The sequence below is a fragment of the Urocitellus parryii genome, chromosome 6 (genome assembly GCF_045843805.1).
Source record: "Urocitellus parryii isolate mUroPar1 chromosome 6, mUroPar1.hap1, whole genome shotgun sequence".
In the NCBI taxonomy this organism is placed as follows: domain Eukaryota; kingdom Metazoa; phylum Chordata; class Mammalia; order Rodentia; family Sciuridae; genus Urocitellus; species Urocitellus parryii.
Genome location: NC_135536.1, coordinates 188,580,535 through 188,652,623, shown reverse-complemented (window position 1 = coordinate 188,652,623; position 72,089 = coordinate 188,580,535).

The window sequence follows — 72,089 nt, the reverse complement described above, 5'->3', positions numbered from 1 at the left end:
ACCAATTTATTGGTGTTTCATGTCTTTGATATCTAGGTTTGATCTCAATTTCTTACTTTTCCTCTCATGATTTGTACTGAGGCAATAATTTCTAAATATATTTTCTGAAGAACTTTAAAGCTTTCATAAAAGTAGAATAATTTTTTAAAGTATTTTCCATTCAGGTAATACCATAATTATGATGAGATTTGGAATATTCTCTTCTCATGGAAATGAAAATTTTGATGGATAGAAATAGTTTACATAATGAATTAAATGCAACACCTTTTTAAAGGTCTATTTGGCAATTTATTTATTTACTTAGCATTTCATTTGTTAGACTGGAAGTAGTCAAAGAAACTCTCTCAAAATAACAGTTGAATTTCTTCACTTAATATGATGTTAAATGCACATGGAAGCAAGTTGAATGCAAAGCTGTCTGCGCCCAAACACTTTGATAGTTGAGAAATGAGCCTCCACAATATCTCCAGTAAATTAGTACATCTGTAGACTTTTGGACATGATGGTGTAGCTTAGTTTAATTTCACTTCAAAAGTCCATTAGAAGTAAAATAGCTGATCTTTTTGAGTGTTTTTATGAATATGGCATAGACAAATAAGGAAAGTCTAAGCTAAAAGTCTAAATTTTAAATGGTGTGTGGAGATTTTTAGATAGAAGCAGGATAAGTCTTAGTTTACTTTGGTTTGCTCTGTGGATCTGTTATGTCATCTGAATGTAAGAGAATTCTCAGTAATCACAAGCAATAAATTCAATAACCACTAGGTAATTTTCTCACACACTGAGGCTGTAACCTTATGAAACAAAGGAAATTTAATTATTAGCCTTTGAAAATGAAAACCAACATTCAAATGTTATGTACAATTTTAATTTGTGTTTATTCTAAAGAAAATCACATCAGTAGAAACCACTTCCTGGCCAGGAAAGAGAAAGCTTAAATAATTTCAGCACAGCTGAAGCACCCCAAGATATGGATTCTAGAGGAAAATAACAAAAATATAAATCTGGGATTTCAACAGGCTAGCTTTCAGAGCCCTCCTGGGAGAAGATGAAGGCAAACGCGTCATTTCCTGATTAGTTAGAGCTGAACGTCCAATTTATATATTACATGGCTCAGGCCTGGGGTGTGAAGCTCTAAATTGCTTTGGATGAAACCCCACTTGTCAGTCTTTTTATACAGCAAAAATCAGTTGGCTATTGAAATCAAAGACATGTACTATGTACCAGACCCTGTTCTAGGCTGAGTGGATATTGCAACAAAGAAAGAAAGGGTGGCTCTCTGTGGCTGATAGGGCAAGATGGACATTAAATAAGACAAAGAAGCGGCATAGATAACATGTCAGAACAAGAGGGCAATTGCCAAAGAGAGAAAGAATCAGGAAATGTGGATTGGCAATTTTGTAGTGAAGAAAGGTACAGATTTAAATAGAATGGCCAGGGCAGAGTTCAATGAGAAGATGTTTTTTTTGACTAAAGACCTGGAGAATGATGGGGAAGAAACGAAGAAGGGAACTCCGTGGACCTGAGGCAAAGCATGCTAGAGTGGCCCAGAAGAAAGAGGGGGCCAGCGGTGCGGCTCAGCACCTAGTGAACCCGGTGAGGAAAGAAGAGGTGAGGTTATGAGGAGTGGCGTGGGCTTCCTGATATGGGAAGGTGCTGGGAGATAAGTGTAGGGCAGAATTGATGGGATTGAAATGACCACCGTCTATTGTGCTGGAAATAGACTGGGGTGTCTAGGTGGACAGTTGTAGAAGCTTCGAGAACAGCCCTGCCATTTTCAGGCAAATTACCCGCCCCCAACACACACATGCTTTAGTTTCTTCATCTTCGAATTGAAGATGATCATACCTCTCCCTCAGGGTTGTGAAAGCAAAATAAATTGTTATCTGTGAAATACACAGACTAGTGCCTGGTACCTACTGCACTGTCACCTTTTGCCAACATTGCTGTCATTACTGTAACAATGTAGCAACAGATGAAGGCTGTTTTTGTTAGACTGGTTGGTAAAGGGAGCTCTGAGTTTATCTTCTGAAGGTAAAGCCAACAGGATTGGCTGATCAGCTGGAGGGGAGGCGAGCATAGGAGGAAGATGGTGATGTCAACATCTGAGCAGTGGGGAGTACACAGGGTGAGGGCCCTCTAGATGAGTAGCTCTGGGGGCAGGAGACTGTATCAGGATCTCAGTGTCAGCCCAATTCTTGAGATGCCTTTTATTTCATCCAAACAGGGACCCTATCTGAGTGAGCACCTGTGTATAGAAATTTGTCCATATAGAAGGCCTCAGCTCAGTTGATTGAAAGTACATATAAGATTATGATTCCCTTATTTTCCTACTTAGCATTGGTTTTATATAGATTTTCTGCTGTTCCAATGACCAGCATTTTTACATCAAAATATTCTGTTTGATATGAAAAATCACATTTAACACACAATTGCAATACAATAGAGAATTATCACTTCCAAATCCAGGACACAATGAAGAGGGCTGATGGCACTTGCAGCTGCTACCAGAATCCTAGTTACTTTCAGGATTTTGTATGCTATTAATATAATAACATCATTTGTAATTACTGTTAGCATGCAATTATGAGCACATATTGACCGTTTACCAGCTTGATACTTGAACTCACTTTGCAATACTGGAAATATTTCTTCTTTTCTAAAGTCATTAGAATGGGAGTTAATGGTAGCTTTTACACATATCCTTTTGTGGGAGACAATTCTAGAATTGTTGATGTGCATTTAGTGGTAAATAAGGAAAGCCACTTGTCTCTATCTATAGCTAGAAGTAGGGAAAAAATGTATAAACAGTGCAGATGTATAGAGAGTCTCTTGTGTCCCATGTGCTGTGCTATGCATTTTAAATGCATGCCCATTTTCACATACAGGTAAAGAAACCCAGGTACAGAAGGGTTTAGAATTTTGCCAATGGTGACATTCTACAGAATGGAGCTGGGGTTTGAGACCCAGACACTTAACTCAAGCTCACACTCTTTACCCTACGGTAGACTGTTCCAAGCTCCAGTTCGCCTGCTTTTCCTATCCCAGACCCTTAGGGTTTTATCCTTGGTGTGTGCTCTAACTTAACCTAGGTTTCTACTTTCTTTCTCTACCTGACTATCCTACTTCCCAATTGTCATTTCCAGAAGGGATAAAGAGTGTACAGAGAAGCTGAGAAAACAAACCAGTAAAGTTTTCCTAGTTGAGCTACACTTTCAGATGGTTCAACTTGGAGCCATCGCTGTCTAAAGGCAGAGTGCAGGGGACGGGGCGGGGCACAGGATAAATGTAATAGACAGAATGAGGTCTGTGGATTAGCTCTGGATTTTAATTTCCTGGTCACTCTATTCAGTAAGGAGTATTCTTTCTAGTGGCCAGAAGAAAAGAATTGCATAAAGCTCCCTAATTCCTTCTTATAAATACTTTGTTTCATGGATGCCACTACCTATTACCTCTCACAAAAACCAAATACCTAAAGACCAGAATTGGAGACGAGAACTGAAAATGTGAAAAGTGCTGACACAGGCTAAATCTATTTGGAAAAAAAAAAAAAAAAGATTAAGAAACTCCTTTCCCTTTGGATTAAGTGCAGGGTATGTATTTTTATCTGGGAATAAGTCCTATTACTGACATTCAGAGGCCGAGCTTCAGCAGCTTTTAAATATCTTCAGGAGTGAGGAAGACTATTTCTCAGCGTTGCTTGGCATTATGTACTAAATGATTTGCCTTAGCTCCTTTCAGAGAAAGAGAAACAAAAGATTTGCAATTCCTTTGGCTGCCCTTCTTGATAAAACTCACTCCGCCAGACAGAAGCACACATTGTGTTCATCCACAGCAAAGAGCAATTTTCTTGTCTTGAATGTCATCATGACCACTGGGATCTGAATTAAATTAATGTTAAAAACAAATTCTGACGTTCAGAGTTAATGGTTTCTTAGAAATATATCTGCAAGGGGCCACTGCTGTTAGATCATATGCATTATTGTGTGTGTAGTTATAGATGATAAACTGGTGCTATTTTTGATTACAGAATCATAGAATCATGATGGTTATTTTTTTTAAGATGAGATTCTCTGATGCTATTACATAAAATTTCACAAATCTAGTTGTGTACCATGATGAGAATATTACTTTAGAGAAAAACATTTTTTTGGGGGGTTGCTGGTATCTAAACCCCCTTCCCTTTTTGGGGAACTTCTTCATTAGGAGGGGTTTGATGGGAGGAAAGACCCAACAACCCTCAACCTCACTTCATACCTGAGAAGCACCAAAGGATCATGTATATTTTCTCCCCCTCACAGATGTGCAGCTATGGGCATGTGAATTATGCTCAAGCAAATGGAGCTTCTTTTTGACATATTGAATTTGAGCAATAATGCAAAAATGACAGAATATATGGACTGCTTTCAGATCAGAAACCTTAGGGGTTATGTCTAAGGTGAGTCCAGTGGCACAGCCTCTGTGGGACCAGTAGCCATAGCTGATGAGGATGAGCATGCTTGACCTTGGCCAGAGACACAGATGCTTCCTGTTTTCTGCTCTTTATCAAGGCCTATTCTCAAGGCCCCTCTCACTTCAGTGACCCAGTCAAAGGTCAATCAATATATACTGTATCCATAGGTAGTCAAGAAATGGTTTCTCCAACCCATAACTCAGAAACTTGCCTGGTAAAAAAAAAAGCATTTGTAGATATTTACTTTAAAATTCATTTTTGATTCTCAAAATGGTTCATACTAAAAATGCAGAGAAGAAAAAAAATATAACTGAAGAAGCCCATTACAGTCTGGACTCTCTATAAACCACTTCTTCTTAAGGTGCTAAGCTTTAGGGTCTCTTTTCCTCATTCTATTTTTTATTGGCGTCATGCAGGTAAATTTCTTTTTCTAATTATTTATCTGTAAGAAGGTGAGCTCTTTTACTGAAGTATAATTAACAAACAAGAGACCATTTCTATTGCTCTTGAGTTTACCCACTGACAACTCTAACAGGGTTGCTTTTAAATGTTTTTTTTTTTCCTGAAAGACATATTTGAGAATAAGACTTGTGTAATCATATCCAAGCAACAAATTGTCCAAGTACCACCTACTGCTTTTATGAAGAAAAGGGACACGGGGCTTACTGCAAAACAGGTCCTGCAAGTCTACTCCTCAAAGACACAACAGACCTTCAAAACCTGGAGAAATCCTTTATGTGTGTAGATGCTTTTTCAACCCAGTGTCCAGTAGATATTGACTTCATATGTTAACTGGGGGCTGATTTTTTTCCATTTCTACTACAAACCAGCAGAATGTTAACAAAAGTAATCTCCCATTACATGTGTTTATAACCCAAGTGTTTAATCTCCTGATGTGAAGTAGCTTACCAGGCAAAACCAGCTCCAGAGTCTGCTCATGCCCTTTTATAGGGTCATTCAAAGCAGGTAGTCTGTTGGCTGATTGAAACCTGAGTTCAAATCCATGAGGGTTTTTTTTTTTTTTTTTTTTTTTTGTGTGTGTGTGTGTGTGGTCTCATCAGCCACCATGGTAGCTGGGGCTCATTCTCATAGTGGAAGCAAGGTTCCAAAAGGAAGCAGAAGTACAGGACCTTGAAGACTGGGCTTAGAGCTAGAATTTGGTCATTTTTGCCACATTCTTTTGGTAAATCAAGTCAAAAGGTAAATCAAGTCAAAAGGTAAATCAAGTCAAAAGGTCCTGCCAAGTTCAAAAGCTAGGTAATCAGCTCTCTTTTGGGGAGAGCTACACAGTTCACCACTGAGTACCGGAGGCCTCTTACGCAACATTCTACCATAAATCATTATAAGACAAGTGCTGCTTTACAAGCTTTATTCTTATTTTAATGTACAATACACAGAGTCTCTATATTATTAGTGTATATATTTGATGTTAAAAAACATGGAAGAAAAGGGAATGGTGTCCCAACCTGGAAAAAATACAGTATCTTATCAGAGGTCTGCAAGGGGGCTTCTCTTCCCCTTCCTCCTCCTCCTCCTCCTTCTTCTATACTTTGTACTTTTAAATCAGAGGAAGACAACAGAGGAGAAAATAATGCAACTTTTATGATGACAAGTTTCTTAAATATTAAATGTTTATTAGAAATTATGCAATGCATCTCTATGTGAAATATATCTAGTTGATGAAAATTAATAAAAAAAAAATCCTGTCCAGTAGCTGTGGTAAAAGCTATGGTTGGAGTGGTCTATGTGCATTTATTTCTGAGTTATAGGCATTTTGGTATAAGTTTGGAGTAGGATGGCATTGACACCTGTCTGTCTATTGGAAACAGGAGGCTCTATTTCTCTGAAATAGATCTCAGCCTTGGCTACCATACAATTCAGTCCATTCCACATCACCTAAGCCAAGCTCAATGACTATGGGTGCTGACTCCAAACAGTTCTTGATAGAATTTTTAATATTTTTTCTTAGATTTAGGCACATACTACCTTTCTAGTAATTCTACCCATTAGTCATTTCTGTGATTAACCTACCTAGTAGAACCTTCCCTAACATTTCCTATTTACTTACATTGGTTTATCTTTATTGTTGTACTTCCAGTCACTTCATTTTGGAATTTTGGGTTTGGCTTGCTTGTATATCACTATTTTTCCCACCAGCACATTCACATTGAACCTCGAAGTTAAGGACTTGGTTTTGCCCACTGTTATTATCTGCCAGGCATAGGACACTGTTGAGCACATGGGCAATTAGTAAACTTTGCTGGATATATGTGTGTCCCCCTTACTAGACAATAAACTCTGTCACTACTTAGCATGGGAAGTCCAGAAATCTGAGAATACTGCTTTTTTTTTTTGTACCAGGGATTGAACCCAGGGGTGCTTAATCACTGAGCCACATCCCCAGTCCTTTTTATGTTTTATTTTGAAGAAGGGTCTCACTAAGTTGCTTAGGGCCTCCCTGGCTAAGTTGCTAAATCATTTGAACTTGCAATCATCCTTTCCTCAGCCTCCCAAGCGTCAGGAATTACAGGCATGCATCACCTGCCTGCCTTTTATATGTTTATCAAAATTCCTGAAAGAATGTTTAAAAATGGAAGCTGTGTAAAAACAAGGTGGAAGGCACAGAGATATTACTGAGATATGGGCAAAATTAACATTGTTTGGATCATTATTCAAAGTTACAAATCCCCTACCAGTGCTTTAATCCAGGTTATATTTCTCCATGATTTTAAAGATATAAAAACGACATCTAAATCAACTAATACATGATTGAAGGTAGTAAGATATACAAAGAAGGAATAGGTCAATTAAAAAGAGCCATAAAGAACAATGATATTTTTAAAATAGGACAGTCACAAGGGAAAATTACAGATATCCATCTCAGGGAGAGAGTTAGAATCATCCTTCTGTCTGAAGAGAGCTGTCTCACTGAGAAAGTCTACCACCAGTGGACAGGACCAGTCCTCCCATCTAATGCTACAAAACCAGACCTTTTTCTTTATTTGGATTTGGGCACAGCATGTCAATAGAGAAAGGATGTATGGTTTATCTGATGCCAGTATCTTATTTCACTTTTGTTTCTCATTTGAATTCAGAAGTTTTCTGCCATTCTAGAAAAGCCTGTTAATCTCTGAGCCTTGTTGCTATGATTCAGGATCAACAAGTCGTGTCAGCTGCAGGACAATGACAGGAGCATGTGTCTGAGTTTGGAAAGTGGAAAGACTCAGGATTGGGCTGAATCCATCTTTTTGAGAGCCAGGGGCCTTCCAAGGCCTGGAAGCACCAGCCCTGTTGCTGGTGTGCAATGCTTTGAGTATCTCTTGCATTCAAATCAGAAATCATTCATGTGTGTTCCCAAAGTAGACCACTGAGACATTTTCATCAAGCAGTGTGACTATATTATTGTCCCCCAAATCAAACACATGCAAAAAAAAAAGTAATTGAAAGAGTATACGCCTTGCTCTCAGGATCACCTCCCAATTTATTTTTCCAAACTATCTAAAACCATTATAGGAGAGGTCATTAATATTTCCTTATGATTTTTTTCTGCATTTCTATTTACTCCAGATTGTTTTTTTTTAATTCAGAAGCATAATTCTCTAACTAGTGAACATAGCATAACACTTATCTTTAGGTAGCATCCTTCACACTGTTGTGAGATCTGGCTTCCAGATCCTTGGTGCAGATTTTTATTGCCAAAACTATTTTGTTTCTTCCTTTCTTTTACTTTTTTCCTCTTGTATTAAGTGACACAAAAGAGTTGTGATCTGCTCTGGGGAAATGAACATGTTACTTGCTGGATGCAATGCACGAGCTTCAACTTTAATGGATTCTGTAAGAAAGACCAGTTCACAGCTAGAATTCTTTTATCCCACAGTGGTGACAGGGTAAGAGGAGCCAGGGATTTTCATCAGTGAAAAATAAGAAATATGGGAACTTTTCAAAGGATATGATGATGTACAAGTTCTAAAAATATTCCATTTGCATTTAAAACATGCTCTTATAGTCGACAAAGACTTTTTTTTTTTTAGATTTTAAATAATTATACCGACACATTGGTGCTTTTTAAAGTCACTGGCTATCTATTAGTTAGAAGAAAATAGAGTAGATTTAGGTATAAAGAAAAAGGTGTGTATGTATTTTGTGTACTGAGAAATATTAGTTTTTTTCCCCTTAGGCATCGAGTTGAATAATAGGAACACATTAGACGATTTTTAAAACTTGTTTATTTCAAAATGTGTGTTTCTAATGCCAAAGTCAAGTTTTCCTCTCGATTTTGGTCAGTGCCTATTATGCAGCTAGCTTCAGCAGCTCACTCCTTCCCCTGTACACATGTCAGTGCAAGCTGAGCCAACCGACATATCCATCAGTCAATCAATCAGTAAATCAATGGCTAATTCTATATTGCATGTCTGGTATGGCTAGAAGCTGGGAATAAAGAACAAAAGCCAAAAGTTTAAAACTCGGCCCTCACTCCATTGTGAGAAGCTTGTAATTCAATTGCTCCTGGCAAATCCTGGACTTTCAAATCAATGGGAAGTGTGGGACCAGCGGGGACAAGGTCTGTCTCTTCCACTAACTGTGGGTGCCCGGAGAGTCAAGGGGACCACCTGAATTTCTGTTTTCTCCTTCATGAAATGGAATTTTCAAGACTTGATAAGATGAAATAAAATAATATTCTTTAAAAACCTACCTCAGTTCCTGACTTATGTAAGAACTCAAAAATATGGGGAGTGAATTATTACTTATCCACTCATTATTCCATCCATTTATTGATGCAACAGACATATAACAGTTTTAGGTACTTGGAAGACAAGTAGGTATCCTCCTCTTCCTTCAATGGATCCACCACAAAATGAAGGAAACCAAAAGTATTGTTGACAATATTTCCATCATTTAACCAAATGCTTATTTTCAGAGAATTTCTTTTCTGTTTATTGCATATGTTATATGCCCATGCCATTGAAAAATTGCCAAAAGGAAAAAAGATAACATGGAATAATTCCTAAGAATTATCATTGCTTGTGACATGACAAATACTAGCCATGCACCATCTTATGTGTTATCTAAAACAGCACCACAAGTTGCATTTAAAATTCCTGCTTAACAGCCTGGGAAATGGGGGCTTGTCATCACACAGATAGAGTGATACATCAAGAGTCATTAAATTTTAGACACGTTTAGTGAAGCCAGGGAGAATGGTGTAAAGGATGACATTCACTGTCTGTCTCTGAAGTTCCCTGGGTAAGACTGAAATGACCCTGTGACATAGCAGAGAGCTAAGCTAGCACATCCTTAGCCCAGTTCCACCTTCTTCTTTCTTTCTTTTTTGTGAAAAAAAAAAAAGTGTATACTCAAATTTTAATTGATGAATCCTTTGTTGTATCTTTCCCCAAGTAGAACTGCCACAAATATACTGGACCAAATCTTCAGTCTTTTTGGTACTCTGATGTTACAAATATTCATTAATGTTATTGTTTTTCCTTTTTAAAAATGTATTTGTTCTTTTTTAGTTATACATAACAGTAGAGACTATTTTTGGCATATTTAGTCATACATGGAGCCTAAATTATTCTAATTAGAATCCCAGTCCTGTGGTTGTACATGATGTGGAATTTCACTGCTCATGTATTCCTATATGAACATAGAAAATCTGTGTCTGATTCATGCTACTGACTTCCCTATTTCCATCTCCCCTCCCTTCCCTTCATTCCACTTTGTCTAATCCAATAAACTCCTATTCTTCCCTCCCTCTCTCTTATTGTTTGTCAGCACCCACATATCAGAGAGAACATTTGGCCTTTGGTTTTTGGGGATCGGCTTATTTTACTTGGCATTATAGTCTCCAGTTTCATCCATTTATAGGCAAATGCCATAATTTAATTCTTTTGGGCTAAGTAATATTCCCATGTGTATATATACCACATTCTCTTAATCCATTCATCTGTTGAAGGGCATCCAGGTTTATTCCATAGCTTAGCTATTGTAAGTTGAGCTGCTATCAACACTGATGTGGCTGTGTCACTGTAATTTGTGGATTTTAAGTCTTTTGGGTATATATATATGTGCCGCAGCCCAGCTGGCTGGGCAAAATAGCCGGGGGGTGAAGATTGATACAGCAGGAGTGGGAGCCATTTATTGTAGGACTGCAGGGGTGTATATATACATAACTGAATACACAGCTTAACTTAATTAACATAAACTAGATACATCAGTCAACCAATAAGGAATCCTCATCTTAATGATTATACACAGCTTAACTTAATTGACGTAATCTAGACACAGAAGTCAGTCATTAAGGAATCTCTATCATCTTAATGGCTCACTGGAGTTACTTCTCAAACCGCTCCTCTTGGCAAAGTGCCAGGCACCATCTTGACTTGTCTGTGGCTCTCAACATATATAGAGGAGTGGGATAGCTGGGTCAAATGGTGGTTCTATTCCAAGTTTCCTGAGGAGTGTCCATACTGCTTTCCATAGTGGTTGCACTAATTTTTTATTCCCACCAGCAATGTATGAGTGTAGCTTTTCCCCACAATCCTTGCCAACATTTATTGTTACTTGTATCCTTGATATTTGCCATTCTGACTGGAGAGAGATGGAATCTCACTCAATTTGTATTTTTCTAATTGCTAGAGATGTTGAACATTTTTTCATATATTTGTTGGCCATTTGCATTTCTTCTTCTGTAAAGTGCCCATTCAGTTCCTTTGCTCATTACTGATTGGACTACTTGGCATTTTGCTGCTAATTTTTTTGAGTTCTTTGTTTATCCTAGAAATTAATGCTCTATCTGAGGTATAGGTGGCAAAGATTTTCTTCCATTTGTCTGCTCTGTCTTCACATTCTTGATTATTTCATTTGCTATGAAGAAGCTTTTTAGTCTGATACCATCCCATTTATTCATTCTTGATTTTACTTCTTATGCTTTAGGAATCATGTTAAGGAAGTTCTTTCCTAAGCCAACATAATATAGAGTTGGGCCTACGTTTTCTTCTAGTAGGCGCAGGGTCTCCGTTTTAATGCCTAGTATCTTGATCCACTTTGAATCGAGTTTTGTGCGAGGTGAGAGGTAGGGGTTTTATTTCATTTTGCCACATATAGATTTCCAGTTTTCCCAGCACCACTTATTAAAGAGGCTATCTTTTCTCCAATGTATATTTTTAGTGTCTTTGTTTAGTATGAGACAACTATATTTGTGTGGGTTTGTCTCCATATCTTCTATTCTGTTCCGCTGGTCTTCATGCCAATACCATGACAGTTTTGTTACCTTCTTCTTTCTAATTATAGGTCCCATGGAGACTACCATATTCTCATCTGACACGATTACCCTGTTTATAATTGATTGTTTTGAGGATAATGCTTGACCCACACAGTGAGTCCCATTTATGAGGTTGTTAGCTTAAAAGTCAAACAACCACAGTGACTAAATCTATATGCTTTCTTGGGGCTCTTAGTTACAATTGACATAAATCCAACATACATCTTAATAATAAAAGGAGTTCACAGGCTTACATAAGCAAAAGTGTCAAGTATTATTGGATTTATGTTAATAGTAGTAGTAAAGAAATTCAAAATATGGGGTACAGGCCCCAAATTCTCCCTGTCTGTGCTTTGTTACTTCTATGGCTAGAGGTTGCACTCAAACTCCACCCTTGATGACCATGGTATTTTCCTCATGATTCCAAATAGTATTGTAATTTTGAATCTCATATTCTGAATTGTACTACCCAGGGAGAAAGAATCTGCTAGTAACTCCAATTTGCTAGTGATTCACGTTAACTCTATAATAGGCCAGGTGTACCTTCTTAGTCATTCAATTTTAGCTTGTGAGTCGGTTATGTTGATTCATTTAAGCCAGTTTATCTGTATCCAGACTTGGAGCAAGGGTTCTGCCCAATATGATATTTTAAAATATCATATCTTGGAATAAAAAAAGGAATGAAATACTATAAGAAAACTACAACAAGGTGGGAAAATTTAGGGACAAAGAATGCTGATGGGGAAATCACATATGTACACTAAAATTCACAGCTTTGGCTAAATAGTCTGACACTCATAAATACCAGACTTCCCATATGATGAGAGGTGGGAGGCAAAGGGCTGATGATATGAGGTGTATTTCCTGTTTTGTGAAGAAAGCAAGTCCATAAATAGAGGAAGGATAGTAGGATGAAGTAGATTCTCATGCAGGAGGAAGACTACACTATCTACTCCCCAAAGCATTCAAGTTTCAATATTAGATGTGCTTAAGGCTCTGATCCATTTCTGCCCTTCCTGCAACTTAGGAAATACTTTAGCATCCTAATAAATTCCTGCTTTTACTTAAGTTAGTTTATGGTGGGATTTAGAAAATTTCAAATGAAAGAGAAAATTAATACTCATATGAGAAAAAAAAATACAAAAAAAAAGGATTGGGTTTCTACCCATAAGAGAGATGAACTAAAGAATAAGACAGTTTATGGCTTCAGACATGGTCCCTGTGAATCTGTCCTCATCTGTATAGATGTCACCCTTGTCGACCCAATTGCTCAAACCAGAAGCCTAACAACTGCCCTGCATTTCATCAGCTTCCTTTCCTCTAACCTGTCAGCAAGTCCTAGATCCACCGTTTCTTTCCCAGCATAAAAAATTGTGTGTTCTGGCCCAGGTGCCTGTCCATGCCTCCCAGATGCGCCCACGTTAAGGTTGTTAGCAGCATTTCCAAAACATTGTCCACATAGAAGTAAAGACGGTAAGGTGTCCGAAGAGTCCTGCTAACCTTCACCTTGAATTCTTCTGCAGCTCCTTATTTGACTTTGAATTAGGAGGATGCTTCTTACCCAGGCTCCAAAGCCCTGGGCTGAGGTCTTGCTAACTACTCCAAGTTTCCTCTTCCACCTCTTCCCCTTGCTCACACACTGCTTCCATATTGTCCCTGACATGAGACCTCTGGCCAGGCTTCTCTTTCCTCTCTCTTCTGAGTGTCTCCACCTTCTTATCTCTTTGTATTGCTTTGCCTTCTCCTCCCCACACCCTCCCTGAGCCCTGACTCTTACAGGAGTCTTCTATTCATCAATACATCTCTATTTCCTTCCTAGTTCCTGTAACAACTTACTCATTATTGGACTTTATGAATTTGTGTGCCATTATTGGACTTTATGAATTTGTGTACCATTTGCCAGATTCTCATCTTCATGAAGGTAGGAGCTAATCCACATGACACCACCTCTGGATCCTCAGCCCTGAAATGTTCTGTTGGCCTAACACAATGCCAAGAATGAAGCAGGTGCTCAAAAACAATCCTGAAGGAAATGGAACCAATGATGTGATTCTGATGGTGACTGGTCATTTCTGCAAAAAGTAACTTGCTTGGGCCTGAGACTCAATGTCCGCTAATGAGAAAGATGAAATAATGTACTCTATAAAGGAGAAATGGGCCATTGAGGGCCAGTCTTAACTTGGAGTTCAATGACTATTGCATATTACATTTGAAAAAAAATAGTAGATGATTTAGGTATGTCATCCTCTTACTCATTTTGGCAATGTAAAGAAGGAGAGATTCCAAATAATATCATACCAAATGGAGTAAGACTGGAGGCTTCCATCTTTAGTTTAGTGTTTTGTTGGAGGTTCTAGTAAAGAAATGGGCAAAGAAAAAATCTGAATGACATATAGCTTAGAAAGAAAGAAGTAAAACTGTGTTTATCCACAAACAACATGAGTTTATATACAGAAAATTCTAAGAAGCCCACTAAAACTTACTAGAGCTAATAAATGATTTTAATGAAGTTTTAGGATATAAGATCAATGTACAAAAATCAATTGTATTTCTATATGCTAGCAATGAATGTGAAAGCATTTATTGAAATGAAATTAAGAAAACAACCTCATTGCAACATAATCAAAATGAGTAAAATACTTAGAAGCAAATTTCAGACTTTTATACTGAAAACTACAAAACAGTGTTGAAAGAAATTGAATAAAATATAATATTTGAAAAGACATCCAATATACATAGGTGGGTAAAAACTTATTAAATGTCACTATTCTCCTAATTATTGGATGATGCAACACAATTTTTATCAAAATCCCAGGTGTCAGCATAAATTATCAAGGCTATCTAGAATTCCTATGGAAAGGCCAGTGGTTACAGTTGATAAAGAAGAACAAAGTCGTAGGATTTTTTTCCTTTCTCAGTTTAAAAATGACTCCATGTTACAGTAATCAAGACAGTTTTCAGTTGGCACACAGACAGCCTGTAGGTTACTGAAAGAGAGCTGAGTCCAGAAAAAGACTCATGCTCATGGCTAACTGGCAAAGTTGTCAAGGTAATTCAGCGAGGAAAGTCTTTTCAACAAATGATACTGAGCTAATTGGACATTCAAAGGAGAAAAAGTAAATTTGGACTTTAACCATGTGCCATATGCAAATTTGAACTTGAAATATATGATAAAAATAGATGTAAAAGCTAAAAACACAAAACTCAAGGGAAAAAAAAACAGAAAGAACCTGCAGGATGTTGGATTATATAATGATTTCTCAGCACACAGAAGCACAAGTAAAGAAAGTAAGTAAATAATAAATTGGAGTTCATCAACATTAAAACATCTTTGTATGACACACAGTATCCTCAAGCAAGTGTTACCTTACAAACTGAGAGTACAGTATTGTGAATCATTCACCTGTTGAGGAACTTATGTCTAGAACATATAAAAATTCTTCTAACTCAAAATAATAAGGCAAATAATTAAAATTGAAGAAAATGAACAAATAATTTGAAAAGACATTTCCACTGAGGGGCCATGTAAATGGCCCATATGAAAAGATGCCCAACATTCCCAAACACTGGGGAAATGCGAATCAGAACCTCGTGAGATACCATTCCCATTCCTCCTGCAATGTTTAAAATAACAAAAAGAGGAACAATCAAAACCGTTGGTGAAGATACAGACAATTTGGGGCTTTCATTTATGGATGGTGTGAATGCCAAAGGGTGCAGTCATTGTGAAAAAGAGCTTGGCATTTCCTTAAAAGTTTGACCATAGAATCACCACATGACCCGAAAAGCCTCTGTTTAGTTCTCTAACCAAGAGAAAAAGAATACATGCCCACATAATAGTGTACATGGACATACATAACAGAATCATTCAAAATAACAAGATGTCCCAAACATCCATCAACTGATGAATGGATCACCAAAATGTGAAGTGGTCATGCAATTGAATACTACTTATCAGTAAAAATGAATGAGTACTGATATGTGCAATGATATGGATAAACATGAAAAAATGCAATGGCCCAAGTATTATTTTATTTATGCAGTGTCCAGAATAAGCAAATCTATATAGACACACAAAATAGATTAACAGCCACCTGGCATTGGTAGTTAGGGGATGATCACGAGTGAACATATGGTTCTGAAATTTGATTGCAGCAATGGTTATACAACTCTATAAAGTCACCAAAAACCACTGGATCATATACTCTAAATACACTAGTTTGTGGTATGTAACTTACCAGAGAGAGAGAGAGAGAGAGAGAGAGAGAGAGAGAGAGAGAGAGAGATTAGTGACCCTAAATTAAGAAGCAAGAGCCCCATCAGGTTATCTTTGGGGAAGCAGATAGTCAGATTGGTCCAGGTCTCCCTGGCTTCAGTGCCTGTTTCTTGCAAGAAGCAGCATCCAGCTCTCACTGATTTGACCTTACCTTTCTAAAAATCAACTACATAAAAGCATTTATCAGAAAGCTCCTAGAAGTGCTGATAAAAAGGATTTCTTCTGAAAGAAAAGAAATCAGTAGAATGAGGGAGCTTCCATAATGCGATCACATGACCAGTTTCTTTTCAATGCTAAAACCAATTCATCATCCCTTCCCAGAAATATATCAAAGTCCTGTGGACCGTCTATGACCTTCTGTGTCTACCCTCATGGTAAGAGTTATGGGTCCAAATATTTGCAATTCATTGAATCTACAAGGAATAGCAGATGGGGTGTTTATCAAAGGAAGAAAGATCAAAGAGAACCCCTGGAATGTGCTCAGTCTCCTGTAAAGCCCCACCCTTGACTCTGAGCCTTAGAACAGCCAGGCATGTAGGCAAAGCCAGGCAGGTCAACTGTTGAGCTGAAATGATTTAAATAGTTCCTATACTGTCTATATGGCACAGATATGTAGCCTTACATCTATGATGAACAGAACACAGTAGTATTTATGTATGGGATGGGGGAAAGTAATACATTTGGAAGCTTCTTTAATTATCAATTCATAATTCATTCAATTAATAGGCTTGGATAATAGGTTACTATTGGCTAATTGGTTGCCATGTGCAGGCAATAAGGAGTGCCTATGTTGCCTTCCCTGGAAAGCAGCAGAGGCACTAAGGGCATTTTGTAAAAATCACCTTGGCAGACAGAAATAAACTAAGCTAATCCAGAGCAGAGAGGGCTGAAAGAGATTTGCCAACAGTCATATCCTGAAACTACAGAGCTTTGAAGAGCAAAGATGCTTCAAAATTAAATAAAATAAATCATTTACAAAGTCTGATCTCACCCCTCTATTTATGTTTTTCAATCCTAAAACCAGGCAGTCTTTAAATAAAAAGAACTAGTTGGTGTGTTGTTGCTGCTTCCAGAATTCAGAAATTTAAAATGGAAAATAATTGTCATCTATTTTGGTGACCTTAAATACACATTTGAAATCATTTTATGTGTCAGATTGCTAAATCAAGTCCTATACAAATTAGAGCATACTTGAAGTATTTTAGAAGCACTGCTGATGAAAAGTAAAAAAAATATTTCTATGAATCAAATCATTATCCTTGAATTGGATTAGTTTTGTAAATACTTATCTGAGTTTGATGGTACATTCTTTCATGTAGCCCACATTTTTCTTCCTTTCTTGTCTTTCATTCCACTATTTCTTTTTGACTTGTCTTATTTACTAATTAACAAATATTTATGTATAAAACACTGTGCTGAGCATTGAAGATAAAATAATGAGCCAATATCAAGAATCTCTGTCTCAGCTGGGTATGGTGGTGCATGCCTATAATCCCAGCACCTGGGAAGGCTGAGGCAGGAAGATCACAAGTTCAAAGCCAGATTCATCAATTTAGCAAGGCCCTAAGCAACTTAGTGAGACCCTGTCTCAAAATTTAAAAAATAATAATAATAATGTCTGGGAATATGGCTCAGTGGTTAAGTGTCCCTGAGTTAAATCCCTTATTTAAAAGAAACAGAGATATGAAATATTGTGCTGTAATAAAAATTGTAATGCATTTTGTTGTCATATATAAATAAAAAAAATCTGTCCTCATGAGCTCTGAGTCCAGTTATAGAAAGATAAAAATCAAATAATTAAGCAAACACACATACACAGTCATAATTAAATCAGTGTAGCTTTGTGTGAACCTATGATTTCTGTTACCTAATCTGTACCAGGGAAGAGTGTTTGAAGAAGTAGCATTTGCATTGAGACCTGAAGCATGGGGAGTTGCTTGGGGAAATGGGTTGCTTCCTTCCGTGTGTGGAAGGAGATGGAAAAGCATTCCAGACAGATTGATCAGCTTGTGCAAAAATGTGAGATTTCCCTCAAGAAGGGCAAGCATGGCTGGGGCTCAGAGCAGGAAAAGCAGAGTGAAGCCAGGTGAGGTTGGGCAGAGGCCACAAGAGCACTAGGAAGCTAGGGGAATTTTAAACAGGAATAGAAAAAAAATCAGACTTGCATTTAAGAGGATCTAACCATTTGATGAAGAATGTACTGGAAGAAGGCAGGAGCAGATACCAAGAAGCACAGGTGGCTGCAGTCCAGACTGGGTGAGAGACTTGGGTTTCATCTCCACTCAAAAGACCTTTTGGTCAGGCTTACCTGTGAAATGGGAATAGCAAATGGCATTTCTCTAATAAGGTGCTTATGAAGATTGAGATGTCAATTATGGAAGGTCTTGTCATGAAACATAGTACATCCTCAGCCCTTCTTCAGGGAAACTCTAGAGCAAGAGCGGTCCTAGGAACAAGGCAAGTGGCAAGAGTTCTTATAACTCCTCTCGTCCTGTTGGTGTCGCAGTGAGAGCCTTCAGTGTCCCAGTGCTGTCACCTCCTGGATCTGACAATGGTCAAGGCAATATTAGTCAAGGGTCTTGTTCTCTCCTGTTTGCTCCAACAATTAAATAATCAATTACAAAAAAACCCTCCTGTAAAAACGTTGTAACAATAACATGTTGGAATCAAACAATGAAATTGTTTTCTTAATTTTTGCTTTCTTCAGCACTCATCTATTATTTGGGGAATTATCATTGCTCAAAACTTCTACAATCTGCAGATCTTTCTGCCTATTTAGTTTGGCCATTGACAAGAAGATAGTGCAGATAGTGTAGAATTCTACTTTGTGTATTTTGGAGCTCTGTTCTTGAGTGAACAGACATTTAGGATTGCTATATCATTAGAGAATTTACTCTGTTAGCACTATGAGCATCACTTTCTATTCCTGGTGTAATAACTTAATTCTGAAGTTTATTTTGATATTGAGAGTAATTTCATTTCTTTTGATTTATATATATATATATATATATATATATATATATACACACACACACACACACACACATACATAACATAGTATATTCTTTTTATTTTTATATTCTATTTGTGTTTTCACATATGCAGATAGTAGTAGATGGTATATAATTGTATCTTGCTTTTCTTATTGAGTCTGACAACCTAAGCCTTTTAATTAGAATTTTTTAGACAATTTATATTTAATGTAATTACTAAATGCAATTATTAATTATTTAATAATCAATTAATTATTAAATCCACCTTGTTTGTATTTATTTTCTAGTTGATGAATTTTTAATGTTTCTGACTTTTTTGAATTGTGTATTTTAAAATTCAAAGTTATTCTGATTATTTACTTAATATATATGACTCTTTTTCATTATAGTTGTTAAAGAGTTACTTTTCTAGGGCAAGCTTGATAAGCAAAGTTTTTATGAAAAGGTCTAAACCATAAACATTTTAGCCTTTTGAGACAAGTGGTCTTTGTCACAACCATTCATGACTAATGTTATAACACATAAGTTAACTGCAGACATGTGCCAATGCAGATGTGGCTGCATTCCAAATAAACTTTACTTACAAACACAGGTGGTGGGGCCACAGCCCTGGCTTGCCGACCCTGCTCTAGAGTTTAAAATAAACACATTTAACTCATCAGAGCCTGCTTTCAAATTATTATCATATAATTATATACAATATAAGATCCTTAAAATTATATTTGGAATTCCTGCTCCTATCTTTGTGTTTTGTTATTTTACATCATATTCCTAATATATATAGATATAAACCATGTAAATATATAACATATATATTGCACCAAATATGTATAAAATGTTCTATGTATTTTATAAACCTCAAAATACACTATTTTTCTTTAAAATGTCAATTGAGTTTAAATGATTTTTCATGAGAACATCTTTTTTATTTGCCCACATATTTAACATTTCCAGAGCTCTTCTTAGCCTTCTATAGATCTACCAGGTATACTTTTCCTTCCAGTAAAATAATTTTCTTTTTTTTTAAGAGAGAGTGAGAGAGAGGGAAAGAGAGAGAATTTTTTAAAATATTTATTTCTTTTTAGTTTTCGGCAGACACAACATCTTTATTTGTATGTGGTGCTGAGGATCGAACCCGGGCTGCACGCATGCCAGGCAAGCGCGCTACCTCTTGAGCCACATCCCCAGCCCAAATAATTTTCTTTTTAACCTACCTTGTAGTAGAAGTTCTCCACATTGAGTTCTTTCAGGTTTTGTCTCTGTGAGACATTTTTACCTTCATTTCTAACATACATTTTTCACAAGGTATAGAATTCTAGATTAACAGAATTGTAAAAAGAAAAAAAAAATCATTCTCTTGCCTTCTGGTTTGCAAAGATTTTGGCAAGAAATTTGAGGCCAGGTGTTATTTTGTTCTTGCATTTAGAACTTGGTCTTTACTTCTGTCTTCACATTTGTTCCTTCGCTCCTTAACGCTGTTTCTTTCTTATTTGACTATGGTGTGCCTGTGTGTCTCTGTGTATGTGATTCTACTTGGAATTAATTGGACCTCTTAGATTAAGTGGTTCTGAACTTCTTCCTTTTCTTTTTCCTGAGACCTTGTTATTGTTGCCTCAGTCCAGCTGCAGCAAAATAACCTGGGGGTGACGAGCAACTTGTGTACATTGATACGGCAGGAGTAGGAGCTGTTTATTGTAGGACCGGAGGGGTATTTATACATTCCACAGAGCTTATCTTAATTAACATAAACTAGATACAGCAGTCAACCAATAAGAAATCTCCACACTTAATGGCTCACTGGCGCGACCTCACAAACCACTCCCCCTGGCAAAATGCCAGGCGCCATCCTGACTTGTTTACAGACTCTAACACTTGTGTCCCCTTCTCTCTAGGATGCTAACTTCATGTGATGCACCAGTTGATATTGTTCCACAGGTTGCTGAGACTCGCTCTTTCTTTTGCTCATTTTGTACCCTTTGATCTTCATTTTTCATAGATTCTGATGCTGCAACTTTGACTTCAAAATTTTCTTTTGTATTTTCTAATGTGCTATTTTTCCTTTCCACTAAAATTTTCATTTGAGATTCTACATTTTTGACCTCAGGAAGTTTCATTTAGTTCTGTTTTCATATCTCCCATTTGTCTCTTCACTAGGTTTATGTTGTGCTTTTAAATATGTGACACAATTTTACTAGTTTTAAATAAAATCTTGCTTAACTAATTTCATCATTGTTACAATTTCTACGTCTGTTCCCCTTGACTATTTTTTTCCCCTGGTTGTTATAATTTCCTGCTTCTTTACATGTTCAACAGCATTTTATTGGATGACAAACAAGGTCAGTTTTACATTATTAAAGGTCTGGATTGGATTTTCTTTTATTAAAGGATGTTTGACTTTGTTAGAGAGTTAAGATACTGGTTGTTCCATTTAATTCCTTCATCAAATTCCTTTAAGCTTTTCTACAGCAGAACTACAAGGACCTTCATTCCAAGGGGACTTTGGCCTTCCTAATAAGGCCTTACCCTTTTGGTTCAATGTCCCAGGTTCACTGAGAAGTCTCCATGCTGGCTGATCATCCCTCTAGCGTCTCCCTCATGTCAGCAGTTCCTGGTTCTCCTTTGCCCAGCCTGGTGGAGCTTTAATCCTCTGTATGCACATCCTGCTACCCTAATGCTTAGAGCCTCCTCTGTAGGTCTCTGAGTTATTTATATGTAGTCCTACCTTTCTAACAATGTTGCATAGAGCCTCCTCAGCTCCCCAAAGCTCCAATTTTATCTACTCTATCCCTCAAGATCTCAAGTTTTATGTCCACCAGTGTCTCTGGTCAGTATATTCCCTCTCTGTAAGAAGTCAAGGCAATCTTCAAGCATGCCTTCTTTGTTTTGTTTCACTCATGGCCTACAGTCCTACACTCTCTGTTGTCCAATGCCTATTTTTAATATTTTTTGTGGTAAAATCATTGAACATGAGATCTATACTCTGGGGAAAACAACGTAAGTGCTCAGTAAAATATTGTTTGCTACGGCAGGAGATTGCTGGCCCTTCTTCATCTCACACACCTGAGACTATATATCAGTTCAAAAGCAAATTCCCACTTTCTCCTTCTCCCAGTCCCTGGTAATTACTATTATATTCTGTTTCCATGAGACTGGGACTAATTTAGATACATGGTGTACGTAGAAAAAGGCAGCTGGCTTATTTCGCTTAGCATAATGTCTTGCAGGATCGTTCATACTATTGCATATGGTGAATTTTCCCTTCTTTCTTGAGGCTGACTACATTCCATGGTACTCATATGCCACACAATCTCTACCCATTCATCTGCCCACGGACATTTAGGTAATTTCCCTATCTTGACTATTGTCAATGATGCTGCTGGGAATGTGAGAAGGCAGACATTTGAGATACAGATTTCAGTTCTCTGGATATATTCCCAGACATGGGACTGCTGCATCATGTGATAGTTCTATCTTTATTTTTTAAAGGAGGAGTTACTTTTATTTTATTTATTTTTTGGTGTTTCTGTAACATTTCTGAACCAACAATGCACATCCATGACAACTTTGGGTTTTTTTTTTTACTATCTTTTCTAGTTATTCTAATTGATGTGAGGTGATATTTCATTGTGGCTTTAATTGTCATTTCCCTGATGATTAGTGATGTCGATCATCCTTTCAAGTATCTGCTGGCTACTGGTATATTTTCTTTGGAGAGATATTTATTTAAGTCCTCTGCCTAATTTTTTATCAAATTATTCTGATTTTGTCCTGTTGAGTTGCTGCAATAGTATCAGAAGAATAAACTACCTAGGAATAAGCTTAACAAAGAAAATGAAAGATTGGTATAATAAATTACAAAATATTGATGAAAGCAATTAAAGAAGGCACACATAAGTGGGAAGATATTCCATGTTCATGGAGTGAAGGAATTAATATTATTAAAATGTCATATTACCCAGAGCATTTACAGTTCAATATATTACCCACCAAGACTCTAATATAAAATAATCACAAAATATATTTGAAACCACAGAAACCCCTGAATGGCAAAGGTCTTGTGGAAGAACAAAGCTGGAGGCCTCGTCCTTATTTCAAAATGTATTACAATGGTACAGTAATTTAAACAGTAGAGCCTTAGCATAAAAACCAAAATATAAACCAATGTAACAAAAGAGAGTGCCCAGAAATAAACCTGCACATATGTGATCTGCTGATCCTCACCAAGGGTGCCAAGAACACACAACAGGGAAAGGATAATCTCTTCCATAAATGGTCTTGGGAAAACTGAATAACCCTGCACACAGATGGAAATTGACTCATCTTACCCTGAGAGAAGATTAAAGACTTAAACCTAAGACTTGAAACTATAAAACTCTTAGAAGAAAGCCTAGAGAAAAAAAAAATCCATGACATTGGTCTTGACAATGATTTCTTGGACATGACATCAAATGCCCAAGCAACAAAAGCAAAAATGGAACAATAGAACTATGTCAACCTGAAGAGCACGGGCCCAGAGAATAGTTTCTAGGCAAAAAGGCAGTCATGGAAAGGAACAAAATATCTGCAAACTGCAGATCTGATGAAGGATTAATATCCAAAATATGTTGGGAACCACTACAATACAATAATGGAAAAAGAGACCCTATTAAATAACAAAGTACTCAAAAGGAGATTTCTCCTATGTCTTTTGTTGGTAGATGAAGATATTTAATCTCAGGTTCCAGCAGGAAGTCAGGCCAGTCCCTGCTATTCCCTTGCGATTAGAAATGGAGGTGATGTCCCATCTGACAAGACTTGAACCACGATGCATCTTCTGTTTTAACTTCTGCATAGTCAGTGATCTTTTTCCTTCCTTTTTTTCCTTTTGAATTTCTACCATCCTTTGAGTAACTACTAATAGGCAAGGATATAATTAAAATTGCCTTCTGAATAGTTGAAGTGTCCATTCTACCCAGTACCATCCATTTGATATTGACATGACCTTGTCTCATAACCTTCAGGATTCTGAAACTTCTAAACATCATCCGCGAAACGATTATTCTGGTGAAAAAAAAATAGCCCATAAAAATCTCAAGTAGAATGTTACTGAGTGTTTACAAAGTTAATGTGTGGGACCAAATACATAAAATTGATACCTGAAGAACCATCAAAATCCACTTAGAATATATTAGGCTATTTATAAAGCACTTGATAAACAGCACTTGCTATTGATGCTTAATAACCCAGTCCCTTACGTATTATATATCACTAGAATTAATGTCAATGAAAGTAGCGCTGAGTACGCAATCTTTCTTTGTTTTCATTTTATTCTATTTCCTTAACTCTTTGAGGTGGGCTCAAAGTTCTCAGTTGTAGCAAGGCCAGAGAGAGCAATTTTAGTAGTAAGCTTGTAAAACAACAATACTTCCAGTTAATACACACTGGCAATCCAAAGAAGGAAATTCATCATTGAAAGTCCCCAGGAAGAACGGGTACATCGGTGTGACTACAAAAACAAGTTCACTTTGATTCAGATGAGCCGTGGACGGTTTCCAGAAATCTCTTGAGCAGACAGTCATGGGAAGTTGCTCTTTTCCAGCTAAATGCATACTGTTCAAGGGCACTGTTGGTCTGAGGAATCGACTGTCAAACTCATTCCAAACCTCTCGTCAAGGTGGAACTGATAAGCCCACAGGCTGTCTTTCTTGGGATTGCTGTTTTTGCCATAGTTGTGCAGTTTTCCTCACTCTAGTGTCTTTAACCTAAGGAGAAGACATAGGTTTCTGTCTCAGCCAAACTCAACCTTGCCCTTGCTAGAGTTCACCCCGGTGCCCTAAGTGTGCAAACATCCTCAAGACTTATTTCTTCTTGTTGTTGTCAATAATAATAATAACTATGAGAATTTCTCACATATGGCTTCATGGCCAGAGAAATTAAACAAAGCATGCAGCATTAGCTTCCCAGGCTGCTGGAAACAAAACTGGTGAATTAAAACACATGATTTTGTTTTCTCACAGTTCTGAAGGCCAGAGCCTGAAATCCAGGTGCTGGCCAGTCTGTGTTCTCTCTGCAGCCTCCAGAGGTGCACCCTGCCTCATCTCTTCTGGTTTCTTGCAATTGCCAGCCATCCTTGGTGTCCCTAGGTTTGCAGGGACATCACTCCATTACTCCTATCCCTGGCTGCTTATCATGTGGTGGCCTCTAGGAGCCCATCTCTGTGTCTTTTCTGCACTTCTTATAAGGACATCATTTTTATTAGATCTAGGGCCTGCCCTACTTCACATTTTAACTAATTACACAAGAGTGGCTCCATTTCCAATAAGGTAACAATGTGAGTTTCTGGGTGCTTGGGCTATAAACTTTTGGGGGACACAGTTCAACCCATAACATACCTAAAATGTTCCAAACTCTGATATCTGTCCTTATCATTAATATTAATTTACACAAGCACACATTTACCTATAAGCTGATGCTACTCTTACACTGATACGTTTGATTTCGCTTATTTCTCATGGTTCTGCATGGGTTGCACACTGACAAGCTTGGGAATTGTATCTTTTCAGATCTTCCACTTCATTCCTAACTGGCCACCGCTGTTTTCTTTCCTTCCTCTGCCCTTCTGCTGGCTCATATACATCATGAGGAGCTCAGTTTTCATTTTCCATCACTTATATTCCTTGTTCTGCTATTCCCTCCCTTCTTGTATAAGAGATTTCCAAGGATACCGGGACTGCAGAGGGCTTGGGAACCCACACACCATTGTAATAGAGAAGATCAGGCCAAGCTTCCAGGGCAGCATCTTGCCTAGGAAGGAAATCAGAAAGGATTCAGCCTGGGTTACCACTCCCTGCACCTTCAATACAAATCCTTCCCATCCAGTGCTTTAGTTTATTTCTACTTCCTTAAAGCCCAAAGTCTCCTTTGTAAAAGTCATCCCAGTGCCCTGGCTCACAGTGGACATAAGACAAGGTGGCATGGACATATGATTTTTTTCTCTATAGTGTATGGTTTCACTGTTGACTTTTAAAGAAATCAGTGTATGATGGATGGCCATGGGAAATTGAGTCCCCAAAATCAAATGGAGTAAGCTGAATACAAGCTTTTGTCATAACACTGTCCTTGAGGTGGCATCTCTCCCAGGACTTGAGATCAAGGCACAGGTGACATGGGGAAAGCTAGCTATGTTTGAAGTGGGAACCAAGTGATTGCAACATTTTATCTCTTTCTTCTGCCTGTATCATTTTCTGAGTCCCATCCCCCACCCCCACTGTCCTGCTTAACACCCTGCAGGGTGTATTTTATGTAAAGTCCCAAGTCCCTGTCTCCCTCCCCTCCTGTCCAGATCACCTCACCTCACTGCTGCTGCTGCCACAATACCTTTCGCTCCCTTGAAGTTGCCAATCACCTCTGTACCTCACTGCCTTTAATCTTACCTTGACTTGGGACATGCAAATCTCTCTCTTTTACTTTTGATTTTTATGGTATGGAGTAAGTATCACTCCAACACACCATCAACTGCATCACTCTGCACGACCCTTGTTAGTTTCATCCTTTCCTTCATCTTTGCCATTAGAATAGAAACTGCAGGACAGCAAAGACCTTGAGTGCTTCTTTGCCACCATATTCTCTTATCATTTGATGGCTTCTCCAAAAGACTTTTGTAAAAGGTTGAATGGGTGTTTCCTTTCTCACTCCTCTCATAACAAAGGATGGATTCGTCTGCACCCATGTGTGAAGAATAGAATAAAATTAAAGCTTTCCCAAGCAGAATCAACATAAAGTTATTTTATTTTCTTTTGCCTCACATTGTGAACTTGAAAAAGAGGATGAGAAGAAATTACAATCTGTGTCCAGACCTGGACTAGTGAGGCAGGAGGGGACCAGGGTGTGCACTTCAGTGGTTATTTACTCTCGGGGCTGTGTAAGTAATGATTCTGCAATTGGCCCAACAGCAAGTGTCCCCTTCAATTGCATGTCCCAGGTTCCCCCCTTCCATCCCCCAGCCTGGACCCTATCTGTCTTTAGAGAGGGATCTTTGGAAGCTTAAGCATCATCCTGTGATAACCATACTGTCTTTTCAAACCTTAAATTAAGGTTGCCTGATAAAATACAGAATATTCTAATTTCAGGTAAACAAAAAATAATTTTAATATAAATGATCTCAAATATTGAATGGGACATGGTTAGACTAAAAACATTAGCTGAAGTTTACATTTCTCCACATATATGTATGATATATATATATATATATATATATATATATATATATATATCATTTTTTCCCTTAAATCTGACTATACTCACTGGGAGACTACTGGAGGATAAAAATCTCATGACAGTCTTGTGTCAGATTTTACTTTACAGTAACCTCAAAGAGGGGAGGGTCTCTTCTGTCCCACAAAGCAGCATCTATTAAATAATGGAACACCAAGTCGCCTTCTCCAGATCACTGCAATGCTGGTCTTTCTTTCCAACCCTGCCGCTTCCCTTTGCAGTGAGGATCAAGCAAACATTACCACTCAAAGCTTTCATAAAATATTGAACATTTAATTTGAATTTCTCAAAGCATTCAAGCCCATTTTAACTGTTGGAACTTTTTGCATGTTTACTAATAACCAGTTCCCCAGAGTTCTGTGCTGCACAGAGTGGGACTGGATTGAACTGGTCCTTTGTTCCACTTCATTCTTCCTAAGATGCTAAAAAATATGCCAGCTATGCAGCTTGCTAACATCTTCTGCATTTCAGTTCCTGAAAAGAAAGAACCGGCCCTCTTTCTAGAAGATGTCAGTTGGAGAAAGACTTCTTTTTTCATTCTTTGATTGTCGCCTTACCCAACCTTTCTCAGAGGAAGAAGCAAGTGTGTGAATCCATTTCAGCAAGAGCAGATAGGAAGAGGCATCTGGAGTAATTATATGGGCCACAAGATGAATTGTCTATGGTAGGAAAAGAGAAGAATGTATCAAAAGGCAAGGTGTGAACAAGACTTAAAAATAGAGCCAAGATTCTGGTCCCTAGTGGTCTAGAATTGAAGCTACTTGTTATTGGATGCAGAAGGAATGGATGCACTCGGGGAAGGCAGCAGTGCCTCAGAGACATCAGTTGCTGTATTTCTACTTATCTGAACTGTTTGCGGAGTCACACAGGATTTTGCACTATTTTAGTGGTTTCAGACCTTGCCTGAGCATGACACCAACAGGATTGACTCTCCTGGGTTCAGACCTGGGGATCTGTATTTTAAATCTCCCTCAAGGATTCAAATAGGACAAGTTTGAGGATCTAACCATACTCATTGATTTATTCACTGATTCAACAAATACCAGAGAGGTGATTGGGTACCAAGAAATATTCTGATTCTGTTTTGTTTGCTTTTCAGCTTCCAGCCCATGTAAATTTTCATTCTAGTAAGGTGAGGAAAAAACGATCAGATAAACAAGCGAGACGAAAACCACTGGAGAAGTAATACATCAAAAAGTGGTAAGTGCTGCAGAGAAATAAACGGGTAAGGAGGGGGAGCCGTTGCTGGGTGGGGCTTCGGTTCCAAAAGTGATGAAAACAGCTCCTGAGATGGGAACAGGAAGAGGAGCCAGGTGCAGAGACCTCAGCGCACCAGGCAGGAACAGGATGTAGGGAGTTCCTGGAGAAGCCCAAGGTACACAGAAAGGCAACGGGCAAACAAAGAGATGGAAGAGGACGGGCCTCAGGGGCATCTGTGGGTCAAGTGCCCAGGACCTGGCGGGCTGTGACAGTGAACGGGATTCCATTCTCAGCATGATGAAAATCGCCGGAGGGTTGGTGTGACCTCACGAAGCACTGCTGGCATTGTAGGTAGGTGATTCTTTGCCATGCCAGACAGGTGTCAGGACCACATGATGTTGAGCATCCCAGGACCTGCCCACTAATCACAGTGTCACCCCTAGTCATTTGACAACAAACCCCTCTATGTATTTGCCCCCATATATTTGCAAACCACCCTATATCCTGGTAGAAACCATTGACTGTGAGGTCACTGAAATCACCAAATGGCTTCAAATATCCACTTTAATTATAAGATTCTATTTTAGGAATTATATGCAAATATTCTTGGGTAAAAAAGTACACATTACTAAGAGTTATGATATTCAAAAATATAAAATTTTGTTTATCAATGATCTCTTAGGGCCAAAAAAGAGAACAAGATTGAAAAACTAGTAAGTCCACTTTTACCATGTGGCTTGTTTACCATGATTAGCTGATTGAGTGAGTCCCCTAATACCCCGTGTAACACATTCTGACTTTCCTCAAGGCATAATAAATGCCAGGTTCGTAAACTAACTGGAAAATTGTCACCCTTCTCAGCACTCCACCCATATTCCAATTATTTGCTTGCCCTTTATATTCCTATCCCTCCTTGTTTAGTGTAAATTATCTATGATATGGTAAATATACTATTTAATTTAACATTATATAGATTTATATTTGTGTGTGTATAGAGAGATACTTATTGCATTATTTCAAAAATCACTATTTTGTGGAACACTGATTCCATAAATGGAAGCTATCCATTCATTTTAAGGGCAATAATCACATGCTAAAGATTCATCTCAAGAGGGACTTGAGTTGCCAGGTACTTTGTGTACCTTTGTCAATACACTGCTCCCAGAATTAAAGCCTATCTCAGTTTTCTTCATGATAAATTTCCTGTATTATAATCTTACATAAGTTAAGAGTTCATATAAATGGATTCATACATTATGTGCTCTGAAAACCGTCTTGTATTCAACGTGATGCCTATGAGATTCATGGTTGAGGTTTTGAGATCCATTGGTGATGTCAGTTGGTGGTTACTTTTATTGGTGAATATTATTCCACTGTGAATATAAACCACAGTTTCTTAAGTCATTCTCCTGTTGGCCCATGGGCTGTTTGCAATGTGGGTCACTATGAATAAAGCTGCTGTAAGCTTTCTCGCACCTACCTCTTTGTTAACATGTATTTTCAGCTCTCTGAAGAAAATACCTGCTAGAATCACTGATCCATGGAACAAGTTTATATTTAATCAAAACTGCCAGGATGTTTTCCAAAGTAAGCCTAGTTACATTCCCACCCATAGCACACGGGAGGGTTCCAATGCTCTGCATCCTTGCCTGACCTTCATGATGCTGGGCTTTTTACTTGTAGGCATCCTGGAGGGTGTGGAATAATATTTCATTGGGATTTTAACTTGCATTTTCCCAGTGACTCTCTGCTCTGAGTAATTTTTCAAATGCCATTGGTCATTCGTGTAACTTTGTGTGTAAGTATGAAGTGTCTACTCAAAATGTTTTCCCATAGAAAACATTTCCACAGCTATGTGGATGCTGAGTTGCTATCATAAATTTGCTTTATAATAGTAACTTGTCAGTCACCATGGACTGAAGGTTGTATATGCAATACCCAGTCCTCAAGGAAAAAAAGTTATTCCTGGTATGTTTTTTTTAAATGATTATATATGATTTATTAAGTACCTTTTTAATCTACTGACTTAGTAAATTAAGCTGATTTTCATTAAAAGTTAATTGATTTACTCTAGTTCTAGAGAATAATATTGGATACTAGCCAATGCATAAAATTCTTATTGAATTTAATTATAAACAACATATAAACCCAAAATCATTTATCATAATGTCCTACTTAAGCATGTTAGACTGTTATTTGTTGCAACTGATATAAAATCATTTGAATTTTGTTTAGGAAATAACATCCAGGGTTAGGGGTTTAGCTCAGTGGTAGAGCATTAGCCTAACATGTGCTAGGCCTGGGGATCAATTCCTACATGTCAAGAGAAAGACAGAAAGAGAAGGCAGGGGGAGGGAAAGAAAGAAAACAGCAAGCATCAATTATATTTTATTCTGATAAAATCTTTGTCTGTTTCACTTACTAGCCAGAAGTATATATAAATAATGATATCCAGTGAATATTTCATGTGAAACCAATTTATAATAAACTCACAGCCAGGAATGTCCCTGAATGTGTTATATTACAGTTTTTATTAAGAGAAAAGGGACTGGAGAATGATGTCAAGGAAACCGAAGAGTCTGTCCTCTGCAAAGAGACGAGGAAGAGTCTACTCTTATGAAACTAAGGCAGCAGAGAAAAATACAAGTTCATTTAATAAGAAACCAGAACCCAGTTTGTTCATCCTTGTGGAACAAATAATATAGTCTCTGAATTTGGATTTTAAGTGTTCTTCAGAAATTTTTATTTTCATAAGTACATTTTTAACCTTACAAATAAGATAATGTTCACATAATTCAAAGAAATAAAGAATAAAACAGGATATTCAACTCTAACTTTGGCCAGCAATCATTTACCCACAAGCCTTTCCAGGCAATAAAACTGTAATGTGTAAATAATGTGCTTCGGCACAGGGTTCATATATACAAAACAAAAAGCATTTTCATAATGTTCCTGGACCATCAGTTTTTTTTCCTCATGTTAAAGCTATTGTCAACCGGCCTCAGGCTCGTTCTTTGAATAAAATCACTCACTACAAGTTCAACTAGCTTCCCATTCTACATAATAATACCATCTACAACCAGCCTTTGCTATAATAAATCTCCCTTGGAATGGGTACCTTGTCAGTCAGCGTGGGGAAGGTCAGCCGAGCAGTCAAGGAGAGTGGAGCTGGCAGTCCAAGCTCTGGAGTCTTCTGAGAGACTTTGCAATCAATCGTAGCATGCGCTGAAAGGCAGGATCCTAAGCAAATAAGATAAAGGACTTCTTTCTTCCTTTTTTAGGATAGGGGTGTACACTTCATTTATTGTTTTTGTTGCCGTTCTTGGTAGAGGGTTGAGTAGATCTTGATTTTCCTTTAAAATCAATAGTGAAATTAGAACATTCTGATTGGTTACAGAGATGGGTTTTGAAGACTAAAGCTGATGAACCATCATAAGCAATTTAGGAAACGGTGATGACTTTTTTCCAAGTATATGCAGTGACAGCCCTTGGCCCTTAGTTCAGTTATGCAGTTGTGCCTCCAGCTCTTTCCCATCTTGAGTGTTTTTCACCACTCTGCTTTTCTGCTCCCAGTCAGAGAGAGAGAGATGGTACAGTGTAGGACAGAGTCAGCTAACTGTGACCACTGGGTGATTCGGGCCCCCAGCCGCAAGAAGGCTTTTGTAACTGGAGTGGTATTGATGTAGCCTCTTATTGTCTATGGCTTCTTCATGCTAAGACACCAGAACCCCTCTGTCTAGCAAATTCCAAAATCTTTACTGTTTAGACCATTGCAGAGAAAGCTTCTCAACCTCTGGTATCAGGTGACATTTCCCCTTTAGGTGGATTCTCTCAAACATTGTCTTCATATGAATATGTCTAAGAAACTGTCTTCTATGGGGTATCTATGGAAAAAAAATATAATATATATATATATATATATATATATATATATATATATATATATATATAGTGCGTGCATGTATATCATTGCTTCAGAATTTTCTGGTTTTTATCTTGATATTATCTACTCATTTGCCTCAATATCAACTGGACCTTCCCAGTGAACATAGTTTTGTTTAGGAATATGTGTTATTGAAGCTACATTTCCTAGCTTGTCTTAAAGCAAGATTTGACTAGGTGGCCAACTTTTAACCAGAGGATGGAAGCACATGTCAGAGGTACAAACTGCTCAGTTCAGTGCAGGCTTTTTTTTCCCCCCCGTGGCTTCCCTGATGGCTAGAAAGTGGGCGTTATAGTGGGTCCAGCAACCTTCTTCAACCTTGCTAACATGTAGCCACCATCATGAAGATGGAGATTTTCAAACTTCTTGGACTCTCCAGAGATTGTCCCACTGGCTCTGAACCATTGATCTTGCCCTGATTTTTTTTGTGTGTGTGTTTGTTTTAAACATAGAGTGTTAAACCAATGGATTTAAGCCACTGCTTATTTGTATTTTTCGTTTTATACTGTTATTCTCAATACTAATATCACTAAAAAACAATGGTGGCTACAAAATGAATTCTTAGTACAGATAGTGGACACTTGTTGCATCTTTATTTTTGTTACCACTATCTTTGTTTTTCTGGACACTTTCCTCTCCACTCCCTGGACATTGAGAATCATAAATTGCATATCCCCCTTACGTGCCAAAATTGGTTAGACCAAGATTTGGCAAAACATAAAGCAAAACAACAAAACCCCTGAACTGAGAAAGAGTCACTTTTCTAGGAATGATTTCTATTGCAGAACTGGAAAGCCTCCAAAGACCATACTTCCAGATATCTGAGCTTTGGGTTGGGGGGACTTCAGAGAAAGTCTAATGAAAAGAGAATTTAGCAAATATAATTGGAAAGCCAACACTGAGAGGGAATCCTGAGGACTCTGAATCCTTCATCAACCAGTTCCGGGGTGAGAAGAAATGTACCTTCCTACACTGCTTTCCTATACCTAATAAATTTTAAATGCAAAACTTCCCTCTGCTTGCCTGTCCCTCACAGTGTGCCTTTTTGCTTGGGGAATAAACGTGTCTCATTTCCTCAATATAGACCATTCATTTCCTTTATATGCTGTATCTTTGGCATTGGTTTTTGTCATCGCACGCTGAAAGCTCCTACATTTTAAGTAATGTATTTTAAAATCTTATTTACTATGCTTTATGACGTCTTCTGGCAGACAGAGCACCAAGAGGCAAGATGAACATTCAAGTCTAGACCGAAATGTGTCCTTGAGTCAAAATCACTTCTTGACTATTTTCCACTTATCAGTTGGGGGTAACAACTGCTCTATTTACCTGCACAGCATTGTAAGGGCATGAAGGAGATAATAGATATATTGAACATGTTTTCACAAAAGCGCCATCAAACTGCAAGCCATCATTCTTACTGGTGCTCTCTGGCAGCTGGAAGCTGTCCATTTCCAGCCATTTTCCTTGCTCCTCCTGTGACCCAAGAGAGCCGGAAGTCTTGCTCATGAAAATACCAAACCTATGGCTTGTTCTGTGACTTCAAATAAAATAAGCATTGATATCTCATTTAGATGGGCTCCAGTTTGTGTAGACAGAACAATAAATAGTTTATTCATCCTGAATCCTTCCTCTGGGAATTTTCTTTTGAACTGCAGCCTAACATCTCATTTCAAAGTGGGCAAGGAAAACATCAGCTCCTGAGTGACGCTTCATTTTTAATGCACTGCTTAAAAACACCGCACCTGGTGCAAAAGAAACACATCTGTTCGTGCAACTGTCCAAGCTGGGTCATTTTCAGCACATTCAGAAACAGCTTCACACACGTAGGATCCACATGATCCTGCCTGGTGGTGCCAGGGTTTGAGAACCACAGCCGCCAATGCCCTTTATACATTTGAGTTTTGATGCTGAAAATCCTATATGAAAGTAAAGAAACAGTAGATTTTTATATCCCTATTTCCAAATCAGCTATTGCTGTTTAAGACTGATAAACCTCACTTGTAAAGCCAGGTCAAGCAGATAGAACACAGTCAAGGCAGCAGCAAACGTATAGATATTCTTTTCTGCCAGCCACATCACACAGGAGATGTGCTAAAGCCCTTCTGATGGTTCAATTCAATTTTAAAGGCGCCGTTTTCTCAGCCCCGTTAGAAGACAGAGATGAGAAAATGCCATTTGATCCAGAAACTAGGGCTATGGTTACATTTTTGATCAAGAATAGAGAGTGAGGAGGGTCTCTGGGGTGGGGTTCAAGAACACATAGAAGTCTTTCCAAGAGCTGAAAGTTCTGTAGCTGTCCACAGTAACACCGCAGGTGAGGCAGGTCATCAGGCCTTCTCCTGCCTGTGGCTACTGATGATGGCATTCTGCAGGCTCCCCACTAGATTTTTCCTTCTCACCAGGATTCCCAGAACAGCGTTTACAGGGCCTCTGTCAATGTCTTTAATTACACACCATCGTTCGTCCCATTGATCTTTACATTGTTCCCAAAATATAGTCTACAGGGAGATTTAGATTTCTCACGACCTCTAGTCATAGAGTTCCCCTGTAGTTTTTAATTTGCTCATTTATTTATTCAGTAGATATTCATTGAGGGCAATGTTCCATGTTTATCCGTAGGGGTGGGACAGATGATGATTATGTGGAGTTGAAACCGAAAAGCTGAGTGCGTGCAGGAGTCGGGCTCCCATACACAGCCTGGGGCTCTGCATTGCACAGGGCTGTCCACTTCCCTTCTTAGTGCCAGACCTGATGTGGGTGTGAAAGACCCTCTCACGGCACAGCCTGCTCTTAGTCTGTCTCTGATATGCTCAATTCTGCCTACTGTGATTTCAGAGACTTCAGGTTGAAGGTATGTACCACAGTGGAATTTCCTGGTTAAAAATTAGGGAAATATGACATGAACAGTCATAAGATAGGGAAGGGACACGGGGCTCATGTAGTTGAAAGAGCTGGGTGCATTCATAATTGTTTTAGTCAGGTTTTTGCTGCTGTGGCTGAAAGTCTATTTACTTATCTTTAAAATTTATTTATTTATTCTACTGAGTTATATATGACTACAGAATGCATTTCAATTCATAGTACTCGGAGCACAATTTTTCATGTCTCTGGTTTTACAAAGTAGAGTCACAACATTTGTGTCTTCATACATGTACTTAGGGTAATGATGTCCCTCTCATTCCACTGTCTTTCCTACCCCCATGCCCCCTCCCTTCCCTTCCCTCCCCTTTGCCCTATCCAAGGTACCTCCATTCCTCGCATTCTCCTCCCCCCCCAATCCCAATTTTGGATAAGCATTCACATATCAGATAAAATATTCGGACTTTGGTTTTGGGGATAGGCTTACTTCACTTAGCATAATATTCTCCAACTCCATCCACTCACCTGCAAATGCCATGGTTTTATTTCCTTTTAATGCTGAATAATATTCCATTGTGTATATATACCACACTTTTTTGATCCATTCATCTATTGAAGGGCATCTAGGTTGGATCCACAATTTAGCTATTGTGAATTGTGCTGCTATAAACATTGATGTGTCTCCATTTCTATAGTAGGCTGTTTTTAAGTCATTTGAGTATAAACCAAGGAATGGAATAGCTGGGTCCCACTATCTCACTAATGGTGGTTCCATTCCAAGTTTTCCAAGGAATCTTCATACTGCTTTCCATATTGGTTGCACCAATTTGCAGTCCCACCAGCAATGTTTGAGTGTGCCTTTCCCCCAACATCCTCACCAATACTTATTGTTGTTTGTATTCTTAATAGCTGCCATTCTGACTGGAGTGAGATGAAATCTTAGAGTAGTTTTGATTTGCATTTCTCTAATTGCTACAAATTTTGAACATTTTTTTTCATATATTTGTTGATTGATTGTATATCATCTTCTGAGAAGTGTCTGTCTAGTTCCTTGACCCATTTATTGATTGGGTTTTTTGGTTTTCTGGTGTTAAGATTTTTCAGTTATTTATACATCCTAGAGATTAGTGCTCTATCTGATGTGTGTATGGTAAAAATTTGCTCCCATTCTGTAGGCTCTCTGGTCACCTCACTGATTGTTTCTTTGCTGAGAAGAAGCATTTTAGCTTGAATCCATCCCTTTTATTGATTCTTGATTTTATTTCTTGTGCTATAAGAGTCTTATTAAGGAAGTCAGGGCCTAATCCAACATGATGAAGATTTGGGCCTGCTTTTTCTTCTATTAGACACAGGATCCCTGGTTTAATTCCTAGGTCCTTGATCCACTTTGAGTTTAGTTTTGTGCATGGTGAGGGATAGGGACTTAGTTTCATTTTATTGCACATGGATTTCCAGTTTTCCCAGCACCATTTGTTGAAGTGGCTATCTTTTCTCCATGTTTTTGGTGCCCTTGTTTAGTATGAGATAACTGTATTTATGTGGGTTTGTCTCTGTGTTCTCCATTCTGTACCATTGGTCTACAAGTCTATTTTGATGCCAATATCATGCCATTTTTATTACTATTGCTCTGTGGTATAGTTTAAGGTCTGACATAGTGATGCCACCTGCTTCACTCTTCTTGCTAAGGATTGCTGGAAAAGTTTATTTTGACTCATGATTTCACAGGTCTCAAATAAATCTATTGCTCTGGGCTTCAGGTAAGACAGAAAATTATGGTGAAAGGGTATGGTGGAGGAAACCAGCTCAGTACATGACAACAAAAAAGCAGAGAGTGACTAAGCTCAGTTCACCAGGGACAATATATAAATCCCAAAGTCATGCCCCCAGTGACCCAGCTCTTCCAGCTGCATCTTGGAAATGCTTACAGTTACCACCCAGGTAACCTACTCCGGTGGATTAATTAATTGATTATGTTAAGGCTCTCATGACCCATTCATTTCGCCTCCAGACTTTCTTGCTTGGTCTCACACATGAACTTTTGGGGGACACCTCATATCCAACCCATGACAATGATAGTGCCCTGAATTTGTACCTTTCTTTTTCATCCTTGCCTTCCAAGTGTGGGCTTCATGCTCAAGCAGGCTGTTTTAAGTTGTGGCAAAACGGCTTCCAGCAGCTCCAGGCAGTTTTGATGAAGAAAAGAGTGTCTATTTCAGGGATTATAGGGAGTGCTTACCGGACAGCACCAGGCTAGATGTCCATGCTTTCAATCTATTCAGTGGGATGATGGAATTGGCTGCACTCTAAATCAGACAAAATGTCACTCTCAGCTAAGCTGAAGGCAAAAAAAAAAAAAAAAAAAGAGGAATGAGATATATGAGATATGTAGTTTCTCAGAGGAAAACCTAACTATCTTTACTAGAAAACAGGACCAAAAACAACCACATGGTTTTCTACTTTGTGACATAAACAGTGGGAGATTGCCTTTCTGCCTAATTAGGGCCTCCTGTTGATTTTGCCCTCAGAAACATCACTGGGGTCCAGAATTTGATCATTAGAATTTCTGATCTAAAAATCTCATTTATTATTGCTGCAGGAGGCATTTGGTCTTTGTGATAAAAGCTTGTGCCAACCGAACCCATAGGGACTGATACATAAACGGGAGCTTTGCTAATCTCAGTAAGAAATAGAACTTCCTAGTTGACAAGAAAATCTGAACTACATTGACCAGATCCTTGTATAAAGTCATGTGGGACATAAATGAAAATCTTTAGCTGAGCGTGACCTGAGACCCAGTGTAATTAGTTACACAATGGTTCTCTGTAATGCCTACCTGCTGAAGTTTGGCATATGAGTTCCTTTACTATGGTAGATCTGCCCAGAATGTGCCGTTCAGGTAAGCTCATCTGTAGTCCTCATCACACTCCAAGGAGGTTCTGGGTAACTTTTGCTAGATCTGGCCATTTGGACTTTTAGGTCTCCATCACTGTATTTTCACAAGGACCACTTCCTTATATTGACATCTCATGTAATTTAATAATCTCCCTTTGCTTTGTGATAAGGTATTAGTCCATCATAATTACTGTATCTTGATTTAATTAGGAAAAGTGTCAGAAATTTCAGCCTATGTGTTGATTGCAAGAAGTGTTTTAAAAGCTACTTGCTAGAACTTTCCTATAGTTTCCAACTTGCAGAACATTTTGTATCTCCTTAGAGCCAGCATGGCAGGCAGAAAACACTTTCAGTTGGTGTGAACTATGGCCAATACGTCTTGCCTTCTTGGAATTTTGAACATCATGTTAGTAAAATTCAATTGAAAATTTTCTCTTTTTATGTTAAAACTAGTGCAAAATAAATTTAGAAAGCATCAGATGTGGCCTTATTTTATAAAGATTAAAACTTATATAAGTTTGCAAATACTGATAGTAACTTTCTTTTACCCTTGATTCAAATTCACCAATTGTTTATGGTTTGTGCTACAGAAAACTCCATCCACCATACTCTCTCTACAAGGTAAGTTGGAGACAGTGTGTCCTTTCCCCTAGATCCTCCAGTGCATAGTTCCTAATAACAAAGACGTTTACATAGTCTTGGGGCAAAGATTAAAATCAGGAAGTTGACTATTAATATAATGTTATTAGGTAATCAACAGTCTATTTAGTTTAATTGCCTTAATAATACTATCTTTAAGCTTTTCTCCTTCTGATTCAGGATATTTCCAGTATCATACCTTAGTTCTAATTGTTAGTTCTATTTAGACTTTATTGCTGAATGTCTTTCTTTGTTATTTCTGACTTGGCTTTTTTGAAAAGTACAAACTAGTTACTTCATAGATTGTTCCTCAGTTTGACGTTTTCCGCATTTTTCTGCATAATTAGATTCAAGTTATGTATTAATTGTGCATTTTCTCCTGTTTTTTTATTGCATGATTTTGGAATGCCCATGAAGTTGTCTATGAGCTAGGGTTAGGCACCAGTGTTTGCATTCATTCGTGTTTCAAGTTCTATATGTGATATTTTGCTTCTATCACTTACATTTCTTACAAAGTCCTGGTCATGTGCTCCCCTTATTATGCAACAGTAGGTCATATTTATAACAACTTTGGAACCTGGGAAGGAATTTGACCACCACCTGTGAGCTGTATAATCTATTATGCAACAGTAGGTCATATTTATAACAACATGGAACCTGGGAAGGAATTTGACCACCACCTGTGAGCTGTATAATCTTTGGAAAGTAGTTTAAGATTTCTGAATTTCAGTTTCTTCTGTAAAAGGAGGGAAATGATATTATCTTTAAGTTTCAGTAAGACAATATACTTTTCCTCTGGAACTAGTATAATATCTATAAGAACTAGCATAATATCTATTCCCTCTTTTCATTCCTTTAGCTTTTTTTTTTCAATAGATAGAGTTTATCAGGCTCTGTCTATACAGTAGCCATAGGGGGAGGGAGAGGGCAGTATTTGCTTAAATGGAAAGAGAGCTAATATTCACCAGCAAAGAGGAGTCATGTGGGTACCAGGGAGAAAAGGGCTCTGGGGAGAAGGAGCAAGGACAAAGGGCCTGGTGTGGCAGCATTCTTGACACAGAGAGAAAGATACGGAGACATCGTCTGGAGCACTGAGTGGGTCGGATGACAAGGGGAGAGCACAGTGCAAGAGATGGGGACCAGCATCTGAGTTGGAGCTTATTCTAAGGAAAATGAAGACGTCGTAGGGTTGGAGACAAAGGAATGATTTGCTATTAATTATATTTTAAATGAATCCCTGTTATGGGTTAAGTTGTGTCCCCCTAAAATAATTGTTCAAATCCTAATTCTGTGGGGCTGAGGATATAGCTCAGTTGGTAGAGTGCTTGCCTCACATGCACAAAGCCCTGGGTTCAATCCCTAGCACCACCCAAAACAAACAAACAAACAAATCCTACTTCTGTGGATGTGGCTTTGTTTGGAAATAGTTTTGAAGATATAATCAACTCAAGATGAGGTCATACTAAAATAGGGTGGACCCTAGTTCAACAAGGAGAGGGGGATTTGGACACATTGCACAAAACCACGTGAGGAAGGAAGCAGGGATTAGAGTGACCTGTCTTCAGGCCAAGGAGCACCATGGATGGCCAACCACCAGCAGAAGCAGGAAGAGGCAAGAAAGGGCTCTTCTGTGGAGCCTTCAGAGGGACCCTGTCCTTGCCTACACTTTGATTTCAGGCTTGCGGACTCTGAAACTGTTTGAGAATGTATTTCTGTGAAGCACCCTTTCTGTAGTAGTTTGTTAAGGCAGCCCTAGGGGACTAATGCAGTCACTTCAGGTGGCATGTGACAACTGTGGAAGATACGTGTGAGAGCAGGAGGCTATTATAGATATGAGACAAGAGACAGTGGTGACAAGGATTAAAGACAGATATGTACGACGTAGTCATGTTTTGCAAGTAGAAGCAACTCTCTCTGATATTGGATTGGGCAGCCCCAATCAGAGATGTCTTCCAGAGTGAAAGGGATTATATTAATAAATACACTGGACAACAGATGTTAGCTGAGGTTTCCTTCCATGCACCAATAAGCTAAATGTAAAGATGAAGGATAGGCGGAGCCAGTGATGTAGCCAAGATTTTGGCCTGAACTGTTGGATTTATAGAGTTAACAGTTACAAGATGAGGAAGTCCACAGAAGGTTTGGATGGGGGAAAAATTATATTGAGTGAAAAAAATCATAAACTCAGTGTGGAGTCTGTAAAGTTTGAGGTCTCTATTAGACATGCAGGTAGAGATCTCAGTAGGCAGTTAAGTAAAGGAGCCAGTGTTAAAATGGAACAGTTGGGTGTAGACACATATATCCGGGTTGTCACTTAATGATATTTAACAGGACAAGATTGTGTGAGATCTAGAAACCTGGAGAATGAAAGACAGAGAAGGCAATGAGTCCTTCCATGTCAGTGCAGTGTCTGCCAGATTGCCAAGTATTGGGAGATACCCATACTTACATTCGTTGATTGTTTGAAAATGATATTACTTGTATTGATTGAATCGTACCTTAGAAGTAGGGAGACATTCTTTCTATCTGCCATGTTCATGTTAGGGAACTGAGAACTGGTTCTAGTTTTCTGTTAATTGTGAGTGCCAAAGCCCCTCAGTCCTGTAGCTTTTGCTTCCACAGTTCTTGAGTGAGACCTAGAGTTCTGACTTCATGAAAAGCGAGGCAAGAAATTCTGAGGCAAGCATCCAGGGGCCACATTTTTGGAGATACTTCTTTGACAAGTCTCTCTAGCTAAGCTCCCCCGTAGAGCATTCCCATCAGCATGCTTCACATATTCAAGGTTTCAGACCCTGCTGCTACCATAGCAGATGTAGACATGTTCTGAACAACCACAAGATGGCAAATATGGAGGAAATGTGGCCAGTATTTCTGAATTGGTAAATTTGTCCTGAATAGAAAAGTCGTGGGATGAATGAACTAGAGTTGTGTGGTGGAGGATAAAGAGGGTGAGGCTCTGTACCCTGGCCATGCTCAGTCTGGGACCTGCCTCCACTCCAGGCGGCTCACTTGACGGACAGCTTGAGGCCCCCCCAGAGCCCACATCCCCACTTCTGATTTCCCTTTCACATCTGCATCTGGCACCTGGTTAAGATATCTCACTCTGTTTTACCTAGAGCTCTAGTAATTTCAGATTGATGACTAATCAGAAAAGCAGCATGGCGCCCCCCAAGCTCGGCCAGCCTGTAATTGGCTCTTTTTCCATTATTATAAAATCCCAGTGAAAATATATTTAAAAATGCACTAGAGTAACAGAAGAGTATCTACAACTTCAATTACTTTAACATGTTCTTAATACTCCCAATTAGCTAATTAGAGTCTGTGCTTGATTGGAGGATGTTAGAGGTTAAATTCCTTTTAAACTCTGCAGAGGTACCAGAGAAAGTGGGAGCATTTCTGATTAGATTTTAGAATCCTGGCCTCCTTCTTACAATAATAATTGTATAACTGGCATGTTTTAAAAGAATGAAATTTTTAAAAGAGGGTAAAAGTGGAAAAAAATAAAAATGCATTCTTTTCACTACAAGATTGCAAAAAAATTTTTTAAAAAGGAGTATATAAATAGGACTGGGGGTGTAGTAGCTCAATGTAGAGTGTGTTTAGTATGCATGAGGCCACGAGTCCAATCCCCAGCAAACAAAGAAATTAAGAAAGAAAACATTTAGAGAATTTTTTTCTTTAAAAAACATCTAACATCTAAAATATTTTATTTTGATAACATTTAAATATGTTTTATCCAAAATTGTGTTAGCAGCCATATTTAATGCTTTTCTGGAGATTCTTGATTCCTCTGAGAAGAAGAGGGGACAGTACCACAGCTGTGTCCTCTAAGGGGGTCTCAGGACTGAAAACCCTATAGAAAGGAAATGCTTCCTGGATTGAATTGATTTGGTCTTAATTCCACATGAAGTGATAAGCTTTATCTCCCTCACTGACTCGTTCATTCACCATTATCCAAATGAGCATCTACTTTGCACAGGGTACTAGTTAAAAGACAGAAAAAAACTGGATACGGTTCTTTCCCTCATAAGATCCTGTTACACTTACTTTCTTTTTTTGCAAATTAATTTGTTTATTCTAACTTGTTATATATGACAACAGAATGCATTTTAATTCATAGTACACATATAGAGCACAATTTTTCATGACTCTGGTTGTACAAAGTAGAGTCGCACCATTCTGGCCTTCACACATGTACTTAGGGTAATGATGTCCCTCTCATTCTACCATCTTTCCTACATGCCGCCTCCCTTCCCTTCCGTATCTAAAGTTCCTCTATTCCTCCCATGCTCCCTCCCCCATCCCAAGTTTGGATAAGCATCCACATATCAGAGAAAATATTCAGCCTTTGGTTTTTTGGGATTGGCTTACTTCACTTCGCATGATTTCTCCAACTCCATCTACCCACCTGCAAATGCCATGATTTTATTTCCTTTTTATGCTGAGTAATATTCCATTGTGTACATATACCCCACTTTCTTTATCCATTCATCTAGGTTGGTTCCACAATTTAGCTATTGTGAATTGTGCTGCTATAAACATTGACATGGCTGCATTACTGTAGTATGCTGTTTTTAAATCCTTTGAGCATAAACCTAGGAGTGGGGTCAAATGGTGGTTCCATTCCAAGTTTTCAAAGGAATCTCCAAACTGCTTTCCATATTGGTTGCACCAATTTGCAGTTCCACCAGCAATGTATGAGTGTGCCTTTCTCCCAACATCCTCACCAATACTTATTGTTGTTTGTATTCTTAATAGCTGCCAATCTGACTGGAGTGAGAAGAAATCTTAGAGTAGTTGTGATTTGCATTCCTCTAATTGCTACAGATGTTGAACATTTTTTCACATATTTGTTGATTGATTGTATATCATCTTCTCTCTAATTCCTTGTCTCATTTATTCATTTGGTCATTTGGTTTTATTTGATGTTAAGATTTTTGAGTTCTTTATATATCCTAAAGATTAGTGCTCTATCTGATATGTGTATGGTAAAAATTTGCTCGAATTCTGTAGGCTCTCTACTCACCTCACTGATTGTTTCTTTTGCTAAGAAGAAGCTTTTTGGTTTGAATCCATCCATTTTATTGATTCTTGATTTTATTTCTTGTGCTATAGGAGTCTTATTAAGGAAGCTGGGCCTAATCAAACATGATGAAGATTTGGGCCTACTTTTTCTTCTGTTAAGCACAGGATCTCTGGTTTAATTCCCAGGTCCTTCATCCACTTTGAGTTTAGTTTTGTGCATGGTGAGAGATAGGGGTTTAGTTTCATTTTGTTGCGTATAGATTTCCCAGCACCATTTGTCTAGTATGAGATAACTATATTTATGTGGGTTTGTCTCTGTGTCCTCTATTCTGTACCATTGGTCTACAAGTCCATTTTTGTGCCAATACCATGCCGTTTTTTGTTACTATTGCTCTGTAGTCTGCTATAGTGATGCCACCTGCTTCAGTCTTCTTGTTAAGGATTGCTTTAGCTATTCTGGGTCTCTTTTTTTCAGATGAATTTCATCAATGCTTTTTCTATTTCTATGAGGAATATCATTGGGATTTTGATTGGAATTGCATTAAATCTGCATATTACTTTTGGTAGTATGGTCATTTTGACAATATTAAATCTGCTAATCCAAGAACAAGGGAGATCTTTCCATATTCTAAAGTCTTCCTTTTTTCTTTCTTTAGTGTTCTATAATTTTCATTGTAGAGTTCTTTTACCTGTTTCATTAAGTTGATTTCCAAATTGTTTGTGTGTGTGTGTGTGTGTGTGTGTGTTTCACACTATTGTAAATTGGATAGTTTTCCTACCTTATCTTTTAGAGGACTTGCCACTGATGTACAGAAATGACTTTATGGATGTTGATTTTATATCCTGCTAATTTGCTGAATTGATTTATGAGTTCTAGAAGTTTTCTGGTGGAACATTTTGGATCTTCTAGGTATAAAATCATATTATTGGCAAATAGTGATAATTTTAGTTCTTCTTTTCCTATCCATATTCCTTTAATTTCCTTCATCTTCCTAATTGCTCTGGCTAGAGTTTCAAGAACTATGTTAAATAGTAGTGGTGAAAGAGGGCATCCCTGTCTTATTCCAGTTTTTAAAGGGAAAGCTTTCAATTTTTCTCCATTTAGAATTATGTTAGCCTGGGGCTTAGCATAGATAGCTTTTCTTGTTGAGTTATTTTCCTATTATCACTAGTTTTTCTAGTGTTTTGAACATGAAGGGGTATTGTATTTTGTCAAATGTTTTTTATGCATCTTTTGAGATGATCATATGATTCTTATCATTAAGTCTATTGATATGATGAATTACATTTTTTGATTTCCATATGTTGAACCAACCTTGCATCCCTGGGATGAACTTCACTTAATCATGGTGCACTATATTTTTGCTATGTTTTTGTATTTGATTTGACAGAGTTTTACTGGGAATTTTCGCATCTATGTTCATTAGAGATATTGGTCTGAAGTTTTCTTTCTTTGATGTATCTGGTTTTGGAATCAGGGTGATATTGGCCTCATAGAATGAGTTTGGAAGTGTTCCCTCTTTTTCTATTTTATAAAATAATTTGAGGAGTATTGGTATTAGTTCTTCTTTGAAGGTCTTGTAGAACTCAGCTGTGTATCTTTGTGGTCCTGAGCTTTTCTTGGTTGGTAAGTTTCTGATGGCGACTTCTATTTCATTGCTTGAAATTGATCTGTTTAACTTGTGTATATCATCCTGACTCAGTTTGAGCAAATTATGTGACTCTAGAAATTTGCCTATGCCTTTGGTATTTTCTATTTCATTGGAGTACAAATTTTCAAAATAATTTCTAATTATCTTCTGTATTTCTGTAGTGTCCGTTGTGATATTTCCTTTTTCATCATGGATGTTAGTAATTTGTTTTCTCTCTCCTTCTCTTCTTTAGCATGGCTAAGTATTTATCCATTTTTTTTACTTATTCAAAAAATAACTTTTTCTTTTGCTCAGTTTTTTTTCAACTGTTTGTCTTGTTTCAATTTCATTGATTTCAGTTCTAATTTTAATTAATTCCTCTCTTCTACTGCTTTTGATGTGATTTCTTCTTTTTCTAGAGCTTTGAGATGTTACATTAGGTTATTTGTTTGTTCACTTTTTCTTCTTTTAAGGAATGAACTCCATGCAATGATCTTTCATCTTAGTACTACTTTCATAGTGTCCCAGAGATTTCAATATGTTGTATCAGTGTTCTCATTTACCTCTAATAATTTTTCAATGTCATCTTTGATGTCTTTTGCAACCCATTTTTCATTCAATAGTATATTGTTTAGTCTCCAGGTGTTGGAGCAGCTTTTATATTTTATTTTATCAATGACTTATAATTTTATTAATTTGATAGAATGCAGGGTAGTATCTCTACTTTTTTATATTGACTTACCATTGCTTTGTGGCATAATATATGGTATATTTTAGAGAATGATCCATGTGCTGCTGAGAAGAAAGTGTATTCACTCTGGGGTTGAGGTTATGGCTCAATGGTAGAGCATTTGCCTAGCATGTGTGAGGCACTGGGTTTGATTCTCAGCACCACATATAAATTAATAAATAAATAAAGATCCATCAACAACTAAAATTTTTTTTTAAAAAAAGTGTATTCACTCATTGATGGATGCAATATTCTATATATGTCTGTTAAGTCTATGTTATTAATTGTATTATTGAATTCTATACATCTTTTGTTTAGCTTTTGTTTGGAAGATCTCTCCAGTTTGAAAGAGGTGTGTTGAAGTCACCCAGAATTATTGTGTTGTCCTCTATTTGACTCTTGAATTTGAGAAGGGTTTGTTTGGTGAATGTAGGTGCTCCATTGTTTGGGCCATATAAATTTATAATTGTTGTCTTTTTGATGAATGATTTCCTTGAACAGTATGAAATATCCTTCTTTTTCCATTTTGACTAACTTTGGCTTCAAGTCTACTTTATTTTATATGAGGATGGAAACCACTGCTTGTTTCCATAGTCCATGTGAGTGGTATGTTTTTTCCCAATGTTTTACCTCCATCTTTTCCTATGAAATGAGTCTGTTAAAGGCAGCATATTGTTGTATTGTTTGGTCTTCGCTTTTTTTTTTTTTTTTAATCTAGTCTACCAGTCTGTCTTTTAATTGGTGACTTTAGGCCATTAACATTAAGGGTTATTATTGAGATATAATTGACATAATTTGTATTCCCGGGCATATTTGTTTATTTTTGGTTTTTAACTTGACTTGGTTTCTCCTTTGATTAGTAGTTCCTTAGTATAATACCACCTTTTGCTGATTTTCACCATTGTTTTTCATTTCCTTTGCTAAGGATTTTCTATAGTGCATGCTTTTCTAGTTGTAGATTCTTTTTTTTTTTTTTCCTCATGGAAGTTTTCTATTTTGCCATCAAATCTAAAGCTTAATTTTGCCGGATATAAGATTCTTGGTTTGCATCCATTTTCTTTCAGAGCTTGGTATATGTTGTTCTAGGATCTTCTAGTTTTCAGGGTCTGGGTTGAAAAATCCAAATCAGTATCTTTCCAGCTTCTCTTCTCATCCAATAGGTGGGGTGTCTGTTACTTGTTGGTATCTCCAACCTCGGGGTGGTGAAAGTTATTAGGGTGAGAAAGTTATTCCTTCTTATAACATTTATAAAAAGTTATTGATAGATGATGATTGGTCTTGGGGGCATGGTTCCTGGAGGTGGGGTATAGCACTTGCCCTTCAGATGGGAGACTCACCCCAAGGATTTCCTTTGGGGCCCACTCATGTGATGTGGGCCTGGCCTTATCTCCTTATATGGCTTGTAGACTCCACAATTCCTAGTCTCTAATTTAGTCTCTAAACTGGATCTCCCTCCCTCCCTGCCTTTCTACTTCCCAATCAGGAACCTGTCTCTCCGGAGGTCTTATGGGCTGTGCTCTGGGGGCGTGCACCTGTCATGGAGAGCTGTTCTATATTGAGCCATTCAGGACCCAGTTTTGAGACCAAGTTTTGCAAGCTATGGACTGGCTGCATAGTCACAGGCACTGTGCCAAGTTAGCAGCTGTTGGGAGGTGGGGGAAGTTGGGGACTTTTGATACCTTGATACTGCTTCTAAGCCCCAGATGGCCACATAGGTGTCCCAAGATAAAGGAGGCTGCTTTCAGCAATGGGGTGTCTGAGGGTTGGGTGAGGCCAGGCAGTGGCATTGAGTGGCATGTTCAGAGATACAGCTGTGGTATGCAGTATTGTGGCTGGAGGCTGTCACTGGACCTAGTGCAGTGTCCCCAGGTGCAGGCTACCGCATTGTAGGGGACAGTGGCAGTGGTTGCAGTGCCCCAATATGGAGGCCATGGGAGGAGCCCCACGTTGGTAGGTGGGGATCCACATAGGAGTGGTGGCTAGCGCTCCTGCACATGCACTGCAGCCGGATGTCCTGCGCAGGTGGGTGGTCAGGAGTCCTGCATGGGTGCTAATACCAGTGGTCCTACTCAGGCACCTGGAGGACCTGCGTGGTCGAGTCGCTGGGTGTCCTGAGCTCTACAGTTACTTTCTTAAGATCAGCATGTTGCAGTAACTTCAGAAAGTCAAGGGGATGAAGGTGCAGGTTAGGTTTGTTGGGGACAATCAACACCTGTGATAACAGATCTTCCTAGATTTTTTAATTTCCTTCAAAACATTTATAAAAAGTTATGGGTGGATGATTGACAGATGCATGTAGAGATACTATCATCATGACTTTCAGCAGGAAAAGATAATTTACCTAAGTTTTCATTTTGAAATGCTTAAAGAAGATGTAAACAAATGGTATAGAGAGTTCTCCATGCCCTTAATACTGCTTCCCCAAATGATAATATCTTAAAATAACAAATATTCAATATCACAAGTTAAAATTAACACTGGCATTTTCATACTAACTCAAGTTCAGAATCTTTCTTAATTTCACTCATTTACAAACACTTTGTGTGTGCTTCTGTGATAATTCAACACTTGTATAGACTCATGTAAGCAACACCATAATCAAGAGGTGTTGATTGTCAATGCTCTGTCACCAAAAGGAAGTCCCTCCCATTGTCCTTTTATATTCAACTCCCGCCCCCAGCTCTGTCCCTCAGGAGACTCTGATGTGCTCTCCTCATTATAATGTTGCTGTGAGAGAATGTAGCAGAATTGGAATTATACAGTATGCAAACACTTGGCACAGGCTTCCTTCTTTTGAGATGCTTCCAGTTTGTTGCATGTGTTAGTAGATTCTTTTGCCCTTTTTTATTGCTGAATAATAGTTCATTGCCTATATGTACCAGATTTATTCTTTCATTCACCTATTGAAAGCCATTTGTGGCATTTGCAGGTTGAAGTTAATATAAATAAGGTTTCTATGAACATTTATGTACAGGTTTATGGGTGAACATAAATTTTCATAGGATAAATACCCACAAGTGCTATTTTTGAATTATATCATAAGTCTCTGCTTTAATTTTACAGGAAACTGGAGACTTTTCCTCCAGAGCAGTCATACCATTTGTATTCCCACCAGCATTATAGGAGAGAGATTGAATTTCTGAATCAGCTTTCAAATTTATCAGTATTTTAATTTTATCCACAAGGGCAGGCAGATTTATAATTTTTGTTCATTTATTTTTGATGGTGGGGATTAAATCCAAGAACTCTTGCATGTTAGGCAAGCTCTCCATCACTGAGCTACACCCTAAATCTTTTTATTTGAATTTTGAGACAAGGTATTGCTAAGTTGCCCAGGCTGGCCTTGAACTTACCATCCACTTGCTTCAGCTTCCCCAGTAGTGGGGATTAAAGGTGGATGCCACCAGATTGGGTGTGTAACAACATTTCATTGTGATTTTGCTTTGAGTATGTAATACCTAACCATGAGAAACATTAATGTACTTATTTGCTACTCTTACATCATCCTGGTGAAGTTTCTGTTCATGTATGTTGCTCGTTCTCTCAATGGCTTACTTTCTTATCGTTTCATTTAGAATGTTCTTCATATATTCTTGATATAAGTCATGTGTCAGATATGTGACTTTCAAATATTTTTTCCCAGTCTATGGCTTTTCTTTTTGTCCTTTCAACAAGGTGATTGCATTGAATGAATTTTAAATTTTGGTGGTGTCCAATTCCTTAATTTTCCCTCTTATGAGTCACAACATTGGTGTCTTGTCTGAGAGTTCTTTGCCTAGTCTTCCTTCATGGAAATGTTCTCCCATTTTCCTCTAAAAGTTTGATGATTGGAGGAATGAATAAAATGAAACAAAAAAGGCACTATTAATACACTAAAGAAATGAATAAACTATATTATGTGCACACACACACACACACACACACACAAATAATCCCCACATAGCCACCTACATATTACTCCTCAAGCTTTCTGCAGAGAGGAACACGCCTCGAGGAGAGCTTATCTATCAGACTTCCCAGGAGAGCACAAGTGGGCTGAAAATTGTCTAATACGTTAAATTGCATGAGGACTTAAAATGCACCTCTCTCATTGACAGCAATGATACCCTGCGTTTAGTGAACTCTTTGAGACATGGAAGTTCAATGGTATTTGTTGAATAAACAACCCTATGACTGAGGAACAGACAATTAGCATCATAAAAATCGGTGATGTCTTTCTGTTTGCAAGGTTTATATCCTTGCAGATGCTAAGGTAGTTGGTTACTTGAACTATAGGGAGGGCATTTTTCAAATGGAGACTTCATCTCCTATGAAACAGAATGAAATGTCAGTGTTCTTGAGCTGCTATTTTTTAAGTACCCTTAAATTGGTCAATATGCATATTTTGGGGTGACATAGTCTCAGATCCTTTAAAATGAATCACCCAGACATGTATATAAATATTGTAATGTATTTCATATATAGTATAGAAAAATATATATATATATATAATGTGTATAACACACAATAAGTGTGTGTATATGTCTATACACACACACACTAACTTAAAATGAACAATTTCAGGGGAGTTTAGAGATAGTTCTCAGTTTCAGTTTTTAGGGGAAGTCTAGAAATCTCTTGCACATCTTATGCCATGTTAGTTATGAAAAACTCAGCAGAAAAACTAGACAGGAGTGGGCACGTTCTGATGCATTCTGTTAAGTGAGGAGTGAACAATAACATGGAACATTCTGGAAATGAAAGTTCTGTCTTAGTTGGGAAGGATTCATGACTCAACAATTAAAGACAGAGTCATCACAGGCACAAAGTTATCCAAGATGTAGCATGCAAAATGGAAATTTCAAGTAGAGGTCACACAAATGAAGTCACCTCTCTCGGATAGCAGCAGTCTTGTTTTCATACCACACAGTTCCTAAGCTCCTGGCTTGGCATGGTTGCCCTGTAGGAAGAGTCCACTTGCCTGCCTGAGCCAAATGATCTGCATTGACCAAAGAAAGGCTCACAGATCCAAATGACAGTATGCAAGTTACAGAGGATTTGTCTTTTCCTAATTCTGCTCACTGTTCTCTAGCTCCTTGGCTATTGTGGATACAGCTACTACTGTAAGGAACACAGAATAGATTTAAAATTCAAATTCACTCAAAACCTACTCATCTACGGGTCACAACTCACAAATAACTGAAGGAAAAATAAATATGTGTTACTGAATAACACTGAGACCTGAGGTTGTTTGTTACCTGCCATTATCCTACTACCACCTAACAAATACAATGCCATATTATATAAATGCTCTTATTTTAAATTTGATTATTTTACATTTTAAATTACATGTATTTTGAAATTTATTTGGATTACAAAGTTATACACAAGTTGGAAACAAAGTCTTCACATTTGCACATATTGGAAAACAAAATTATTTCTATTATGGGGAGTCTAATACATTTTTAGTTTTTTATTTGATTTTAAATACCACATATATTAGCTAGATTTGATAAATACCGAACTACGTAAAGAGAAAGATGGTGACAGAGGAGGAAATATCCCTGACAAAATAAACAGCTGCTTCAGGGCAGCATCTGAGAATCACATTGAAAAGTGACTCTGAGCTCTCGGTGGGAATGGGGGAGCCCACGGGCAGGGCAGGGTGTGGACAGAAGCAGGCATATCAGGCCACACTGGAGGACCGCAAGAAGTTTCCTCATCTGACTCTTGGTCTGTTTCCTAGGCACCAGGGAGTGGCAGCTAGATGTGATGTCTTGTTTTGCTTTAAAAATATTTTGGGCCTAACATTTTACAGTTTAAAAATATAAACTATCTTCTTATATAAGAGAAGCATCTTATTTCCTGAGGTTTGATTTAAGGTTGGCTTGACAATGTCTATTCATTTTTGAAAACTAAATAATTTAAATTCCTTTTATTGGTTTTGAAGTTCCTCCATAAACTTCTACATTTTCAATTTTGGAAACCCTCAAGTTTAAAAGACTGATGCAAGCATTATTAGGGATTTTCCTTTAAAATTAAGAAAACATATTAATTTAGGAAAAGACAGGCTTTTCTTTCCATAAATCAAACCCTGGCCGTCAAACAGTCTTTGAGATACATTTTCTACAATCTCTGTTTATGCAGCATGTGGATGCAAATGGGCATGTGATACTTATTTCCTATTTTATTTTATTTATTTATTATTATTTATTTATTCCTTGGGAGCTGAACCATTCAGCAACCACAATAGATTTGCATGGAAGGTACAACTTTCATGAGATGCCCTTTTGCTAGCATGGCAATAAACTAACAGCTCTGGAAGCAGAAGAAAGTGACAAGAATACAGACCTGGTGGGGCTAGTGGCCTTTCTTCTTGGATCTGAGCCTCCAGTGGCTCTCAAGTTCCAGGTCATCTCTCTTGCCCTGACCCCTTTCCTTTCTCTGTGCGTGTTCTACTGTCTCCAGTCCCGGACTTCAATTCTCCCCCTCTTCTTGGGATTTCTGTCCCTGTCTTGCTTCCTAGGCCATTCTCTGCCTTCCACATTACTTAATGACACATGGTAGCATTTGAGTAGCCCCTCTGGGACTTTGCTGGCTATCTTTATCAATGTGATCATCCCTCCTCTGGTGGCCCTGAGCTGTAGCCTACCTGGATATCCAGATGCAGACACCCCATCAGCTCAAGTGTAGCATCTGGGCTAATGAAAGCCCGCACCAGTACTGAGCTGGGGGTTAGAGGGTGTTGTTTATGGGCCAATGTGTTCAAGGCTTTTATTCCTGGACCTTCCTGTTGTTTATGTGCAAACAGTGTTCCCTCTCCTTGAGATCCTAAGCACTCTCCAGTGCCATTTAGAAGAGGTAGAAGGAAAGAGTGATAGAGACAATTTTTGCAATATTGAAATCCCCAGTGTAGACAGAACTAAAATTATATAAATAGGTCAAAGGCAGTGATAGGCAGTGAGGCTTCTCAGCTAGAAAGGTCAGCTCCAAATTAAAGAGAACCACAGGAGTGTGGAGGAGGGTGGAAACCCTGATCATTGCTCCCCTTTAAGTGACCAGGCTTTCATGAGAGTCTCCTCTACTCCTGAGAATGGATGCTTCTTCCCTGGCTGCTGGGCTGCTCTGCCTGATCTGGCTGTTTCTGCAGAATAAAAGACCTGGATGCCCCTGTGAGTGGGAGGTGCCTTCTCTTCAGGGAGGTCACCATGTCACCACTGGGCTGGTAGCAAAGAGAGTCAGGTCCTCAGGGTAGACAGTGGAGCTTGAAGGCACGACCCTATATTTTGTGGTTTTATTCTCCTAGGCCCAGACTTTGCAAATTCCTAAGTGTTAGCCAGAAATGGCCCTAGGTGGGGAGTTATGCAGGGAGGTGGAATTTAGAGAAACTGCTCTGTAGAACAGATAACTCTTGCCATTGTTGGATAGGATGACTCCATCTAGTTTTGAAATTTAGCTGGTATTTGTGACTCCAAGTTTGGACCAGAATAATGCTGCCATGGAGCCCATGTGGATATGCTGTCCACAAAGAGAAGAAGCAGCCCTTCAGACACAGGTGTTGGGGCAATACAGAGAGGGCCCAGCTACCTGTCTCTGCAAGGTCATTGTCTTTCCTTGTCCAGTCAACACATCCCTGGGCAACAACTTAACGGAGGGGCCTTTCCTCATCAGGCCATTCATTCCTTCCTGGCTTGCTAAATAAGTGACATGTGCTAGACATTAAGGCTCTGACCAGTCGGCACTGACCATCATTTTGTGTCAGGCACCAGAGGGGCCAAGCCTGCTTTCCTGTCCTCCAGGTTCATTTGCTCAGCAGGTTCCATTCACAGCCATGGGTGGAAGCCAACATCACACAAAGTGGAGCTTCATATAAAAAGTTAAAATGATATGGAAATTTATGATTTTGAGGGTCCAGAGGTACTAAGGAAAGGGAGAGATCTAGTTAGATCTTAAAGATGAATACCCATGTGAGATGCAGGCAACAGGGAGTATTTTAGGAAGGAGACAAAGATAAGATTATTTACGGGAACAAAAGGGTCAGAGACAACTAGAGATAAGCATGTGGCCTAACTTGGCTAGAAAGAGAATTAGATACATGAAAAAAGTAAGATTGAGATGATCGGGGCAGGGTGGGGGCGGTGGAATGACAGGACAAAGACATCCTAGTGACAGAAACCTTAATGCAGCCTGATGACATGAAGGTCAGGCTAGAGGTCATCATGGTGCCCTTAATGAGGTTGCGGCTGGCTTCCTGCAGGCTGAAAAGGACAAGTGTAAATAATCATTGTAGATGCAGAGTGAACCCTGAGAAAGCATTACCGGGGAAGATCATTTCTGAAATTGAGACTATTAAGTGAAAGGAAGATAATCCCCACTTTCCTGGAAGTGGCAAGAAAATAGGTACAATTGGACGAAGATCGGGATATTTATTTCCATACTTACATTTCATGTTAACAGTTCTTAAAATGCAATGTGTAAAGAAATGAATAGAATCTGACTGAAATCGAAAATAGGGCATGGGAAGAATGCAGAGGGAAGAATGGATTTTGTTGTAAATAATGTAATTTCAAAATTTCAAGGAACCTATTTATGCATCTTCTATGAGCTCCATCATCCCTGTTTCCCACACCAACATTAGGGTATCTTTTTGATAAAAATAATAATAATAATACAAACTTAGGAGGGTAATTGAGTTAATTTCAAAGGGAAGTGCTTCATGCCGTGAAGATAGGCAGTCTGCACCACCTACCTATTATGAGGATGATTACGATAATAACTGTAAAGAACTATAGGATCCCGGAGTGCAGTCTTGCCTGAAAGAGAGGAGGCAGGAGAAAGCCAGGTAGTAATGTTCCCACAGCTTCACAGGTGGGAATGCAGATGCAGGCAGGGCTGCCTTTTCTAATAACTGCAATTCAGTTCTTGAATCTGTAGACAGAAATAATCATCAGATGATAATTAGGGGAAAGTGATGGAAGGAACCCGGATACTCACTCTTTGTGAAAGTTTTAGCTTTGAGATGGGACTAGGGGCTTTCTTTTGTCCTCACCAAGGCCTCCCATCTGTTGGTTTTGCTGGAGATTGGAAGAGGAGAGCAGGCAGGGTTCTTATTCAAAATGTGGGCCATTGACCTTTCCTCCTGTAGGATTTAATGTGTGTGTTTAGGAAACTGTTCTATAAAAAAATGAGGAGGGACAAAAGGGTGGATCCTGGACCTCATGTTATGGAGAGGAGGCAGAGAGAAGAGCAGGAGGGATAATGAGTGTGTCAGGGGCCCCTTAGCATGTATGTTTGAAAGATGCTGTGGTGACTCACTCCAGGGCTGGAAAAATGAAATAAGCAAAGAACTTTTCCTGGACGCAGATTTATTTTCTGAATACTGCTCAAGTCTGGGGCAAGGATGCCTGGCTAATACTGACTCCCTTTTTTCTTTATGGAGAAAAAAAAAATAAAGCAAATATTTAAGGAATGGTAAGAAACATTATGAAAATCAGTATGGAGATTCCTCAAAACAGAGAAAGTAGAACCACAAGGTGATCTAGCAATTCCACTAATGAGTCTATATTCAAAAGAGATGAATTCATTAATGCCAAAAAGATCATTCCCCTGTTTACTGCGGCACTATTCTCAATATCCAGAATATGGAATCAACATGTATGACCTTCAGTGGATGAGAGGATAAAGAAAAATGATGCATTTTTCACAATGGGAATCCTATTTGAATGAAGTCTTAGCTAGCTGTGGTGGTGCACACCTGTAATCCCAGTGGCTCAGGTGGCTGAGGCAGGAGAAGCACAAATCGGAGGCCAGCCTCGGCAACTTCACGAGACTCTGTCTCAAAAAATAAATAAATAAAAGTCTGGGGATGCAGGTCAGTGGTTAAGCACCCCTGTGTATTCTGGTATGGGGTAAAAAAAAATGAAGTCTTGATAACAACATGGATAGAGGTCCTTACGTTAAGTGAAACAGTCAGGCACAGAAAGACAAATACTCAGTGTTTTCACTTGTTTTGGGAAAACAATGAAGTCTACCTTGTAGAAAAATGGAATAGAATAGATAGGGAAGGGAGGCAGGGGGACAGAAAAAAATTCAATAAGGGGCCCAAATACATGGTGAGAGTATAACCACCACCTCTGGCCTTCTGGAGCAGGGTGGGGTACCCACTGGACAGAACACCAGGGTTATGTTTCAAAATGCACAGCACCAAATTCCCAGCACATGAAAACGACTGATGGTTGAAGAGAGGGAAGTGCTTATTACCCTGATTTGATTATTAGACATTTTATACAGGTATTGGATCACCATAGCATAACAACCCAATTGACTGGCACCTAGGGAACCCTGTGAAAAATGTCACAGATCTCAAGAGAAGCCAGTGTGGCCACTAAGTGATGTGTGAGTGTCACCAGGGGAGGGGAGAGCCAGAGGGCTTCCTATAAGCCCCACACAGTGGATCACAAAGTGTCAGCCAGGCCCGGAACTAACCAGAAGACCATGATGTCCCTGAGTCTGAGTGTGTGGAATAAGCTTACAGCTGTTTCAAAGCAGGTCCCCTCTGCCCATCTGCCATGTGAAACGAGGATCCGACACACCAGTTCCTAAGACACTTAGATGCTTATTCTTTGTGCCAATTGCTTCATTCACCAGGAAATGAGGGGGGACCCGAACTGGTGGAAAGTGCAAGGAGCACAGCCAGGCCTGATGTCCAGCACTGACTGGCACTCGGGTACCAGCCCTTGAAACTGTCCTGCAGCTCTGCACACAGCAGCAACAGACACACGAGGGTATGATCATGTGCAGCCCACTGGACATGCCTTCAAAGGGAAATGGATTCTCTTCCTGTGCCTGGAATATGAACACCAGGATGCGTCATGTTGGATTACATACATGAAGGGAAAGCGCCACAATCAACAGAGCAAGGACATAAAAGGACCCTGGATCCCTGACAGGAGAATCACTCCTGCACGACTACCTGTGGGAGAAGTAGTGTCTTGTTTAAGCCACTGTTATTTTGGATATCTGGTGTGCAGCTAAACAGACCCTAATCTTGTCCTGCATGACTCTACCTTATGAGGTTCTTTTAGATAGTCAAGAAATCATGAACTATTAGAGGCGGAGAGGACCTTAGAATCGTGCTTCTCGTCAAATGGACACAGGAGAAGCCTCACCTGTGAGATGGTGTAGAGTCTGTCTTGCTGTCTGCACATTCAGCTGTGTCTTGCTTAGGTGATTTCTGCCAACTCCATCTGCACAAGTCACTCATCTTCTTTGTCAGTCCTCTCCTCCACAGCTGGCACTGTGACCCTCTCCCACAAGTTATCCCCCAAGGCACATTGAGGAATATCCTGGAAATGTTGACCAACAAAAGAGTAACACTGTAGCACATGAGTATGCAGGAGAACTTGGGAATGCAAGATTTACCTTTGATTCTTTCCTCCTATTCTATTCTGAATCCTCTTTCCCTCCCTCTCCCACCCCTCTCTCCAATTCCCTGGTTCTTGTTCAAGGTGCCATCATCTCTGACATGGAAAACTCAGTGGTCTGTCCTCTCTCCTTCTCTCTTTCTCTCTCTGTTGCCTTTTAACACAACACTGTGAGAATAATCTTAGCCCAATTTGAAGCTGAGCATTCATCTTTCCTGTGTAAAGCCTCCATTGGTTTTTCCTTGCACTGTTACACAGTCGAGGCTCCTTGCCATGGGTGTGCGCCCCGTCTGTATGATCTGGCTCCTGCTGGGCTCTCCACTTTACCCCATGCAGCTCACTCTTTAGAGCCTTCTCTCCAAGTGCTTTGCTCTTCCTTGAAATGTACAAGTTCATAACTGTCTTTCAAACTTTGAAAATGCTGGGATTTCCTCTGACCTTAAATCTTTTCCCTGGGGGTGTCACATGGCTGCCTCTCCAACCTCAGCTCTTCCAGACAAAAACCACACACTGCTCAGACTAAGGGGCCTCCCAGATCCAGTCCTGGACACACCCTGGTTTATTTTCTTTCCAGCAATGACAATAATAATTTCTATTTGTTCTCTACTTTTTCTGGGCAAGATGTGGGTCTTTGGCGGCAAAGCTACCCTCAACCTGTTCCTATCTGTATCCACAGATTCTAGAAGAAGCTCCCTGCAGCAGAGTGGCTGCTCAGAAAATATGTGTTGAATTTTAAAATGAATGAATGATTTGAAACTGACATGGATAGATGGGTGCTACAGGTCCTGAGCCTCTGTCTCCCATATCCCTTGTTAGTAAATCTATGATAAGAAAAACAATAGGCACTAAAACCACCCTAACAACAATTGAACCAAAGAATCAAGAAACGAACAATTGAAAGCATTCTAGCCAATACCACTGGAAATAACTTAGCACATAAAACATCAGCAAATACAAATACAGTGGGTCAATGACTCTGATTTTCTCCAATTAATTGCTGTGCTCTTCCTGTTCCAGCCTGTGTTGCCTGGACTGAGGGTTGTCCAGCTCTGTCGGCCACCACCCGCTTTCCTCGGGGGCCCATTCAGTTGTCTCTTCCACCCAGATCAGTGCCCTCCCCAGGATTCGGCCACTTCACCCTTCCCGTGGAAATATCAGACAGACGCAGAACAGAATTGCAGCCATCTGTCTGGGCTGTGGGAAGAACAGCTGGATTCTCACTCAGGGCCCCCACCACTTCCAAGACGTGTCTGACTTTCCTCTCTGGAAGCCAGCGCAATCGCAGGCACACAATAGAAGCAGCACCGAGAAAGTCTATTCTTGTCAGCCTCGCCAACAGCCTCATTATTTGGTGACCGTAAACATGGCTTGAAGTCCCTGCTCCTGCCAGGCTGAAGTCTTCCAATGCCGAGGCGGAGTGATTGAAAATCCAAGATTACGGGGGAAGGGGATGAGGGTTATTTATAGCTCTTGCTCATCCAGTAAAAGCCCCCGGCCAGAAACAGCTCTCTGTTTGAAGGAAAGTGAATTTCTTCCACAGCTGAAAATAAATGTGTTTCGAGGGGAAAACCAGGTGGAGTCAGGCAGAGAGAGAATGCCTTGCAGGTCTGGGGGAGACAGGGGTGCATACCTGCATCTGTTCTTCAGACCAGGGAGGTCCCTCTCTGATACCAGTCAAGGCTGGGGCTCTAAGATGGAGCTGCTTCTCTCCCTGTGAGAGGGGATTCTTTAGGTCATTGTGGAAACAAACCTCTCCAGGTTTAGTCCCTTTCTAATTGGTAATTGCATCATTTTGAACATCTGGGTCCTGTTTATTTCTGACACCTTAAAAAAGTGGAGCATGCATCCTTGAGATTGGAAGACCAACATATCCAAGGACATGAGGACCTTAGCTGGGTGGATGGAAGTCTCCTTATCTTAGATTGTCTTCCTCACCAAACTGGTCTTGAGTTACAGCTTCCGGTAAGAAGAATAAATTGAAATGAATGTCCTTACTTCTCTATTTTTCTCTCTTTGCAAACATTCAGTACATGTACACACACACACACACACACACACACACACACCCCTTCATTCGATGATTAGAAGTTATGAGTTCTGCTCCTTTCGTGCCCCGATAAAGGTAATGGTCAGACACATTATCTGAAGATATTCAGTGGCATGGTCCTGGCCTTCAGCTGCCTCATATTTCCACTGGGGAAAAGCAAGGAATCACAATGCAATGTGATGCGTCCTAGAGAATAAGCAATATGTAGGGGTGGGAAGCCCAGCCCTTGAAGTGCTGTGCTGTGCTCTTAGCTTTGGAGAGGACATGACAAATGTGGAAACCACAGAAAGTAGGTCAACTGAGCTTCCCAAGCCTCAGTTGGGGATGGAGAGACTGAGCCAGTGGTTTTGCTCATTGCAAAAATGGTAGATAGGAACATGGAAATATTTTTAGAGATGATTAATTGTGAGGATGGACATGTGGGCAAATTGTCCCAAGAGTATAAAGATGTTTACAAATCTTATTCCCCAAGAATGTAATGCACATATGCAAACTCATTTTTTTTTTTAGTTGTAGATATGCAAACTCAATTTTTGAACGAAGTTAAAGGCTCTACAGTGGCTGCAGGGAAACAGACTGAAGAGAAACCGTTAGGCTGAATTGCCTTTGCTTTCTTGCATCTTTCAAGCAACATTTCCCAGAGTAAAACCTTGGAATTAACCATTAGAAACACCTGAGATGTTTGCTTAACATGCCGATTCCTAGTGCCTTCAGCTCAGGTCTACCCCCAAATCTGCATTTTAACAGACACACCTGTGTGATTCTGAGCAGTAAAGTCTTTCACAGCTCCTAGGAAGGTCTGTTGCCCACCCTTTGAACCTAGGGACACTTCCTGTTTATTTGGACTTAATGTGATCCCTGTGATTTAAATGAGGGGTGTTGTGTATCTGCATCCACAGAGAGGCCTAAAGGTTAGAAGACTGATTCTCACTCTTTCTTCCTGCAAGTTCCACACATGGAAATTCAGCTCTTGATAACCATAGCATTTCTGCCACCTGCTTCCTGTGGATTTGTCTTACCTGACCCAAATGACTGCCAGTCTCCCAGGCCTTTGGGCACTAACTTCCTGTCTCGTATTTCTCAGGTGTCTGGGGACATGCAATGTGCTTGATAAGTATTTGTTTGTTGTGTATGGGACTGGCGGAACGTCGGAGGAAGAGACCACAAGAGACCGGCTTCATGCAATAAGCATAAGGGGATTTTTATTGAGGATCCTAATTCAGCGCGCTGAGGCTCTAGGCCCACTCAGGAAGATAGAGTAGCCCAGAGCCCCGGGCAGGGGTTGAGCAGTGCTTAAGTACACTTTTTGGGGAGGGCGGGGACTTTATACACATCATAGTCTCCTTTAACAAATCACCATACACCTCGGGAAAATCAAACAATAATTCTTAGACTTGATTAGTACATTCATTGGCGGGAACAGGCTGGGCAGGGGTGATTGGTCACTTCTAAGTGGGGTACACATTCAAACTAATTGGTTTCAGGGCCTGGATGCCTATGTGCCGGGCTACACAGGGTCCTAAGTTATTAAACAACCAGATGGCCAGTAGGGCATTGTCTTAACTGCCTCAGGAATTTAACCCAGGCTTTGCAGTTTAGAAGCAGGTTTACAATGCCTGGTCCTTTACATTTTAACTCAGGCTTTGCAGCTTAGAAACTTTACCCTTTCAGTTGGTTATGGAATCATTTTTTTTTTCCTTTTAACACAACTGCTTAAGCTACCTGTCATTCCATCAAGATCAAAATGCTTTTTGTCTTTTTTGCATTTTGAGTTAGGTTGATCTTGTACACTCCTGTGACTACATCATCTGGTCCATTTTATTAAGAAATGTTTTGTTAGCTTTATCCTCGGCTTCCGTGCTCCCTCCCCTGCCTCCCCATGGTTCTTCCACAGAAAGCCCTTTGTGTTGAGCAAACAGCCTCTAATCTGCACATCTCTTTCCAAGCTCCAACAGAGCTGCCAGGTGAGCCTCCCAACACTGGCCTGGAACAGCTGTTAGCGTGGTCCAGAGCATCGGGCAGGGACTGTGTATGCAGTCCTCTTGTCTGATGGGCACTGGGTCCAGCATACTCAGGGAGGAAGCCACAAGCACAAATGTTTGTGCTGCTGGCTACAAGTCCTAACGCAGCTGCCTGCTGATGGATGATAACTTGCATAATGACATCAAGCATTCAGATGCTGCCAGGCATGAGTGAGACCCTGCGAGCTCCCAGTGTGATCCCTTGCTGGTTGGCCAAATCCTTATCTTCTAGCATGCAGGCCACAAAGACAGCAAGAGCCAGAAAGTATCTGATCCAAAGATGCTCATTACAACCCCAACAATTTTTAACACAGGGAAGTGGCGAGGGAGTCACTCGAGGCTTTCCATTTGCAAATTAACCAAGAAAACCATACACTGAGGCTCAAGGGCAGCTGAGGCACTCATACATTGTATAGCAGAATTGGATATGTTGATATTTTATGTTTTATGGCTAAAAATGGAGTCAGATATAGAGCTAGTGGAATTGACTTCTAGAAAACATTTATTAAAGAGAGTATCTGTTCTAGTGAGGCCAGATTCTAAGCAATCCATCACTGATGTGCACTATCTTCCTATCAAATTTGACTCACAGGTGTTAAAAAGAAAAGAAATGCATGTGATCTTTGAAATTAGAAGCACCTGTCAAAGTGATTAAACATAGTAACGTCAAATGGAGGATTAGTGATAAACAATCTTTTGCATCAGTCTGATGGATGAAAAAAAATCAAATCACTTCCATCAATTTTGATGCCATTGACATCATCAGAACACGTGGCACTTCTGATGTGATCCATTTCAATGGTGAGTCACTGCCTTGGCTGTTGGCTACCTCACTGGGATCCATCCTCTGTAGAGCAACAAGATTTCCAAAAGAATCTTGTCATTCTCTTCATTGTCATCGGTTGCTGTAGGGATAAATCTTCAAACTGTTATAAAGTAGTCCATCATCAATTCCCACTTCTCCCCAAATGCAGATAAAAGATAAATGTTTCCAAAAAAAAAAAAAGAGGCCCATAAGAACACTCTCTCTTTGTCTCCCACATTGGACTGCCTTTTGGCTTGGTGGACTATTATACCTGACATTTGAGATCTGTAGAATGTTCATCATGAAAAAATGTTACCTAGAACTCTTAAAAAATGGTTGTAGAAATTTGAGAAACTGGTAAAGATTATTAAAGCCCAGCAGCAGATTAGAGGCTATGAGAAATCTTATAATAATAAAAGAACACATTTTGCTTATGCTTATTTAACCAGCCATTTCGCAGGCATAGCTAAACTCAGAATAAAGTTTTTGGAAGCACATCTTGGTCTATGTGCTTCACAAATCAACAATCTGGAGCATTCCAAAGCTCTCTGAATTCAGATCCTTTATGATTTTCCTCTGGATACCTACAGAAGGGGCTTCCTCTGTGTGTTTTTTTCTTATGGCGTACACCCACATCCTTTCATACAAGGATGTAGGGCTAACTCTCATTGTAACTTTCTTGAGCAAGTTACTTATCATGTACAAATAAGTTGAGATTCCTGGGTTATTTACAGATTATATTGAGCAAATGGGGAAGACTTCACAGCTCAAATAATTGGCAAATCCAGAGGTAGATGACACACTCAGTGGTTCTCAATGGAGGTATTTTGTCCCTCACCAACATTTGACAATGTTTGAGACTTTGTGTTGTCAAAACCAGAATCTACTGAGCAGAGACCAGCCTGGGCCATCCCTCACCACAGGGACATAAGAAGCCCAAAAGGTCAGCTGTACTGTCACTGAGAAATTTGGGTTATGACTGGGTCCAAACACTAGAAGTCATTAGAAACTCTTTGGTATTCATCTCTCATTTATGTTGTCAAGCTTATCTCTGCTGCACAGGAAAAAACATGGCTACTGTCCATGCCAGGTTCACTTTCCAGTTCTGTGACCTAAGAGGAGATGTCTTCCTCACAAGCTTCAGTTGAGAAAAAAAAAATGCAAGAGAATTCATTCAATTGGCCCAAGTTTGATCATCTGTTAGAGAACTACTCCTCAAGGCTGTTACAATGACCAACACAGGCTATGCACTTATCCTTAGGAAGGTGCTGCGGGGGTGGAGGAGGAAAGCTGAATTAGATAAAAGTAGCATTTATCATGCATCTTGGCTTCATTTCTTATTTTAAATGAAAAGACTATTTGTCTCATAGAACAGCATTGTGGTACCCGTTTCTAGTGTATGTAAAGAACCCAACCATTATGGTTTGTATGTGAGGAGTCCCCCCCTCCCCCCGAATGTTTCCAAGAAGGTAGGAATGCTTGGAGGTCAAGTGATTGGATCGGTGAGGGCTGTGACCTAATCAGTCCATCCTAGTTTGAATGGACTTACTGGTGGTAACTGTAGGCAAGTAGGGTGTGGCTGTTCCATGAGCCAAAATAAACGTTCCCTCTTCTAAGTTGTTCTTACTGGGTATTTTGACCACAGTGATGCAAAGCTGACAAAGCCCAAATGTTAAAAACGTGGCAGATGTTTAATAGAAAATAGACATTACATTGGGTAGATATTTGGTGATTATGCTAAATAAAAGATAAGTAAGTAACAGTATAGATGTTCCATCTCTAATATGAAAAAATTATTCAGAAATCAGAGGAGAAAGTACATTGTCTCATACTTGATTTTTATTTTTATTTTCAAATATCAGCAATTGAGCTTTGAAATTCACTTGCTTACAGAAGTATACCACAAACGGAATAAATATATCTCACAGTTTTGGTCTCCAGTGTAGATTTAAGGCAGTGAAATATACACAGTTTGAAATGTTTGGTGTCAAGGCAGCATTTAAATTCTCAGACCAATTAAGTCTAATTATTGAGTGAATGGTAATACTTTTCCTCAACAATGTGAAGGTTAAATTAAAATTAGTTTTCAATTTGGAAAGTAACACCTACTAACTGTCACTCAGTCAAATGTTTATTTGAGGATCTGCTTGGGAAAAAGCTTAGAGATTAAACATCTTAGCTTGAAGTCAATTCATTCTAATATTATGAGTATTCCATTTGGATTCTTCAGAATTTTTTTTTAACCAGCACTGTGGCAAACTAAAATAGACTTTTCTAAAACTAAGGAATAAGTTCCAACAAAGATTCCCAGTGTATGCAAATTAGAGGTGACTTACAGACCTGGACTTCCAGAAAACTCTCATATGTTGCTGGGCAGTTGACAACAGGTCTCACTGTTCTCTCCAGCTATATTTAAAATGCATAATAATTTCTCCTATTTGACACAACTTTCTGTGGGGCAGCTACAAAAGCTAAGATAAGCACCCAGCTACAGAGATGATAGCAAGGGGAAATGCTTACCATGACAGTCAACAAAAGGATCATCTCATTGGGTATAAAAATCAATAAGTAATGGAACATGAGGTGCAATATGTGAAGAGCATTGCACGTTTCTTCTCTGTGCTAGAAGTGCATCTTCTGAGCTGAAACTTTGCTCACTGGTACCAATAAAGTGAAAGGTGCTGAGCAGAATGGAAACAAAGATTAAAAATGGCTAGTGCTAACTACATTTCTTATTCTAGAGTAGGCTCAATTTTATATTAGATAATTTTCAGTGAAGGCATATTTTATATAAAGAATGATATAGCAGGTACTGAGGAGCCTGTCACCCAAGTTGGTCACCTGCTTAGTTAAAGCTCTCCTGAATTTTATCAAGGTGTGTCTAATGCAATGTATCTCCCAGTTTCTGTCTTCCTGAGAATCCAACATAGTCTTTCTGCGATTATTAGAGTTGGCATATGTAGCTTTAGTTCCACCAATCTTCAACTCTTTCTAAAAAGAAGCACAAATATTATATAAGTGACTGACTGGTATCTTTTATATATCAGTCAGTCACTTATATAATAAGTCATTTTATTTTTTTTCTAGTTTACATAAACCTGACAACAAATTTGAGGTATTTATATGGTCTTTTCCATTTTCTTTTTCCCCTTTTTTTCTTTCACATTTTAAAAATGAACCTTTAGGCATATAAATGATTTTCCAAGTTTATATACCTAATACCAAGCAATATACCAAGTGCAAATATTCAAGAATAAGCTCAATTTTGGCAGATAGATGTATACTGTTTCAATGGTTATGTAGTGCACTATGTAAGTGTTTTTATTTTTCTAGGAAATAGAATACTAAACTTAAAGTAGATGAGTATTAGAGATTTCCATTGCATGTATTGAATTTTTGAAGTTGGAAACATCGATAAAAGTGTAGTACTGCATATTACGTATGAGAACTCCATCAGAGCAATTTACTGCACAAAGTGAAATGGAAAACAGAGATTACTTGATGATTTCATCCTATGAAATATTCAAATTGACTGACTATATGTAACTTTACAAAGCCCAAGACCATTACTAAGTGGGAATATTTTACCATTAAAAACAGTATTTTATTTGACACAAAGGAATATGATATAGCCACTTCTCCCAATCTCAATAGAGATCATTACTCAAATTTGATAGTAACTTCCTGTGTTCATAAAAACCACCTTTTAACAACTTACATACTTCTAAGTTGTATAAGATGAAATGCTAGAAAATCAAAAGAGCAAATTAAAGAAAAATCTGGTTGTCAAAAAAGAAATAAAAATTAGCCATTTCTTAAAGGTATAATTTTTGGGAGATGGTAATAAAATTGTATTTTGGGTTGTGTGGTTCTCTTCTTATCTCTTTCCTCATGCTTTCCCCACAGAAGAAATTTTTAGGATGAACTTTGGTGTAGAGGTCCACCCAATCACATGCCAAGTTGTTCTCATCTAACGTCCTACCTAGGAAGTATTTTGCAGTGAGGTGGCTCCCTGTGAGATTCTCTCCATATCTTCCATAAATTACCCTTCCCCTTGTGCACTAGGTCAAACACACAAACAGACAAAAACTACTTTCAGAGTATATATGAAATTACTTACTTTTCTTCATAAGAAAGAAAGAAATTTTAAAACATTGATTTTTACTTTCAGGTCAATACTTGCACTTTTTTTGAAGGAAATTTCCAGTCACAGTAATAAAGAAAAAGTGAACTGGAGTTAGCCCTCCTATTAGGTAGCTCTGCTCACCCCTCCCTGAAGGTCAGTGTCCTGCTGTCCAGGGTACTGGTGGAAGTCAGGTGATGGGGGTGCATCCATCTGGTCACTTGGTCCCTCTGCCTGTCCCCCTTCCCTCTCTAGTCTCTGGTGCCCGGAGTTCCATTGCTTCGCACTCCTCTGGCTTTTGCTTGGAGAGTGGCCTCCGTATGGCAGCTTTGCACCTCAAAAGGTGGACAAGGGTAGAAACAGGGAACTGAGGTCTCTGCGAAGTGCCTAAACCCAGCAAAGCTCCTACCCAGGGAAACTGAACCTCATGTGCGTTTCTTCTGATGAGTAACGATGTGTTTGTATTACCTCAGAGGAGAGCCACGTTTCTCAGCCTTGGTGCTACTGGCACCCTGGACCCCATCAGTTTTTCCTCTTAGAAAAGCAGCGCTGCAAACACTAAAATCACGAGATGTTTAGCAGCATCCCTGGCTTACACACACCAGATACCAGCACACCTTCCCAACCCCCTTCTCCTCCCACTCCCAACTGCCCTGCAAGCTGGGACAACTGAAAATCTCCATAAATCACCCAGATTGTCCCTGGACGGCAAACCGTCCCCATGGAGAATCACTGATGTCTTGATAAGAAACATGGACTGGACGCATTTCCCCACTGCAATGGAGCCATCTGGGGGGCGGAGGCTGGCATCTTCTGTTCAGGCCACATCCCAGTACTCAGAACCATGCCAGCCACGTGGAGGTGACCAGAATATACTCACGTGATGATCAAAGGGTGGGCATGTCTAACACAATGACATTCTACTCATAAAATAGAATACTACACAGCTGCGAGAAGGTGACATTTTTAATAAATTTAATTTCCTTATCAAGATAGGGGCTCATCAACTATTAGGTGAAAATGGCCAAGTACAAAATGTATGTTTAATGTATTTTCCATTTCATAGTCTGAAAAAGTACATCCTGAAGTCTGTGTAAAAGTATGGCTGCAGGATAGAAGATTAATGTTATTCTTATATTTAATGATATATTATTATGTGCAATGTCTTCATAATGCTTATTAGTTCACAGGCAATGGAATAGAGAGCAGCAGGCCCTGCTCAGCAGAGGAAGCCATCTCTCATCCCCATTCCACATTAGACTTCTGGGTGAGAACCGTTCTCTGCCCTGGATCCTGCCTGTCACTGTCTAGAAACCACTGCTGATGCGCCAGAAGCAGCCTGGGTACCACGGAGATCTGGAAAGAAGATGGTTAAAAGTCTTGTCACTCAACAGGTGTAAAAGCTACTGGGGAAAGTGAGACCTGCACACAGGAGGCCATCAAAGCCTCAGGAGACAGTGTAGAGTGTGGTCAGCTGCAAGGTGAGCTCTGCTTCATTCCACAGAGGGTGAGATCAAGGAATCCGCCCACGACAGCAGATGGGACTGGAGTCCAGCTGTCAAGGGTGAGTGGGACTCAGATGAAAGAAGTATGGGAGGGCTGAGAGGGCTGAGAGGGTACATATCGTGGACAAAGGCACAAGGAGAAGACCTCAGGGATACCAAAGTCTCTGGAGCAGAGAGGTGTGAGGGAGGACCACCTCCAACAGCAATGTAGCTGGCCTCCTTGGAGGGACAGTCCTTTACTAAGTAGCGATGTTCCAGGCACGAACACAGCTTTCATACCTTGGCTGATAACATCCAGTGGCAGGAACACCACCGTCCACCAGGACAGTTGTACACAGAACCCCTTTGGGATATCGGGTCCCAGTACTTTTTATGGTTTATTCTTTTCCTCAATGACACTGAACAATGCCCAGCCTGAGTTCAGAGGGACCACACCCACTTATTCCCAAGTGATACCCCAGGTGAGGCAACAGTGCAGTGGAGAACTTCCCCAAGGCTAGATTCCTGAATGCCTGGGGCTGGCTGTGTGCTCCCTCCACCTCCTGCTTAATTTCATCTGATTTCTGTACAAACTGTGAGTCTTCTCTGTGGGAGGGCTGGCTCTGCTGTCAAATCAATGGAACTGGAATTGAGGCTGCCCATCTCCTGGGGGTATGTCATGAGCGGTGCTGTTAATCATTACTCAGAGGCAGATTGTCTTTAAAAGCAAGCATGTATTTGATCACACCAATCATCAAATATAAAAAATGAATGCAAAAGTTTTGGGTGTGCTGGAGCACCCCAACTAGCATTCAGTGCACACTAATTAAACACCATAAGTCAATCACACCATCCTAGGGCAACCATGAACCCCCAAATGTCTCCAGTGCCACACAACTTCTCTTAACCAAAGAGCAGACGTTGTCCTTGTCTGGTGGTTCTCTGCAGCCAATGGCTGGACGTCAGAGAATGGTAGAGTCAGTTCAGGATGGACAGCAAGCCAACCAGTCTCACTGATGTCCTTGGAGCAAAACTCTTCAATGTGACAGGACCAGCAATTTAAATACAGTTCCAAGTTGGTGGTGTATATTGGTGATTGGTTACAACCAGTGAAAGTCAATGTCCATTGGTCATGTCCAATGAGGTGATGTAATTGTAACTAGGCATGTTCTTTGAGCATGTACATGGAGCTGTGCTCCCTATCAGTTGTAGACAGTGATTGCTAAGCACACCTGTGGCTAGTGCCCCTTACAGCTCCTTATCAATTGCAAGCAGAGATGACAGAGCATGTCAATGGCTGCTGTTCCTTATGGCCAGCAGCTTAGTGAGTCCCAGCATGGATGACTCTGCCGTCCAACGCCCACTTTTCTGACTTATAGGAGAAGAATGTTGGTGAATTATGGCATTAGGGTTGTACGGTATTCCCTGCCAAAGAAGATAGGTTCCAGCCCTCTCCCTTGGCACCTGGGAATGTGCTCTTGTTTGGAAATAGAGTCTTTGCAGGCTGATATAATCAAGCAGAGGTGAGGTCCTGCTGCATCAGGTGTCATTCCAGGAGGGATACACAGGAGGCAGAGACTGGAGCTATGCAGCATAACACCAGGGAACCCCAGTGAGGAACCCCAGAAACAAATTCTAGTTTTCTAGCAAACATTGAGTATCTTCTATGCAGTGTCTTGAAGCTGACCTCTCTGTTTCAAAGCAGGCTCTTTGTAGTTTGATTGATTTTCCTGGTCCTTGCTTAGTGGGTTAAGTATTTCTATACAGTGTCCAGCTTTTCCTGCCTGTGATGTTTTTCCCCCTGTTTTACTCACATCAAGTCAGCAATGATGAAACCAGTATGGCAAGCGGGCGGGGCCAGTGCTGCAGGTTGGTGTTCTCACCTGGAGGAACACTTTTAGGCTTCCATCCTGTAGTTTTGTGTGAAAATCAGGATGACCACCTTGTGTGCAAATGTAAAACACGTAGGGAGTGGTGACTTAACCTGACGTTGTAGGAACTCAAGGCGTCACCATCGAGTACTGCCTGCCAACTGTTCAGGAGTTCCTTTAGTTCTGAGCACGGATTGTGTCGCAGACAACAGTCTGCCTTTTACAGGCAGAATGCCTACCAGCCATGCTTTAAGGAAGGAAGAGCCGCTGGGAGCAGGACACAGAAGGCAGGGAGCTGCAGGACATCAGGTTCTCTGGGTTTTGCTCATTTGTGTATCCATCCAGGCAAGAATACTTACTAGGCATGTTTCATGAAGCAGATGTTGGAACTGCGGCTCCCATGGTGCGGAAGGCAGTGGAAGCCCTGATCTCCTAGAGCTCATGAGCGCACACAGAGAAACACACTGAATGAGCAAGCAAATAAGTAAGTGACCATTCTAGACAGCGAGTGACCTAAAACAGTAAACCAGGTGAAGTGATCACAGGTGAAAGTCATGAGTGGGGTGGTGGAGTGTCACCTGGATAATAGGACATGCTCACCCAGGGGTGAGGAGGACCCCACCATGCTAAACTGAGAGACCACTTGTACTGGGCAGTGGGAATCAAGGAACTGGATGAAGAGGACTTCTGTCACCTAGTAGGACAAGCAGGAGACCACAGAGACTCAAGTCTAGGGAGCAAAGGCAAAGGTGCCTGTGATTGATTCAGAGTCAGTGGGGAATAGATCACCCAAGGCCTGGCAAGTGCTTTGACAGAGGTGGGGTTTAATGGTCATGCAATGAAAGGCTTTGGGGTGGTTTCATGGTGAAGAAAAGAAGAAGAGGAGAGCCCAAGGAGAGGGAAAGAAAGTCAAAATTCCAAGGAGATTCTTTCTAATTAGATATCAGCATATAAAGTTCATAAAGAAAACATTTCTCAATTCTCTTGCCTAGATGGCTCTAACACACTTCACTTAAGGGGATCCCGAGGCTACATGAACACCAGAGAAACTCAGCCCCCACCAAGGGCCAGGTATGACCCTCAGCTGCGGGGTGCAGAGGAGCACCGCCTTGGGCAAGTTGACTACATCGAAGCTTCATGTTCCTAGCCTCTCGATGAAGCTCTAGTAAGATGCACATTAATGCAGAGCCTGGCCCTGGGAAGCACATCTCAAATGTAATTTGACAGCACCACCATCATCACCATCAACAGCCTGATAGAGTCTATCTGGGAAGAGAGCTTCCTATGCAACCCTTGCAAGATCTTAGTGACTTTTGAGGCAGTTTCTATGTTTCCTCTTTGCATTGCTGGTTTCTTTAATGGGCAAAGGCATTTTGTGCAGGTAGGTAATTAGTAATCACCTGTTACATCATTATGGGAAGACGAAAATAGATGCCTAATAAACACTGATGAATTAGTTAGCTGAGTCATTCTTCGCCTGTTGATTTCCAGTGATCTGCAGGGCATGGTTACTATGTCCCTTTATATTCATTCCCAGTTTTATGGCCATATTTTTAAAGCCCCTGGAATGAAACAGTGCCTCTTGGCCTCAATTTTGAACATTTTGTGAACAAGAAGCCTTAAGATGAAAGGGAGAGTATCACTTGTCACGTGTAGATTTTGTATCTCTCCGGGAGAGACAATATCTTTGTGATAGAATGCATCCACTTATACAGGACCATGGCTGAGTTGTGGAAAGTGCCCATACATATTTCATGCTATCTATAAGCCAAGGCTCTGAAATGAAAAATGAAGGTTGGGCTGTCAGACTCAGAATCTGGGCAGACATTTTGATACAGAATCTGTCTACATGGAGAATTAATGTACCTGGAGTGAAGGAGACACAGCAACCGCTCAAAGGAATCTTCTGAAAGAATGGACTTTTTCCAGTGCAAAAAAATTGATTTAAGGGCTAGAAAGAAATGCTCGTTACTCAGCAATCTCTTACACATAGTAGGCAGCCACTAAATTTTACACTAACTGGTTCTGACTAAGGTTAGCAGCGGTGGAGAAATACAAAGAACTCTGGTGACAAAGATAATAAACAATGGTATTTTATTGGGTGAAAAAAAAAAGTTCATTGAGGTGATAAGATAATCCAAATTCAGGTTTTTCACTTTCAGGCTGTATTTCTTCGAGCAA